Raw genomic sequence first — 72089 nt, 5'->3', positions numbered from 1 at the left:
TGTGCACGGCGAGTGTATGGGTTAAATGGGTGAAAACCCTTATTTTACAGATTAAAAACCGTCTGTGTAAGTTGGCTACTCGTCGTGTAGAAAAGATCTACTCGCCGAGTAGAACTGCATTTACACGTTTTCTGGGTTATTTTGGCAAGTACTCGCCGAGTACACGTACCCTCTCGGCGAGTAAACTGCAATTTATAAAAAAATGAATTTTTTTCTCATTTTTAACCCTCCACCCCACACTCTAGGCATTGCTTGCCCTCAATCAATTATATTTTCAGAAGAAGACGAATGAAAAAAATCCTAAATTAATTAAAAAGAAAGTAAAGGAACGAAAATGCAAACTCTAAACTTGGGTTGCCTCCCAGAAGCGCTTCTTTTTAAGGAGTTATTAGCTGGACTCCTCCCCTTCTACATGGCTGCAATCCCTTCCAGCAACATCAACTCTTCCATGCCTTCATTCCTTGGGACTTCTTCTTCATACTTTTTGACCCTATGTCCATTGACCTTGAAAGGTGTTCCATCTTTTGACAATAGCTCTATAGCACCATGTGGAAACACCTCTTCACCAGAAAAGGACCATCCTATCTTGACTTGAGTTTTCCTGAGAAGAGTTTTAGCCTTGAATTAAAGAGCAACACCTTTTGGCCTTCATGAAATTCTTTATTTTCTTTTATCCTCTTGTCATGCCACATCTTGGTCTTCTCTTTATAGATCAAAGAACTAGTGTATGCATCATTTCTAAGTTCCTCAAGAGCATTCATTTGCATTAACCGGTTGCTCTTGAGCTCCTCCATGTTGAAGTTGCACATCTTTAAAGCCCAAAAACCTTTATGCTCTATCTCCACCGGAAAATGACATTGCTTTCCATAAAATAATCTATATGGTGTAGTACCAATAGGCGTTTTGAAAGCTGTACGGAAGGCCCAAAGTGCATCATCTAGCTTATACGACCATTCTTTTTGATTGCTCCCCACCAATTTCTCCAAGATTCTCTTTAAAACTCGATTTGACACTTCGGTTTGTCCACTAGTTTGTGGATGGTAGGATGTAGAAAATTTACGGGTTACCCCATATTTCCTTAGCACTTTCTCTAGTTGATCATTGGAAAAATGAGTGCCTCGGTCACTTATAAGAGCTTTTGGGACTCCAAATCTTGAAAATAACTTCTTTAAAAACCGCACCACCAACCGACCATCATTAGTTGGCAAAGCTTGTGCCTCCTCCCATTTGGATACATAATCCACCGCCACCAATATGTATTTGTTGCCTTTGGACATGGAAAATGGTCCCATGAAACCGATCCCCCACACATCAAATACTTTGAACACTTGGATACTATGTTGTGGCATTTCATTTCGAGATGAAATGTTTCTCACTCTTTGACAAGCATCACATTCTTTGACAAATTGGGTTGCATCTTTAAAAATCGTTGGCCAGTAAAACCCAATGTCAAAGATCTTCTTCGCAGTGTAATGTACTCCATGATGTCCACCCGTGGGCCCGCTATGACAATGCTCCAATATTTTTTGGCTTTTATTTCCGAACACGCATCTTCGTATGATTCCATCCACGCAGCTTCGGAAATGATATGGTTCATCCCAAAAGTAATACTTTATTTCAGAAAAGAATTTCTTCTTTTGTTGACTTGTGAGATCTTTTGGGATGTATTTTCTAGCTAAGTAATTAGCTATATTTGCAAACCATGGTTCTTCTCCCACGGTCACCATAATATACTCATCCGGAAGATCATCTCCAACTCTATCTTCTTGCAATCGTGGGTTTTCAAGCCTTGACAAGTGGTTAGCTGCTACATTCTCCATTCCCTTTTTGTCTAGTATCTCTATGTCAAACTCTTGAAGAAGTAGCACCCATCGTATCAATCTTGGCTTGGCATCCTGTTTGGCAAATATACACTTGATAGCAGAGTGGTCAGTAAAAACTGTTGTTTTAGATAAAATTAAATAAGGATGGAATTTATCAAAACTATACACCACAACTAATAATTCTTTTTCCATGGTGGTGTAATTTTCTTAGGTTGGATTTAAAGTCTTGCTAGCATAATATATGGGTCGAAAGTGCTTATCAACCCTTTGACCAACGACAGCTCCTAATGCAAAGTCACTAGCATCACACATTATTTCAAATGGTAAATTCCAATTTGGTGCAATAATGATCAGGGCATTAGTTAATTTTTCCTTTAAAAATTCAAATGCCTCTAAACACTCTTTAGTAAAATTAAATGGTTCATCTTTTAATAGTAATTGTGTTAGAGGTCTAGTTATTTTAGAAAAATATTTTATAAAACGCCGGTAAAAACCCGCGTGACCTAGAAGACTTCTAATGCCCTTCACATTAGTTGGTGGGGGTAATTTGGCAATGGTGTCAATCTTTGCCCGATCCACTTCAATTCCGATTTTGGAAACCTTGTGGCCTAAAAGTATATCCTCGTTGACCATAAAGTGACATTTCTCCTAGTTGAGGACCAAGTCGGTTTTTTCACACGTAGCAAGCATTAAGTTAAGATTTGTTAGACAATCATGGAAGGAAGATCCAAAAACAGAAAAATCGTCCATAAAAACTTCCATGAATTTTTGCACCATATCGTGGAATATGGCTGTCATACACCTTTGAAAAGTCACAGGTGCATTGCATAACCTAAAGGGCATGCGTCTATAAGAAAAAGTCCCACTTGGGCAAGTAAATGTGGTCTTTTCTTGGTCTATGGGTATTTGGAAATAACCCGAGAATCCATCTAGAAAGCAATAATAAGTATGGCCCGATAATCTTTCTAACATTTGATCAATAAAAGGTAAGGGAAAATGGTCTTTACAAGTGGCATCGTTTAGCTTTCGATAATCGATGCACACTCTCCAACCGGTTACCGTTCGTGTCAGAATAAGCTCGTTCTTTTCGTTGGTTATGATCGGCATCCCTCCTTTCTTGGGCACTACTTGGACCGGACTCACCCACGGACTGTCGGAAATGGAATATATAATCCCCACATCTAAAATTTTGACCACTTCCTTCTTGACCACCTCTTGCATATTTGGGTTTAATCTTCTTTGGTGCTGTACAACCAACTTCTCTCCTTCTTCCAGATTAATCTTGTGAGAACAATAAGAAGGGCTTATTCCCTTGATGTCGGTGATGCTCCGTGCTATAGCCCGCTTTCGCTTCTTAAAAACTTGCACTAGCTCTTCCTTTTCAGATTTGGATAGGTCAGAGGCTATGATTATTGGATTTTGGTTGCCATCTTCAAGGAAAGCATACTCCAAATGTTCTGGTAACTTTTTGAGCTCAGTTTTTGGGTTCTGATCGTTGTACTCGCCGAGTGCAGGTAAGGGACTCGACGAGTTGGTAGCTGCATTTACGAATTCTGATTTTTCTAAGGATGAACTCAGCGAGTAGCTCGGCCCTACTCAGCGAGTAGAGCTGTCAGATTGCTTCACCAATTCTTCAAACTCAGCTTCCTCTAGCAACCTCTCGATCTCCATTAAGTCTTTTTCTACATCAAATTCTTCATCAAATATTGTGGACTTGCTGGAATCTTCACTTACGCATTCCTCCAATAATTCATCAAGCATGTCAATTGAGAATGCCTTGTCGTCACTGTTCCTTGCATACTTCATGGCTTGATCAACCCCAAAAGTTACTGAGTCATCACCTACCCGCAAAGCAAGCTTCGAATCCCTCATGTCTACTATAGCACTCGCAGTGTTGAGGAAGGGTCTTCCGAGGATGATCGGGACTTGTGGATCTGCCTCCATATCTAGAATTATGAAATCAGCGAGAAATACAAATTTGTGCACCTTGACCAGTAAGTCTTCACATATGCCTCTTGGAAAAGTGACTGTCTTGTTTTCTAAGTGAATCGCCATGCGAATTGGTCTTGGTTCCGGGAGACCCAGCTTCTTGAACAATGAATATGGCATGAGGTTTACACTTGCTTCCGAATCGGCCGAAGCATGAATGGTAGCCAAGTTGCCAAATTGTCAAGGTAAAGTTAAGCTCCCTGGGTCACCCTTCTTCTTTGGTAGCTTATTTAGCATAGCAGCTGAGCAGTTTTCATTGAGGACTACCTTCTTCACTTCCTCCATCTTCCTTCTATTAGTGAGAAGTTCGTTAAGGAACTTTGCATATTTAGGCATTTGTACGACAGCTTCGATGAAGGGTATGTTGATTTGAAGAGCCTTGATATAATCTAGAAACTTCTGGTACTCCTCTTCCTGCTTCTCTTTCTTAGCTTGGGCTGGGTATGGCAATGGAGGCTGGTAAAGCTTTTTAGGGGTCTGATCCTTCGGATTTTGCAGTGGACTCACCGAGTCCATATTTTGTACTCGGCGAGTGGAGTTGTCAGATTGAAGATTTTGATTTTCTGCTTCTTCCTTCTGTGCTTCTTTGGGTGCTTCATTCTGAATAGGGGCCAGAGGATTGATTATTTTACCACTTCTTGTTGTAACTATATTTATGTGCGCGCCTCGTGGGTTATTTTCGGTTTTACTAGGAAGTTCTCCCGGTGATCTTTGGTTTATTTGTTGAGCAAGTTGCCCTAGCTGCATTTCTATGTTGTGGATAGATGCTTGCTGGTTTCTAAGGATAGTTCTTGTTTCTCAAATTGCAGCATCATGATCACTATGTCTCTTTTCTGAAGCAACTACAAATTTGGTAAGCATCTCTTCCAAATTTGGTTTTCTTTCTTGTGTCGACTCCTCCTTTTGGTAAAAACCTCTTCATTTCTGCTTGTACTTCTCCTCCTTAGCCTTCTTGTACTCTTCATATGGGAGCCAGTCTTTCTTTGGTTTTCGCCAGTCTTCATCATATGGGTAGCCACTTGAGTAACATACTTGCACCTTTTTGTTGCCATTTTCATCCAAGTCGCAGTCTCTAGTAAGATGAGGTCCATTACAATTTTCACAACCAACGCGAATAGCATGGATCGTTTGATCCATTTTATCCATCCTCCTGTACATGGTTTTAGCATAGCCATGACCGTGGACAAGTCTTCAGTAGCTGCATATGCGGCTCCCCTAGTAACATCATTTCTTGGGTTGTGGTATTGTCTAGAGTGCTTAGAGAATTCTTCAATCAATTCCTTGATGACCGGGGGTGGCTTCTTTGTGAGCGGGCCTTGCGAGTCAAGTAGCTGCCCGGTTGTAACATTTACTCCATCATAGAAAATGGAAACTTCTTGCTGGCTATTAAGGTCATGGTGTGGGCAGTTTCTTAGCAAGCTCTTGTACCTCTCCCAAGCTTCATACAACGACTCTCTAGCTTTTTGTTCAAAGTTAGCAATGGCCTTCTTCAACTTTGCTATCTTGGAAGGTGGGAAAAAGTGATCAATGAATTCTTCTTTCATCTTGGCCCATGTGGTCACTAATCTGGGGGGAAGTGACTTGAGCCAGTCTTTTGCAGCACCTTTGAATGTCACTGGAAGCATGCGAAGTAGCTGAGTCTCGTGAGGCACATTTGTGACATTAAAGTAATCAGCTACATCATTGACTTCATCCAAATGCTTGTAGGTATCTTTGTGGTCGTTTCCATAGAAAGGAATTTCCTTTAGCTGGGCGAGTATGTGGCCCTTTAGCTCGAAAGTAGCAGTAGCGGGAATTGCGGGTTGCACAAGTCTCGGGCCGGTGTCATCGCGGATCCTCTTCTTCCACTCTCCCATGGGGATTTCATCAATGTTAGCCATGGTATGAGCTAACTCGTCGCCGGAATCGGAGTCGTGCCTGTATGTAGGTTCTTCTTCCTCCTCGGTGTCGTACTCGGTGTCTTCCTTGATCGGGTCTTCGGTTGCTAAAGATGCGTTGGATGCTCCTGATTTGCTGCTCTTCTTCTTCCCAAAAACAGTCTTCAAATTAGACAAAAGTGACTTCTTTGGTGTATTCGAGCTCTCCATGTCCTTTCCTCTGTTCCTTCTCAATGCGGATTCGGGATCTTCAAACGAAGGTACCAGCAGGGTGTTTGATCCCCTGGTCATGAAAGTCCTGACATAAAACAAGATAAAAACATAAAAAGAACAAACAAAATGCAACTAAAAAAATGAAAATTAAAGGCAAAATACTATTATACTCGCCGAGTAAGTGCGAATGCACTCGGCGAGTAGCAGTGTATTTTTGAAAGAAATCTAAACTTAACATAAAAAGTAAAACAAATGCGAAAACCTAACTACTAATTATTAAACTGCAGTAAATTAACTTTGTGCTAGTAAACTGACACAAATGATCGAAAAAAAATAGGAATTAGATAAATTATTTAGAACTGTTCCCTGGCAACAGCGCCAAAAACTTGATGTGTGTGAAACGAGCTAGTTTTAATCCTACTTTTAGTTAATAAATTAAGCAAACAAAGGTAGTGAACCTGTCTTTTAGTGGTATAGTTGGATAAGTAGGGTGTCAAACTCAGGGAACGGAAATCAATCTAATAACTAATTTTAACTAAGCAAGTAATAAAAGTAAAAGGGTTTTTTTCTCTAGTTTTACAACACTAGAAACTTAAAGAAAGCACTTAAACACTTAGCTAACTAAACAATTAAAGCAAATGACAAATTCACCAAATTTAATAAAGGGTTTCTATTTAGGTTCAACCAATTCACTCCTATGGTTATTTAAATGATAAATTAATTATTATTGGTTACCAACTATAGTGGTTAGATTCATGTTCATTACTCCTAACCGTTAGACAACTAATCAATTCAATCAGTGGCCAATTGTTTAAGCTAATTAATTCCCTAGTTCAATTGTTTGGATTAAATAAGATTTGTAGTTGGTTAATCATGTTGGTGTTTCAATTAACCTCTTGTTTGTTGGTTTATCAAACAAGCTCACACATTAATTTACCCATTCTCTAATTAATCCTAGTATCATATTCATTATTCCTAGGCATATGATAAAGTGTTCACATAACATATGAGGTTAATAATTAAGAGATGTTCATGCAGCTTAATTACCTTCCAGTTAACAAAAAATAGTTGTCATTAATGCATAAGGTTCTTTAAGAAACTTAATTTAATAATATAACCAAATAACAATCAATCAAAAAGTATACTTTAATCCATAGGAGTAAATTGGTCTTCCCCAATAGAAAAAAAACAAATTTAGTTCATAGTCATAGCAAAAACAAACTTAAAAACAAATTCAACTAAGCTAAACATACTTAAATCCTAAAGCTAAGTGGAATGAATAACCTAATTGCCTTGATTCTTCAAAGGATTGAAGGTTAGGGTTCCTTAGCTCCTCCAAGGGTTCTTTTTTCGCAGGTTCAGCTCTCAAAAATTGCCAAAAGTCTTTTCCATTCGGATAATGGTTTGATATTTATAATTATCACAAAACAGGGTGTACTCGGCGAATAGCAGACCCAACTCGCCGAGTAGATGCTTGTTATCCGTCTTATACCAGAAGTCTTGACTTATCTCCTGGAATATTCTAGTGTACTCGCCGAGTAGCCTCAAGAACTCGCCGAGTAGCTAAGCTTTTGTCCCTCATTCTTTATTCTTTGGTCTCTAATTTCTTCCCTTTGTTTCCTTTCACTCCCAAGCATGTCTTTTGGACTGAAAACAAAATTTAAGCATTATTAAGTACCTTTTGTCCACATTATACACAAAATTAGTTAAAAATGAATAAAAATGTATGCTAAATAATTAACTAATTATGCACATATCAATTAAGTTTCCTAATCTTACACAAATTTAATGAATAACTTCCACCTATGAAACATTTCCATATTACTATTCTAACTATCACTTCTCAACAAAAATTGCCTCTTTTCAGAATATGTCAATATGGTCCTCTCCAAAAATTTACACCATACTTCCAACTGTCTGTGAGCAACTAATCTTTGGTAAACCTTAGATTGTCCTCGACAATTGCTTAATCAAATTAGTCATATCCAGTTCTAGTACTTTTTCTCTCTTAATGCCCTACGCATTTGAAATTTTTTAGAGCATATGAATATTATAGCACATGTAATCGATCCTAAATCTTACACATATGGGACACGATTCATGATGTCTCACATAAAGACATGATACTAGACCAATCTTTTGCTATAATATTTCTATTTCTATTTGCCATGTTCTCATAATTCAGATTATGAAAAGGGATGTCGTAATCACAATCGAATTCTAAAACGCAAATAATGTTCCCTTAGATAAAATTTTCTTATGTTGAACCATTCCAACATAACATTCATATATAGAATAAATTTGATTAAAATCTCATGATCTACGCTTTAAATTTGAAAATTAAGTATACATTTCCTCTCCTTTAATTATAGCAAAACAACTTCTTATCAAGACAAACTGTAACGACCCGTTCCCGGTATGTTGATTTATTGGTAATTGTAGTGAGTTTTTCTAGAGGGACTCGGCGAGTTCTAGCCTGACTCGCCGAGTCGGGTTGCGTCTGAGGGCACGCGTGAGCCGGGGACTCGACGAGTCCATATCCCCGACTCGGTGAGTCCACCTGTCTGGGTGAAACCCTAAATTTCCCGGGTTGCCCACTATTTATACCACCTTATAGCCTCCATTCTCGCCTCCCTCACCCTGAGAACACAGTGTTAGAGCCCCAAACCTCCATTGAAGAGCTTATATGTGTTTTGGTGCCATTTTGTGAAGGTGTGAAGAAGGAGGAGAAGGAAGAAGCAAGGAGAAGTGTTGTAGTGCAAAGATCCAAGGCCAAATAAGAGCTAATAGAGGTATTTTCGGAGTTCCATCTTGTTATATGCTTTAAACTTCCATTAGAGCTCTCCTAAGAGCTAGTTGATGCTTGTTCCAAGCCTTACACTTGCATGAATGTCTTATTAAGTCGGAATATCTATGGATCTGAATGTTGGGGTGTTGTAGAGCCCATATCTATTGTCTGTTTGGAGTTATATTGCATGATAACCATAGATCTACCCATTTTATGCATCCTTTAGCCTTATTTCCTTTATTCATGAGGTTGTGCATGTAAAGTTGGAAACTTTACGTGGTAAAACAGCTTATTGGACTCAGATCTATCAATTGTATGCATTGGATTCAAACAAAATCAAGTAGAAATCAGTTGCATGGCGGCGACTCGGCGAGTCGGAAGAATGACTCGACGAGTCGGGTCGCGAGTCCCGAGTCCTTCAGTTTTATCAGTGTCGAGTGTACGAGGTGAGTTAGAGAGTGGACTCAGCGAGTTGAGAGTGGACTCAGTGATGGAGGGACTCGACGAGTTTGTTCATACAACTCGGCGAGTCCAAGGCAATCTTCTTGGGATCAAGAACAACTCGTCGAGTCTGTTCATACGACTCGGCGAGTCGGATGAAGATTGTCTGAGTTCTTGGATCAAGATGGTACTCGTCGAGTCGATGCCAGACTCAACGAGTAGCAGTGAGCAGAAGTGAAAAGTGAGAGTAGGACTCGGCGAGTTGGGTGGCCAACTCGGCGAGTCAGCCCAAAAGAGAGTTGACTTTGACCATGGGTAAAAGAGTCATTTTACCCCAAGCGCAGTGTTTAGTATTTGATTGAGTGTGTTTATGGACTTGTAGCCGAGGAGATTCAGGAGCAGCCGCCGTTAGCTTCCCGAGCCACACACTCAGCAGCCAGCTTACGAGGTGAGTTTCCTTCCAGTAGGAACGGGTCTAAGGCCACAATGCCGGCCCGTTCAGTTAGCAGTAGTTTCCGGATTTAGGTCCGATGCAGCAGTTAGTATGTTCGAGGCCTTCGTGGTTCAAACAGGAATTGCGTGCTATGTTTTATGTGTTAAGTATTATGTGTTCCGGGCCACGGCCCGATGTAGCATGTCGTATATGTGTTATGCTAGTTGATGTGTTATGCTATGCCATGTTCAGTCAGTTCCGGACTTCGGTCCGATGCAGTTAGTTCCGGACTTCGGTCCGATGCAGGGGACAAGGTCGCAGTCAGTTCCGGACTTCGGTCCGATGCAGTTAGTTCCGGACTTCGGTCCAATGCAGGGGACAAGGTCCCAGTCAGTTCCGGACTTCGGTCCGATGCAGTTAGTTCCGGACTTCGGTCCGATGCAGGGGACAAGGTCCCAGTCAGTTCCGGACTTCGGTCCGATGCAGTTTCCGGGCTTCGGCCCGATGCAGTGGGCAAGGCCCAATATGTCTTTATATGTTATCGTATGGTATGTGGTAGTTTGGGGGAGCTCACTAAGCTTCGTGCTTACAGTTTCAGTTTTGGTTTAAGGTACTTCCGCAAGCAAAGGGAAAAGCTCGGGGTGACAGCATCGCACACACCACAGCATAGCTTTATCATGGGGGATGTCTCTTGATGTTTTGGATTGATGTAGTATGATACAGTTTTCCGAACAATATTTTATTATGTTTTGGGGATACATCGCGTATGTTTTATGTTATGACACTTATATTATGGTTTTGATTATATGGAAAAACGAAAATTTTTGGGTCGTGTTTTTGGGTCGTTTCACAAACACTTAACACAATTGGCCTTAGTTGGTCTTTTTTTATCCAAAACATCACAACCTACCAATTTCAAATGTACAAGAGTAGAGCACATTTTACTCTTACATTTGACAAGTGTTATAAATCTTCTTTTAAGATATGTCATTAAATTTAAAATCTTGGAGTATGACTCTAGGAATTGTTTTGGAACGAAGTATGACTCATCTTCTTCATTTAACCATTTTAACAATTCACGATTCCTCTTCTTAGCCATAGGAATTCACTAAGATGTCCTTAGAGGACCAATTGTGATATGGTTTCTTAATCATTAAGATGATCACAAAACATGATACTAAAGTACTTTCCCATCCTTTCAGATTTGAAAAACTTTTATCCTTCTACCTAATTTGATTCTTCTGATTTTTTCTGCCATACATTGTAACTTTTCCAATGTTTCAAAATTATGCTTAAACTTATAAGTATAAACAAGTTTACTAAGCTTTAGTAAATCATGATGAATATTCTTATCGATCTTTGTGGTGGACTAGACTAGTGCACAAGAATGTGTACTCGGTCCCTTAGTCCTTCACTTGACACATATATACATGTGAACAATGAATTAGTCTTAATTTTCCAAAGATGAAAATTCTCATTCATCATACGATACAACTTGCATGATTCCAAATTTCTTTCCAATTAAAACTTGGGTGATGAGAATCTTTCCTTATTTGGTAAATTTAGACACTACCACAAATGAAAGAGTCAAATTCATATTTCCATTATTGCTAGAAACATACAAACATCAATTTTCCATAAATGCCATTGCAAGGAGATATAAACAAAATTTTATTTATTTATTAATGCGGAAAAAATGTTTCCCTTACAATGCAACTTTAAATGAAAACTATGCTATTACATATTTCTTAGCAGTCTATCATAACTCCTAAGTATTAGCTTAAGAATCCGATCTTCGAACCATGCACAAGATTATGTACTCGATCCCTTAGTCCTTCACTTGACTCACATATACATATGAACAAGGAATTAGTCTTAATTTTCCAAAGATGAAAATTTTCATTCATCATATGATACAACTTGCATGATTCCAAATTTTTGTCTAATTGAAACTTAGGTGATGATAATATTTCCTTATTTGGTAAATTTAGACACTACCACAAATGAAAGAATCAAATTCATATTTCCATGGTGACAATATTTTATAACTTGGAAGAGGGATGCTGTAATCCAAGCTATAAAATATTTGAAGGTAGGCAAATGACGATTCACCAATTTCCACCATGAAAATGAAATAATTCACCAGGTTTTAATTGGATTTAAAACTCCTAGATCTTTTGAGATTAATTGAACTTTTCAATGGCATGTTTCAATCTTAATTGTGCCCTCTCAAGGGTTGTGACTGGGATGCCAAGGATCATAAAACAAGGTGTGAATAACCATGCAAATATACCTTGTACTCTTAATTTTTATCACCTGATCGATGTGCCGTTTAACCACATGCGCTTTGCCGATCAATCATAAACCTTAAGTCTCCTTTTTCCAACCTTGTTAAATCCAGGTTAGTGTGTCGGTTAACCACACACGCTCCATTAACGACTTAAGCAAAGTTCAAAGTGTAATTTCATGGGTTAGCACCAAATTCACATTTTCATAATGTAACTAAGATTGGGAATTTATAAAAGGTTTAGTTACTTTATATTTATCATTATACTTATAATGAAGAGAGAATTAGAGTCCTGTCAAACCCGTTCGGCTAACGACCCTGCACCAGTCAAGGAAGCAGTGGGTGAGAGTGGACACCCATTAAACTGCCATTTTATAGGCAGTAACCTTATACCCCCTTATAGACCAGCTTCGTGAATGAGGCCTACTAACGGTAAGACTGACTTTGTTCTTATACATATATATTATTAACTTATAATACTATAAAGTATAAGGGTTGAATTTTAACTTTTAAAATTCTAAGGGTTTAACTTGGAATTAAAGTATTCATGAGGGGAAACTTTAAAAATTCCAAAACTTGAGGGCATGTTTTGAACTATTCAAAAAATTTAGGATTTTCATAACTTATGAGTTTAATTAAGGTTTTAAAAACATTAATGAAGAGACTCTTGAACATCTATAACTTGAGGACAAGTTACGGAGTTCATAAAACAAAAAGACTCTTCAATTGTGTAACATATGCATTTTAATGGATCTTTAAAAGAAATGACTTTTGGTAATCCATAACTTGAGGAAAAATTACGGACTCTATTAAAAAAACATTTAGATTAAGAATTAACTAGCAACTAATTTGCAAATAATTCCTATTATCTACCAAAACTCATAAGTGTACGAACAATCCTATCAACATTTTCAAGAATTACATAAACACACATAAACTTGAAATTTGATAATAACCTTGAAATTGGTTTACCATAATCATTACCAAATCAAAAAAAAAGTTTTATAAGTCCAAAATAGTTTAAGGTAATGATTCTAGACCAATTCTAGCCTTAAAACTCGAAGATATGTTGTCTGGGGGTCTAACTCTTTGAGTTCATGAACCAACTTCGATGAGTTGGATGATTTTATGCATGGACTCGGTGAATCCATCAGTGGACTCGGTGAGTCCATTGTCTAGACCACCGGAAAATCGATTTTTTCAGCAATTTGCATCAAGTATAATTAAAAATAAGCCTAGGCTCTGATACCACTGATGGGTCTTGAGCATTCTAACACTACTATGGTGTACATGCAACCCTATAAACCTTGGATCGATGTTTTCTCTATTATACATGCAAATATTCAATATTCCAAGGTTTCATCCTAACTAGCATAATAAGAAGTGTAAGAATCTAGGAGAATGACATATCTTTTGATGAAGCTTGAAATCTTGAACCTTTAAGAGCCTAGTGCATCAAGTTTTGCACCTCAAATGGTTTACACAACACCAAGAATCCTTGGAATAACTAGAGAATAAGGATACTTGCACTAAATCAGTTTTGCCCTCTTGTGTATACACACTAGTGCTTAGCCCTCATTTTATGAACCATAAACCTCTTTATATAATCTGGGGGATTAGGGTTACATTCATGTAAACCCTAATACCCATGACCTTTCATTTCCATAGGATGCATGGGTTAAACACTCCATGGACTATCCATGAAAGCTTAGCCCAACCGAAATGAACTTGGCCCACCATATATAAGAGTCCGTACTTAATTAGTTTCTTTTGATCATTAAATTAGTTCTAAATTAATTCTTGATCAATACTAACTAAATAAAGTGATTTTATATTAATATATTAGAACTTATAACATATTAATATAAATCATAACTATCCTTTTTCTCATTTTGTCTATCCAATTGTTCTAATGCCATGCAACCGAAATGAACCATGCCAAGTAAGGTCAAGTACATACCAATTATAGTTATGGACTTACACACTAATCCAACATCAACAACCTCATGGTTAGATGCAGTCGTTGGATATTCCTGTTTGAAAATGGGAGGAGATTACCATGGATTTCATAATGAAGTTGCCTCGGACTTCACGAGGAGTGGATTTGATTTGGGTAATTGTGGATTGATTGACCAGGAGCGCGTATTTTATCCCGGTTCAGGAAAGTATTTATGCAAAGAAATTAGATGAGGTATACATCAGGGAGGTCTTGACACGGAATAGGGTGCTAGTTTCTATTGTTTCATATAGGGATGTCCGGTTTACTGCAGATTTTGGAAGCGGTTTCATGATGAGTTGGGTACTCGTCTCCATTTTAGCACGACATTCCTTCCGTAGACTAATAGTCAGAGCGAGTGAACCATTCAAACCTTCAAGGATATGCTTCAATTGTGTGTTTTGGACATTCCTGGGAGTTGGGATATGAATCTTTTATTAGCATAATTTTCATTTTAACAACAACTATCATGCCATCATCGATCGACCACCTATTGAGATGATTTATGGGAAGAAATTCAGGACCCTGATATATTGGGGTGAGGTTGGTCAGCGAGTCATGGGGAGTACCAAGGTGGTACTCTAGACCACCAAGTTGATACAACAACTTCAGAGTAGACTCCAGATATCTTAGAGTCGGTAGAAGATTTATACGGATAGACACCGATTAGATTTAGAATTCCAGGTAGGCGTATGGTTCTCCTAAAGGTGTCACCATGGAAATGTTTCATCCGATTTAGAAAGAGGGCTAAGTTGGGCCCGAGGTACATCAAACCTTTCAGGGTTTTGGCCCGGGTGGGTTGGGTTTCATATCACTTGGATCTTCCCGAGGAATTTATTTAGATCCATAGCATGTTCCACATCTTTTAGTTGCAGAACTGGTTAGTGGATGATTCAGTAGTGGTTCCATTGGAGGATATTTATATTTAGGTTGATGACCACATGAATTATATTTAGAGGATGGTGGAAATTCTTCACCGGAAGACTAAAACCTTGAGGAACAAGGTTTTTAAGTTGATGAAAGTCCAATGGCAGCATTGCAAGGGTTCAAAATGGGCAATGTGGCCAGAAGATGAGATTTGTGAGCACTACCTAGAGTTATTTGGAGCAACAGACTATTAGGACGAATTTTGATTCAAGTTGGAGAGAATTGTAACATCCTGGTTTGGGTAAGTTCCTCTTTTAGCCCCTTATACTAAAGTGTTTTCAATATGGTCCTTTTCTAATATGTGGGGCGTACTCTACGAGTAAGCTTAGCGTACTAGCTTTTTGATGATCGTGGATCCAATCTGCGTATGTTGGGACATACGTGGAGTATGCATGACGCACATAGGACTGGGACTAACCCTGATTATTGGGGTTTATGCCCTATTTAAGCATCTTAAACTCATCTCTTGGACATTTTAGACCAACCTCCATATCTTCTAAACCCTAAATTTTCCCCTGACCTTTGTTTTGGTGCTTTTTAGCTCTTGAGAAGAATTTTGGTGTGTTCTTATGCATTTTGAAATGGTAGAAGGATATTGAAGACTCGTTCCTTGGAGTAGAGCTTAAAGATCTGGAGTTAGCATCTTCATTTTGAGCCATTTGAGGTATAAAGTTCTTATCTTGTCAACTCCTTGTGTAGATGTAGATTGGGTTTGTTTATAGCTTATTTTGGTCCCTTTTGGTTGGCCCTTGTGAGTAAAGGTTGTTTCAGAAGCTTAACTCTTAGATCTGGACGTTTTAAGGTACCCTTATGCATGAAAATGAAAGCTTTCTAGTGTATCTTGATCCATGCATGTGTTAAGTCCTTTGTTAAGCTCTTTTTTAGATCTTGAGCCCCATTGAGCCATGCATGCATGTAAAGTTGCCAACTTTACGTGATAATTCATATTTAGAGACAAGATTTGAGAGTTTGGATGAAGGACATAGATGGTTAAGTGGTTAATGGAGTGCATTAGCATTTTGGGGACTTAGCGGGTTAAGTGCTTAATGGAGCATAGATGGGTACGTAGGGTGTACCCAGCTGGTACGTTGCACGTCCTAGCCCTAGTTGGAGTACGCTAAGCGTACGAACTGAGTTTGACCTGCATATGTAGCAGATGGACCTTGGACTTGATGTTTTCGGTATTGGGCCAATGTTTGGGCTGCCATTGTTTGGGACTTATTTGATTATCAGACTTCTATGTCGGACTTTGGACTAGCATGTTGGGCTTCCTTGAATTTTAGGCCCATGAGGGGTTTAAGCCCAATTTGGATGATTGGGCCATACTTGGGCCTTGGGTTGCTAAATAGAATTTGGCCGGTCATATTAGTTGAATTGGGCCTTGGACTTGGTCCAAGTTAGGTAAACGTTAAAATAGTCTTTTGCCCTGGTTATGGGCCTAATATATTAGACCAGTGGTTATTGATTCGGATATAATTAATACCAGTCAAGGCTCGTTGTATTTATGATTATCGCATATCTCCATATGATTATATGTTTATATGTATACTTGGTGGGGACTGATGACTGATAGCTCTATATATCGATCGAGGCTCGATGCTGGGCAAGGCCCGAGGTTGGGTGGGACTCGATGGCGGGTGAGGTCCAGTGAAGGGAGGGGGAAATTATGTGTTTATTACGTATGATATGTGGTATTCTAGGGAACTCACTAAGCTTTGTGCTTAAAGTTTTCAGTTTATGTTTTAGGTACTTCTAGTTCGAAAGGGAAGAGCTTTGGATGATTAGAGAGCATACACAACCTAATTCGGCATTTTGTGATTTACTTTGATGTTTATTGATGTATTAGATACATTTTATTCCACTATGATTTGATTATGATATTTTAGATAATTGTTTTAGTTATTTAAAAGTCAATAAAATTTGGTCTTATTTTTAGGATGTTACACATTTTTTCCTAGAAAACTATCATATCAATGGAGTACTAATGAACATTTAAAGTACATTGATGTAAATGGAAATATATGAACAAGATAAGAAACCTATAATATTAAATAAATGTTGTCATGCTCCCGGCCAAGGCGGAACATGCTGAGAGTGCAATTAAGTTCATGGATCACTGATAAACTGAATATATAGCACAAGTACACTGATAAACAAAACAACATTTATATTCCATCATTAAGTTTGAATACAAGGTTCTTACATATAATAATAGTACAGTAGTTTCCTTAAACAGGTAAACAGATAATAAATACTAAATAGCTAGGCCGTCTGTATTCTATAAACAATCTTCTGTTTGAACGCCTGTCTAATGATCTCCTGCGAATAGATGTAAGTTTGAGGATCAACACAAAGATTGGTGAGTTTCACAAGTTTTATAAAATAATGATACTTTTAATATAATCTAAAAGTATTACCTTTGTTGTAAACAAAATTGTGTTTTGAAAAGTTTGATAAAGATTGAAATCTAAACTGTGGTTTCTAGATAATGAAATCTAGTTATAGTTTATAGTGACAAAGTTGTACGAAAGACAAATAAAGAGACATACAGATACAAGGATAAAGTTATCTGCCTAGGTTGTACTTAGAAACCGCAGATACAGATAAACGAATAGAAGATAAGTGTATTTGATAAGAGTATACGTAAAAGTGTATGATACATGTTTAAACAGTTGATAAATCTTAAGGTGGTGTACACAAGCACATGTATGAGCCTAATATACGAGTTCTATAACTTTTATTTGTTGTATTATTTTAACAATATAACATATATATATATATATATATATATATATATATATATATATATATATACATCGATGTTTTAAAACAATTTTATTTAATTAACATACAAGCACTTAAATAATTATTTTTCAAAGTTGTAATGTGTTTATACAAAACAATGATATTTCATGTATATTTTGTATGATAAATATTATTTAGTACACATACTACCATGTAGAGACGAGGACCATACATTAAACACTGGAGAGCATGGCCATTTTAAGATTTAAGTTGTTCTAAAATCCAGCAACCCTATGCGGCCTTTCAAACCGGATTTTTTCATATCGTGAGTAGTAGAGTAATAAATAATATTTTTTTTGTTATTTATATAATATAAAAATGATGATGTTATTTGTATAAACAAAGCATTTAGGATATATATATATATATATATATATATATATATATATATATATATATATATATATATATATATATGTAAAAGTGGGGCCGTAACACTCACCTTAACGTGCAATTTACGATTAGTGTTCATGAATGGATGCGAGAAGGTCGGGTGGTATTGTAATGAATGAGGGACTCCGATATAATTTAGTTTCCTATATAAATACTATCATAAATTAATATGTTTAAGTGATTGGTATTTTTGACTAAGTATAATGATTTATCAATTTTTCCTAGTATTATTATTTCAAAATTTTATTTAAATAATCAAATAAATTTTATCTAAAAATATTTATTTTAATATTTTCCAAAATTTGTAAAGGAATCCAAAATTAATTTAATTGAAAATATAATTTATATTTTGAAAATTTTAATAATCTAATGTTTTTTTAAATCTAAAATAGATAAATAAATAAATAACATATATAAAAATTTTATAAATAAATTCATATTAAAATTGGGTTAAATTGAAAGTCTTTTCCAAAATAGCGATAGTTTTGGACATTTCAATTTATGTTTCATTACCATGGGATCATCATGAAAATAAATTTCAAGAATAAGGGGCTAAAGCAGGACGATTTAAAAGTATCAGGGCTAAACTTATTACTTTACACTTAAGTTTGATAAAAAAAACAGGCAAAATGACCATTTACTTCTAAGAAAAGGGATCTAGGCAACTAAGGATCAAGGTCACGACTTTATACCTCAAGATGATGGCCAATACATAGTAGATGTTGGATCTACTATTCCTTTCCTTGCTCCTTCCTCTTCAAGCTCTAAAATCCTTCACAAAGGCACAAGTTTCTCTCTCTAAGGCTCACACACTCTCAAGGAAGATCAACTATGCAGCTAGGGTTTCTCTATGGGTTGCAAGGACGGTGAGGGAGGCTGCAAATGAGCCATAAGCCATTTAAATAGGGTGGTAACCCCTCACGATTAGGGTTTCTTTCTACAACGTTTACTCGACGAGTCAGGCCTTCCAACTCGTCGAGTAGCATCCAAGTCATGCGTCCTTATAATAGTCTCTACTCGACGAGTTAGAGCACCCAACTCGTCAAGTCCATGCACAAAACCCTAAAAGAATTAGATAAATTGATTAATATTTGGATTTGGTGTTACAAATCTCCCATACTTGAACTAGACTTTTTCCTCGAAGTCTGCTAGGCCAAATAGTCCCGGGTAATGGTCTCGCATCTCGTCTTTTGGCTCCTATGTCCATACGGATCCCCTGCGGTGCTGCCATTGCTCCTTCACCATCTTTAATTCCTTGTTTCGAAGAACCTTGGTCTTCCTATCTAAGATCGCAACAAGCCTCTCAATGTAGTTTAGGCTTTCGTCCACCTAAATGTCATCCAAAGATACGATCGCAGCTTCGTCTGTTCCGAAGTTGAGACACATGGAAGGTGTGGTGAATCTAACTAAGCTCATTCGGTAGATCCAAGCGATAGGCCACCTTGCCCAGTCGGGATGTAATCTTGAATGGTCCAATGTAGCGAGCTCCCAACTTGACTCTCTTCCGGAACTTGATGACTCCCTTCCATGGCGACACTTTTAGTAACCCGAAGTCCCCCACTTGGAACTCATGATCTGATCGCCGCCGATCAGCATAGCTTTTCTGACAGCTCTACGTGACTCTAGGGGTGAGCATATTAACTGAAAAACCAAACCATAACCAAATTAACAAATATAACCAAACCATTTTCACTGAACCATTACTAAAAGATATGGTGCGGTTTCTAATTTTGATTAAGCGAATGCATATGCTTCGGTTATGGTTTTCATCCAAAACCCAACCACTATTAACCGAACCAAACCAATAATATTAATAAATATTTTTAATATAATATAATATTAAATACTCCTCATCCCATATTTATTATCCGCTTTTGACGTTTGATGTATTTATTATTCAACTAAGTGTGATACTCGTATATTACACGGATTGATTTAAAAAAAGATTAAACATTAAAGTGTAAACAAAATATATTTTTTAATGTACAACTTTAAAATAAGAAAGGAAGAAACATATTTATTGCAATTTAATATCATATATATGATATTTAATACTTACATATATAAGTATACGACTTTAATTTTTAAAATTAAAACAAACCAAAAATTAACAAGTGGATAATATTTATTTCAAAAATACCACAAAATAACAAGTATCAAAACTCATGAGATATTGACATGTGGCAAAAAAAACCTTCATTTATTAAGGAGGATTTTGACCTTAAATATTTTTGTTTTTGATATATAATACTTGAGGTAGAATATATGAATGAATTGTGTTTTAAATGTCTTTTCATTGTTATAAGTTTTATGAAGTAATTTATAACACAAATAAAAATATTTAAGGTCAAACTTAAATAATAAATACTTCAAAAGTCAAAAGTAGACAATAAATATAGGACGGAGTGAGTATAATGTATGTAATATATTGAGAATTGAAATGCTAAAGAAATTACTTGGAATTAGATATGATAAGTAATCTTCTATCAATACAGTTATATATACACAATCATTCATTTTTTTTATAATAGTTGATTTATTTATTTTCAATTATTATAGAAAAATGTTTTTTATTTTTATGTTATTTTTTACCATTATGGTTAACTCATATTAACCATTAACCATAACCATTAACTGAATAAAACCGCTATCCAAAACCAATATTAACTATTACCTAACGGTTATTGAAATACATTAACCAGTTGTAATGGTGATGGTTCGGTTTGACCAATAACTGAACCAAACCACCCCATACACACCCCTAATTTTTGATGCAAGTTGGAGTCAAACTCAGATCTGGACTTATCACAAGGATAAGGTTCCAGATTTGGCCCTCTCTAGGTCCCCAATGACATAAAGTTGCTCACTTTAGTTAGCTTAGCCCTTTTCCATGCAGCAAAACCTTGTATGAAGCTTAGTTTTGATGATATAGCCTATAAAGGCCTTATATGCATGTAAAGTTGCCAACTTTGTGTGTAATCTGCACTATGGGAGGTTTGATCTAGATTTTGGGACCTTAGATCCCACTAAAAAGCGGAGAAAATGAAAGGTACTGAAGGAACTCGTCGAGTCCCTTAGTTGACTCAACGAGTCAAGGTGGGGTTTACCCTTTTTAGTTTCTGATTAGGTGTAGTGAACGATTAGGTTTTGGTCTGAATAGAATTTATGCTTTCTAGACATTTGATGAATCGACGAGTCACAAAGGTGACTCGGCGAGTTGGCTCATGATTCAGTGGAATGAACTTGGTAGTAACTCGACGATTTGTTTGAATGCACTCGGCGAGTTGAGGTCACCATGGACTGTTGACCTTGACTTTGAACAGGGTGCACCAGGGTCGACTTTGAGGATATTTATTGGGATTATGACAAATTAATCATATGTTGATTATTGGCAGTTAAGGAGGAGCAGTGAGTAGGAAATATCTGATCTTAGCTTATCAGTTCAGCATTTGAAAGGCGAGTCTCCTCACCATACCCTTGGGTCAAAGATACCAAGGCCGGCCCATTTATGATATGTAATACTCTAGCTGAAGTTATATTATGATAAATGATAGTTGGTTATGTTCTAGGATTGTATACTACATATATGCTTGTATGGAAGACCATGGGAGAGCCCATGACACCTAGATGTAAACCATGTGGAGAGCCCATGACTTTCCTAATAAAGACCATGTGGAGAGCCCATGGTTAAAAAGATGTATGACGATGTGAGCACCCCATGGCTTTCCTATTAAAGACCATGGGAGAGCCTATGACACTAAGGTGTAAGACCATCTGGGGAACTCAATAAGCATTAGCTTACTGTTTGTTGATTTGTTTCAGGTACATCTGAGCCTATGGGCAAGGGCAAGGCTTGATGGCGTGGCGTGCACTCTCAAGCATTTATTTCGAATGGGACACTCCGATAATTTGAATAAAATGTTAATGTTATGAATTTTGAAAATGGTGATTTATGTTACTTCACGCTTTATGAAAAATGTTTGGTTAATTGAAGATGAATAAAAAATTATTTTGGAATTTGGGTCGTTACAAGTTGGTATCAGAGCCTTGGTTTGAGGGATTCATGCACATCCTCGGGTGTGTCGAGACTCAAACTAAGGAAATGGTAATTGTTTTCAAAAATAAAATGGAAGTTAAAATTTTTAAAGAATGAGAAAATAGGAGAGTGCAACGCGCGTGATCGGCCGAGCCAAGTAAGTAGTTTCCCTAATATATTAGCCATGTTATACTGATATGTGAGTTATGATAATTGTATGAATCTTGCTACGTGTATGCTTAAACTTGTTTACGGTTACGATCTTATAGCCTCATAATGATTGATTTAGCCTTATTTCCTGTTCCTTGTTTGGTTATGGTCTTAGGGTAGAGTCTAGTATTCGAAAGTCTTTTTGATCATTTTCTATGTATAATTTGCATGCATAAGGCAACTTGTTATGATTGATATGGGTAGAGAAAATCTTAGGACAGCCTAGGATTTGAGCTATACGGTAGCCTATGAGATATGGTTTGTTTTGGGACGAATTAGAGTTATCAGGTATAGCATTGGGAAAGGTACAGGTAGGTGTGGAAGGTAGTATTGGGCCCGTACTACTGAGAGCACATGACATGTACCTGAACCAATGTTAGATTTGGAAGCTTTAACAAGGACCGATATGGAAAGATCCCCTATATGGAACATCCTGATCATTATGTTTTATGGTATTGCATATTAATATGGTGGTGACATGGTTAGGAGCGGGAGGATCAGGATCGGGGTCAGGATTTGGGTCTAGGTCAGGCGACACTAGTAAGCCTATTGACGAGAGTTTGTGTGAGCTTATTACAATAGAGGTGACGAGGGGCAACCTTGACGCTACCCCAGTCATCTATAGGATGGTCAAGGAGTGTATGATGGAGATCATGGAGGAGAGGCTCCGGGCATTCAGAGCCGAGATTGTTGTGGGCCAAGTAGGGGCCCAAACTCCCTCATTTCGGGAGTTCAAGGCGTGTCGGGTGCTGGAGTTCTTCGGGGTCAGGGACCCCATTATCATCTTACGCTGGGTGGCGAATATAGAGAACGCCTAGCACATGATTTCTTGCATGGATGCGGAAAAGGTGGGTTTTGTTTCATGTATGCTGAGAGATAGAGCCCAAGACTGGTGGGGAGAGGTGAGTAGCCAAGTGGGAACAGCCGGTGTGGCTGAGATGACATGAGCTAAGTTTGTTCGGCGATTTGATCTGGAGTTTGCACCACCTATCGAGGTACAACAACTAGTAAGGGAGTTTCATGAGCTTCAGTAGACCACCGAGACTGTGGTGGACATGACCGCCAAGTTTCGGAAGCAGGCATTCTTGATTCCATAGTTTGCTACCAATGAGGGCATGAGGAAGACAAGGTATGATTCCATGCTGTGGGATGATATCCGCGAGTCTGTGAGTTTCACAGGGTGCAAAACCTTAAACGAGATGGTAGAGAAGGCCCATGAGCGGGAAATGGAGTTGGACTTCCACACTAAGCGGAATCCTGAGCAGGAACAAACAACAGTAGGCCAGGCTAAAAAGTCTAAGACCTCAGATTCTTCTGGTAGGGGCCAGTAGGGTCGGGGCCGGTGTGCCAAGTGTTATAAACTGCATAGTGGAGCTTATAGAACGGCCGGTTCCAGATGCTACGGGTGTCACCAGTCAGGCCACATGATCAGGGATTACCCCAAGAAGGGCTTGATTTCTTTTCACTGCAACTAGACCTATCAAAAGCAGGTCAAATGCCCGAGCTTGCATGGAGGGGGAGGAGCAGTGGCGGCGCCCGTGCTCGCCACACTAAGGATCATAGATGGCCGTCCTGCTAAGGTGGATGCTCCAGCAGTGAAGAGCCGCACATTTCAGTTGACTAACGAGGAGGCTCGGGCAGCGCCAGACGTTGTAGCTGGGACCTTTTTGGTCAATGGTATGTCGGCTCACGCTCTATTCGAATAGGGGGCTACCCGATCGTTTGTGTCTCTTGCGCTTAGCAAGAAATTTCAGGATGTGTCGGGGACTTTGGATTCCCCGCTTGAGGTGGAGATTGCGGATGACCGCATCGTGAGTGATACGAATATGTATTGGGATTATGCCCTGAATGTTCTTGGGAAGAGGTTTTGTGCTGATCTAGTCCCGGTACCATTGCGAGAACTGAAGGTGATTGTTGGGATGGACTGGTTGGGGGCCAATGGGGCCATGATCGACTACATTGCTAATTAATGCGTTTGAAAAAATGAAATTTTCGATTAAGCGGTTTTGAGAAAAAAAAACATTAAAATATTATAGTACATCTTCCCCTGTTTCCTAAAATATAAAGAACACGCAACACAAAGTTTGTATGAAAAAGATACGATATTTTTCAGAAAACAAGCGGTAAAACATGTTTTTTCTTTAATCGTGTAAAAACGAATCAATTCGTTAATGCACTTACGCTTTGGTGGCAGGATTTCCAAGAACTTATTTGGATTTAGGCTACAGTATATTATTTAATTTCAAAATATTTTTAGCAAAAATATTTACAAAAGTCGCGAAAACAGACACCGAGAGTCGTTTAGACATAAAAACTTCAAACGCAATTTTCCGGAGTTCCATAACTCCAAAAATTAATCTGTTTGCTGTTCCAGAATCCTTGAATTAAACTATATCTAACTTTCTTTTCAATAAAAATCTCGATGCACGGATCTTAACGCACCTGTTTTTATGTGTTTTTACGTATTTAATGGGGGTATGACCCCATGTGGGGCCTACATGTGACTCATGGGTTAAACAAATATGATTTTTCCTTCTTTGGAGCCTTCCCCCGTTCTTGTTTCCTTCCCCTCTCTATCTTTGTGTGCAAGCTTCACCAAAGTGGTACAAAAGTGAGTTGGAGTTATGGCTTCATCAAGCTTGTGTGTCGGCATTCTTGGCTATAAAACAAAGCTTATATTACCTCTAAAATCACACCTCAACCTTCATCTTCTCTTCTCTCACTCTTGATCTCTATCTCTCTAACAATCTCTGCCAAAATATCTCTAATATTTCTTGTTGTAAACCACTATAAACCATCATTCCACCTCCATAAACCCACCCTAAACCACCTCTCTTGGGCTGAAATCACCACCCAACACCTCCCAACCCTCCCTTACATCTCCTTTTTTCAGATTCAGCCCAGAAAAAGGAAGGAAAAGGTGGCAGCCACCTTGCTATCACCATTCTGCCGCCACTCGACAACCCCACTGCCCCTCATTTTTTTATCTGTAACCCACCTCCACCACCCACCATCTTCACCATGGTACTGCTTCGTGACTTCCCACACCTTCCTCCGCCTTATTATTAGCCGGAGAACCAAGAAAACCGACAACAGGAGGTAGTGGCGGAGCCAGGAATTTTTGATATGGGAGTACAACCATTATCAATATATATTCTATGTAGTTATCATATCCCATACATTAAAACACAATGTACAATATCTTAAGATGGGGGTATAATAACATAGAACATGTTTACAAATAATTTTTTTTATATAGATAAAACAATTTTTAGGAGATGTTGTAGTACCCCCAACGCCCCATCTAGCTCCGCGGCTAACAGGAGGATGTCGGACGCCAACAACAATCTCCGTGAACCTCATGTCACAGCTCCAACCACCGCCATCATTGCCTCTTGCTGTTGCTACCCCCCCCCCCCCCTTGCAAGTCCACTCCACCCATCCAGGGGCCGTTCAACCATATTTGGGGCTCTAAGACAACTAAAAACTTGGGGCCCCTTCGTTCCAACCCTATTGTGTAATAAAAATAAATATAAAAGTGAAGATTGTCTTTTTTTTTCTTTGTTTAAACTTGCAATGTTTTAATTAAAATGACAACTCAAACTTACAGGATTATTTCAACTCAAAAATACTCAATTCAAAAAAAAATCAATGAACAAGACAGTAGCCATATACATAGAAATTGATCAATAGACAAGTGAAGATTGTCTTTTTTTTCTCTGTTTAAACTTGTAGTGTTTTTTTTTCTCTGTTTAAACACAAATTCACAATAACACAATTCACAAGATGTAAACAAATTAAGGTTTACCAGTTTAGTTTAGCAAATCTTATAATACCTTGATAAGAAGTAAACAAATTAAGATTCAGTTTACCAGCACCACAAAAAATGAATGGTACTACTAACTCAAAAAATCAAAAATAAAACAACAACAAAGAAATCGAGAATAGAAGGTATCAAGTGAAAATAGATAATGAAAAAACCAACTATTAACCCTAATAGATAATTAGATAATTGAAAGATCAAGTGAAAAAACACAGCACATACCTTAATCACTAGAGAACTTCATCGGTCTTCATAGTAGCCGAGAATGGAGGAGGAAGAAGCCTACTAGAATCAAGATTTAAGAAGCCTACTAGAATCGAGAAAGGGGATTCAGTCAATCAAAGATTAATTCCGCGAGAATGGAGAAGGGAGAAAGAAGTGTGATCGTGACTTTTGATTTGAGGCGTTGTTTGTGTATCAACGAACGCAGAAGCCGAGAAGAGAAATATGGAATCGACATTAGAGGATTTGGTTTAAGTGGGCCCCTAAAAAAAGGGGGCCCTACACCCCTCTTAAATAGTTGTGCATCGCCTAGAACCACAGGGACTATCGAAAAATTGTTTTTGTTTCTTTCTTTTTTGTTCTCTTCGGCAACTGAAAACGAAATCAGGAGGATAACCTCCTTGTGATTCATGTTTTATTAAATACGAAGAAAATATAGGAGGTTATTTAATTTCTCTATTATTAAATCATAGAAATGATGATACACACTGTTGATTGCTTTTGCATTTTGATGATATATATTTCAAAATTTGTAATTATTGTTGAAGTCGTCTTCGATTTGTACGCACTAAAAACTTGCGTAATATTACAAATGTTTAACTTATTTTATATATATATATATATATATGGGAAAAGTGAGTATACCTTACAGCAGGACATAAGCTTACGTACCCGATATATAATACTGTTTCGTTTCCTTTATCTTTTTATTTTATAGACATCGGGTTTCTGATGAACCCCACAAACATGGTTTTCGTTTTATTTCTCAGTTTCAAAGAGGAACATATTCGTCATCTTCACCCGTCCACGACGGTGGTTCCTGGGAATGGGTTCACCAAAAACCCCAAAACAAACCTCGCATCGTCGTCTGTTTCGCAAGCCTTCACCATCGAAATCCGGATATTTTCAGCCACATTTAAAAATCGATTCTTGATCATCATCGTAAGCAATGATGCAAAAGACTCAACACTGGGTCTAAAATTAGTTCTTTGACAAAGTATTGAATAATGAAAGAGCTGCCTGTGGCTTCTAGTTACGGTTCGAAGAATCTTTCAATCGGGCCCCTCACTATTTCAAGAATTTGTGTACTCTTTAACACCTATCGATCTTGTTGCTTGCTTGTCCAACAAATTCATCAATTCTACTCTTTATCCAACCAGAATTTGTTCCACCTGCGCATCAGGTGAGATTAAATTAGATTGATTCCATTTTTTTTTTACTTATTTCATTAGATTGAGTGTCTGATCACCAGGTGTTTGATGAAATGCACCAGTGAACTTTTGTCTCAAAATTGCTTAAATAGCATAGGTTGTTATCGAAAAAGGGTGTTATCACTCAAAATGTGAATTTACGCTTTGTTCCCTTGGTCCACATGTAACTTGTTCAGATTCTCCATCTGTATGACTTTTCACAATGGCTTTTTTTTATCTTGCACATGTATTACATGTCACTCCTTCATCATTTTGAACAAGTTTACTACTTTGAAGCAAAAGCATGGACTCCTATTCAATGTCCAAAATGAACAAAGTCATGCTCCCTGAAAATCAAGTCACATTAGGGAAGAGGTAGGAAGAAATCTGAAACTGCCCCAGTAACACATTGTTCCTCCTCTTTTTTGATGTAATTTTTTTTTGTAATTTTTGTCTAGTAATGTTAACTTATGTCCTATTGGATTCTTGATATTTTTTTTTAATTTTTTTTGCTTCAGGTTTACCAGGCAGGAACTACAAAACCGAAATGGAGCATTATAGAAACAATTTCAGAAGATAGCCACTCATAATTATAAACAATGCAGTAGTGCCATTTTAGCAAACATTATTTCACAAATATGATATTGGATGACAACCCAAAAATGATGGTGAAAATTCTCATCAAACTCCTGAAAACAAACTAAATAAAGGGTATTCTGACAATTAAAAGAGCGGTAGTGAAGCTGAAAAGGGTACTAAAGATAAGAATTTAGATCTTATAATGGAAGCAGTTGAAATGGGAGATGAAAATTATGACATTGAAAGGAAGGCAAACTATAGTTCTAGATTTTATCAAGTTTAGCTTTCCTCAACAATGTTGCTTTTAGAGATTTTAGTTTACCTTTTATGTTTTTATTTCTAAGGTTTTGTTGGTAATATGTTTGGTAAAAGTAGTGTGTTTGTAATACTACTTTCTTGATTTTTCTTATGGATATTGATATGTTTTTTAATAAAATTTGAGATTTTAGTTCACTTTTAAAGTTTTCAGATTTTTAATTATTTTCCAGATTTCCTATTTGGTTGTATTTATTCACTGTGTTTTGTACATGCCTCACTATTCACTAAACAATTTTGTCTACGCAATATGTATCATCACGTTGGTGTGCACAAATAATAGTTCACTTGCTTAGGAGTTATAGGGGCAAAATTGACTTTCTTTATTTTTTTTGTTCATGGATACAATTTTATTTTTAACTCATAATAGCATCTTACTTTTATGTTTACTTTTATTGTTAACCCATAATGACATCCTACTTTTACTTTTAACCCATAATGATTGTATATTTTCACTTTTAACCCATAATGGCTGTATATTTTCATTTTTAATCCATAATGGCTGAATATTTTCATGTTTAACCTATATTAGCATCCTAATATCACTTTTAACCCATTGTTGTTGTATATTCACTTTTAACACATTATGGTTGTATATTTTCACTTTTAACCCATAATGGCTGAATATTTTTATTTTTAACCCATATTAGCATCCTAATATCACTTTTAACCCATTGTGGTTGTATATTTTCACTTTTAACCCATTATGGTTGTATATTTTCACTTTTACCCCATAATGGCTGAATATTTTCATTTTTAACCCATATTAGCATCCTAATATCACTTTTAGTCCATTATGGCTGTATATTTTCACTTTTAACCAATAATGGCTGAATATTTTCATTTTTAACCCATATTAGCATCCTAATATCACCTTTAACCCATATGGTTGTAAATTTTCACTTTTAACCCATAATGGCTGAATATTTTCATTTTTAACCCATATTAGCATCCTAATATCACTTTTAACCCATTGTGGTTGTATATTTTCACTTTTAGCCCGCAATAGCATCATACTTTCGCTGTTTACTAATGTTAGCATCACACATTGATTTTTATCCCATAATAACAACCAACAATCAATTTTAAACAGACAAATCAGAAATAATCAACAATTTTCATTCAAAAACATAAAAAAATGTTAAGAAACATAAAAAATATCAAGATTATTCATACATCGTAAAGTAAAAAAGAATGTAAAAAATCTGAAGAAGAATATGGCTCTTTCTTTTGCTCACAAAAACAACACATCTTATTTTTCTTTCTCATGCATAGATTTATCTGCCTGATACATGAAAAAAAAAATCATTATTATAATTATCATACTTCTAAAATCATGAAAACTAATTATTACTATAAGTACCTTTCTTTTTGAACAACTACTAGCGTAATGACCCAATCCTTGACAGTAAGAGCACGTTCGCTTTTTGGGGGCTTCTAAAGGAGACTTGATTCTACTAGCAACTTTAGGACGCCCTTTTGTAGTAGTTGGACCAAGAGGATCACGGACAGATAACTGTGGCATGATATCTACTTGCGAAATTCCCATACAAGAACCTTGAGATGTATTCTCAAAAGATATAGATTTCTTTCGTACTGCTTGATCCTCTAAAAGACTTGTCAATAGCGTATTAAGTTTCTGTATCTCCAAAGGAGAGTCTCTTGCTTGTTCAATTAGTTTATTAAAATTTGAATGGACACACCATAATGTGAAGGTACTAACTCCATTTTCAGTATTCATATCACTGAGTCCGATACTAACACTACCTACCTTGTACCTAGCATTAAGGGTCCATCGGTGTAAAATATAATGATCGGGGAGTGTTTGAACATGCGTTTTCTTCATCACATACAGCCTATGCTTGCATAAAATTCCATGTGTCTCATACTTAGCACACGAACATGTGACGTTGACTTGATTCAAAGAACTAAAAGTACCAATGCGCCAATATGTTTTATCAACATCTAGTCGCCCAACTTGATATTTGCTTTCTTCTATACTTTTGCTTAGTGTCTCATGAGTTAAATTATTATTAGCTTCTATCCACTCTTTTTTAAAAATATCAAAAATCTTTCGAGTATAACACTCACCTGCTTTTGCTTCGATTGGATGTACTGAGGACAGAACCGGCCTCGAATTTATAGTCTTGAAATCTTCATCTTCTTCGGCGGCCCTTCGTGACGCAACTGCTTTGTCATATTGTACTACAAATTCATTTAACATAGTGCTTGAGTTAACAAATCCATCAAAAAATGAATTAATACTCTCACTTCGTCCAGTTGTGGTCATACCAGCCAAAAAAATATCCTTAAAGTAAGCATTAACCCAATGCATTCGTTGATTATACATGCCACTTATCCAACAATTACTTTCTAGTTTGTACTTACAACGTATAACTTCCCACGTGGCTTCAAATTCTTCAATGGTGTCACTGATTACCCATTCTCTATATGAGTGTTGAAAATCACTATAACGGGAAACATAAGGTCAGAGGTGTTCCGGTTCATGCTTCTTGATATGCCATTCACAAAAACGATGACGAGTGTTTGGAAAAACTCTTTTTATTGAATTTCCCATAGCTTTGTCTTGATCAGTAATAATTGCTTTCGGATATTTGTTAAACATACATTTGAGGAAATGCTCAAATAACCATTCAAATGTTTCTTCCTTTTCGTTTTCTAGCAATGCTCCACCAAAAAGTATAGACTGTCCATGATGATTCACCCCAGTAAAGGGAGCAAAAGGTATCTTGAATTTGTTTGTCATATAAGTGACATCAAACACAACAACATCTCCAAACTTTGTATAGGCGTCTCTTGATCTTCCATCAGCCCAGAAAATATTTTTAGGACACCCATCATCGCACAAATCCACGACAAAATACTGGTCATTATCAACTAATGTTTTATCTTGAAAATGTTTTATAAGTCCATAAAACTCTTTTCCTTTATGTTGTTTTCGTTGCTCGGATAAGACATCAGCACATTGCTTTGAAGTAACATCAACTTCATTTGAGGTTTTCATTGCATTAATAGCCTTTTTAACCATACTAGGTTTCAACCCTGATTGTCCAAGTTCAACCATAAGAGATTTACATTCCATGGAACGGTGGAACTTATTATGAGATCGATGCTTCATCACCTTCGTTGGTGTCATGCTCAATTCGTGATTATGTGTGTCATTAAACAAGTCCACTAACCATTTCCCATCCTTTTGTATTGTAATTCGAAGCCTTGCTTGGCATCCGGTTCTAACATCTCTACGACGTTTTGTCTCATTTTCACTTGAATCATTTTTTTACTCCGTTTGAACCCTTCTTTGTTGCATACATAGATCTTCCGAAAAGGCTCATTTGTTTTCAAGCTTTTAAATATGTCATTTTTACGTATACCAAATCCATGTAAAAACGCATAATCATTATAAAAGTTATATGCATCATCTACGGTATCGAAAACCTTTCCCAATATACTTTCATCACTAACTTCATCTTCGTCACACTCAATGTTCACATCAACATCGTTAATTTTTTCAGATTCACATGTTGCTTCTACAAAATCATTTGTGTCAATATCTTCAGTTACATGTAGTTTAATAGCTTGATCATTTGCTTCGGTTTCAACCATTATGACCTGCACAAGACCACAATCCATGTTTCTAAATAATAGATTAACAACATTTTGTTTACTATTAGTTAAGATTAAATCATTATAATTAATAATCATAATGAGAGCGAAGAATATACAAAAATCAAGTACATTGGATATTTACCTTTCTTAAAACTCAGAACAACCAACAATATGGAGCTCTAAAAAATAGCAATTTCCAGCTCTAAAAAATAGCAATGTCGCTAATCAAAATCTCTAAACAAATAAGACTAAGCAACAAATTTCAAAGTCCTGAAACAACAATATCCAAGATTAAAATTCTGAAAACATGATAAACGAAATCCCAACTTCAAAAGTCTGAAATCAGCATACAACAACGCATTGGCAATTGTTTTTTTTTTTTTTTCAAAAAGCAAGTCCTTATTTACAAGGAATCCGATTTCAAGATTTACCTTAAACAGAGTATTTGTAGTTTTGAAGGAGGTTGATTTTCGTGAAGCAGTTTCTTCAATTCGATTTCTTGAACCTTTTTTGTTTCGTGATTTATTAGGAACCCGATTTCAAGCAGCAAAGCCGATATCTATTTTTCCAAAACGATGATGACAAAATCCAATCCAATTCAGTCGTATGGAATCCGATTTCAAGTAGGTAATCGTTTTTTCCAAACGATGATGATCACAACAGCAATCGAAAAAAAAAGGAAGATACGATATCTATTTCCATAAAAATAAGGAAACAAATTGGAACGTATTATTTTTTTTTTCAGGAAATAACATTTTTCTTTTTCATCAAATAAAATCATTAATCAAAACTACGTAGTTTTGACAATTAGGTACGTAAGCTTATGTCCTGCTGTAAGGTATACTCACTTTTCCTTTTATATATATATATATATATATATATATATATATATATATATATATATATATATATATATATATATATATATATATATATATATATATATATATATGGAAAAATTGACGAAAAGTCCTATATGCTTATTCATAAAACCACAAAAATTAAGCAAGCTTGTACATGGCAAACACACAGTAGCAATTATTTAGATAGAAAGTAGTTGGATATTAATTATCCAAATGACACCATGGTCCCGTTATCATTTTTAAAAAACAACCACATGGAATAAAAACAAGGTGTTGACTTGATAGTCATTGTCAATTACAAATGACGACTTAAGAGACGACTTGGGTAGACTTCGTTAAAATAATTGCATGTGCGTTTGAGGCAGAGCACATCTTGCAAGTTAAAAGCCTTTCACCACTCATTGTCTCTCTCTCACTTTGTGTGGAGACGTACGTATATTGACGATGGCTAAACCGAGCAATAGCTATGCGCCAGTTTCTGTGATAGGGCCTCAGTTCATGGCATCATCTAAATTCGATATTATAGTTGATACAACTTTACGTGGAAACATTGTGATCACTGATATGAACCATAAAATCCTGCTCAAAGTGAAACCATTCGACACATCATTTCATCATCAGAGAGTGCTACTTGATGCTGATGACGAACCCATTGCTATGATCCGTCAAAAGGTGAGTTTATGTTCAATTTTTAATATAAATATTTGTTAATTTTGGTTATTTGATGTTTAAATATTTGATGCTAAATTTAACACTGAAATGGATTAATAATATAATTATCTTCCAGTTGATGACTGCACACGAACGATGGAATGTATTCAGGGGTGACAGTAAAAGTAATTCGGATATAATATTTAGCACAAAAGAACGACACATGATCCAGATTAAGACTGCTATTGATGTGTGCTTGGCAAATAAAACCAGTAGTGATGTTTGTGATTTTAAGTTGAAAGGAAGCTGGTCGAACAGAAACTGCACTGTTTATGTGGGTGATACTTCCACACCAATAGCGCAAGTAAAAATTCTTGTTATCTCATAGAAATTAGTTGGTTTTATAGTAGATTTCCTTCGTTGTTTTCAGTATTTAGTTATGTATGTATCATTCCGTAAGTACTTCATATCATGAACTTGAAACTCAAGCTGAAACTAATTAATTAATGGACTTATTCTTGTAGATGTTTAAAATGGAACCATCGAAGAATGTAAAGTGGGTAGAAGGCAAATTCATGGTGACCATTTATCCTAATGTGGATTATGCGTTTGTGGTCACACTTATAGCGATTGTTGAGGCTATGAAAATGATAAACTCTGACAATAGAAAAAAGCTTTTCAGCGAACTTGGTACAAATGTGGGCGGCATTCTCACTTCCTAAAATAGTTCTTTGATGGATCAATAATGGGATTATATATATATGGTTAATTTCAAATGACACACTATTTAATGTGAAAACTAAGAACACTACTTTATATTACTATTCTAGTATGAATTTAATAAGTATATTATTGTAGTAATTATAATATAAATATATTCAATTTTATATTGTTATTCTAATATATATATATATATATATATATATATATATATATATATATATATATATATATATATATATATATATATATATATATATATATATATATATATATATATATAGTAATTTAGTAAATTTTAATGTGAGTATTAAATATATGATTATTCATATATTCGGTGATGAATAATATCATAAAGTTGTACATACGAAATTTTAATCTGAATATTAATGTGTGATTGTTCGTATATTTGTTGATGAGTAATACCATATCGTTGTATATACAAAATTAATAGTAGAATATTAAGATAAAGTAGTGTTCTCTCGTTCTCACATTAAATAGTGTTATCATCTGAACTTAACCATATATATATATATATATATATATATATATATATATATATATATATATATATATATATATATATATATATATATATATATATATGTGTGTGTGTGTGTGTGTGTGTGTGTGTGTGTGTGCGGGTGTGTGTGTGGTAAACCTATACATAAAACCCAACATAGACCTAGAAGACAATTTTTTTCCTCTGTAAAGAATTATATTATTCTGTTTTCTTGGTAAACTCTATAATTTTTTTTCTCTGAAAGACTTAAATGTTACAACCAAGAGAAGAAAATGTACTCATATATAGGAATAACGATGTCATGAAAGGATAATGAAATAAACAAATATGCATGATGACTTGCATGAGTTAGAAGGTGATACATGTAGTTGGAAACCGTTTGTCTCCACACTATTGGAATAAATTTTTGTGTAGTGTGTCTTGCAGAATAAACGCTACCCGAGAAAAAATTTATATGAAGAATTGGAAGTAAAATTTTTATCAACCTATGATAAAGTATTAGAATATGCTAGATCGATCATATGCATAAAAAAGATTCTAGAAGGCGAGTATAAGAAATCCAAGATATGTTTAATAGCTACATGAAATCCCTAGTTGAGTCTAAAAGAAATTTTCGTATGTACTTGTTTGAACCCATTCATGTGTGATAAGTCGCTTTGTGAAAACTTTTGAATAGTGATTTGGAAACCTGCGAGATAATACTTGGAAAAAGTATGAGTAGGTGTGAATGGTAGTAGAGACCTATACTGCTGAAAGCACAAAACTCACACTTCGATCAGGGAATGTAACAAGGTTACCAAGAAGCTAGATATTGATTTCGTTTTTGTTCGATTATGTCATTACCTTCATTTCGGTGATGACTAAGAAAATGGTTTTCGTTCAAACCTTAGTGGTTGTAAAGAATTGAGTCAGATTAATATAAATTTGCGAAATGAGTTGATTGGTTCAGAGAACCATGTTTTGTGTAGCAACGAAACTTGAGTTGGAGGATTGAAGAAGGAGATGGTTGAAAAGTATTCGATAAAAGTATAACAGCCTTCATTAAAGGATTAAGTAACCATTTACTAGAAGTGTTACTAGTTATGAAGATATTATATCACATTAAAACATGAAGGAAGAATTATTCAATGATAGTGTTTGACTAAACGAAACAAGAGTATGGTTCATTGTCTATCTTTTGTGTTATGAAATCAAAGGTCATTAAAATATGACCATTCGAGTTGTTATTATAGAAAAAGTGAAGACCTTATCTTGAGCGAAGTCTATAAATCAAATTTAAGAAGGACCAAGAGTCTGCAATGAGAATTCAGTTTTTAACTCGGAGATTAGGATTCAAAGCCCAATACAAAAAGAAGAACGAGTACAGGTATGAACACCAGAATCAGTTAAAAAGTTTGAAGAGTTTGAGAACGGTTTGGCAAACCAAAAGCTAAAGGCCGTTCAAATCAGATTACCATATAGCAGGCACGCGAGGACTGTGTTGTGCCTAGTTCATTTCTCGTCAACTCTAGATTCTGATGTCTCAAATTCTTTTGTGTCTCATAAATTTGCACATTGTTTTAAAATTGCTTATTATACATTCGCCCAAGCACTTCCTATATATACTGCAAGAAGTGTATCATTACTTGCTAATAAAGTCTATAGAGATTTTGTCTTAGAAACTAAAGGTTATAGTTTTCTTGTTAACCTAATTCCTATCTTCTTGTCAATGATAGCATATTATCTTGTCATGCGTGAAATAGAACCAATATAGAGATACACACAATGTATGCTTGGATGAAACTATTGCGAGACATGGTGTGCCGCTAAAGATTACTTCCGATCATGATAGTAGCTTCACTTGTCATTCATGGGCAAGTATGCAAGGTGAATTGAGATCTCGTATTACTCTCAACACAACTTATCATCTCCAGACAGATGGTCAGACGAAAAGAACAATACAAACAATAGAAATTATATTGAAGGTATATGAATCGATATATGGGTATAATTGTCATAATCCATTATGTTGGCGTGATATAGGACAAAAAATCCTTGGTGGTCCTGAAATGATTCAAGACACCATTGACAAGATTCAAATTGTACGAGAAAGAATTAAAGCAGTCCAGGATCGAAAAAATTCCTATGTTGCAAATAGGAGACGAACTATAGAATTCCAGATAAGTGAATTCCTAATGCTGAAAGAATCCCTATAGAAAGGAATTATGCGTTTTAAGAAGAAAAGAAAATCGACTCCAAGATTTATTGGCCCTTTCAAAATCATCCAGAGAATTGGTAAACAAGCATACCGTTTGGAATTACCGGAAGAATTGGCAGGTATTCATGATCTGTTTCATGTAAGTTATATACGTAAACATTTAATCATATATGATGAAGCAGTTCCATTATCCGAGGTGAAACTGGATAATAAGTTAAGATATGTAGAAGAACCTGAAAAAGATTGTAAACAAAAGAATGAATGAAATTACGTAATACAGAAGTAGACTTGGTGCTTGTCAAGTGGAAACACCAACGAGGCCCAAATTATACTTGGGAAAATAAGATTGAGATAAGAGCAAAATATCCCCATTTGTTTTAATCGCTCAAATTTCGGGGACGAAATCCTCAAAAGGAGGAGGTATTAGTAACATACACGTTTAGTTATCATGTTTTGTAATTTAAAAGTGAATAATATTATGAAATATTATATGACATTTGAGTAGTGAGTTCTAACATATAGTTTTTACTAGAAATGAAGTAAAACTATGTTTAAAATCACTCAGAAAATATTGAAAGTATTATGAGATTCCAATCAAATGTCAAATATTGAAAGTTCATAAAAATATAAAGTTTGAAATAAGTAAAATATTATTATTGAAATTTTTAAAGAATCTCTTTAAAACATTTAGGCGAAAACCTCATCAAAATCCGTGTTATAACAAAGAAGTAATGACCAATCGAATATCCGCGACAAAATCGACAAACACTATGTAGCTTAAAAAGTGAGTTTCGATAAACTAATTTTTAACCTTAGTGATCTAAATGAAAGTCATAATACTCGTTAAACTGAGAATTACGTCCAAATCTGACTTTGTATGAGGAAGTTATGATTTTTCTATGTTTCAGAATACGAGTAGACAACTAAAAACTCGAGATAAATATCGAGTGATTTTTACCTGACGCAACCTAAACGAGAATCGAAGGTCTCATCAATAGTAGTACAACAGTAAAAAGACAGACGAAAACGGACATCAGATGAATAAGTTATAAATTTTTAATGGATTTTCCTGTCCCAACCTGTTAAAGTAATAATATTAAAAATAAAGTCAATATTAGCCGATGAAGTCTAAACGAAAGCTGTAGAGCATAATTTCATCTACGCTTGCATATAAAGAATGTTAAAAACAGAGCTTGTAAGCAAAAGATATGGATTTTGAAGTTTGGGACACAAAAACCGAGAAAAATCCCAAAATTCGAGAAATTTAGAATGGATTATGTTCAGCCACATCACCCTCGCACGCAGGTGCCGCATGTTGGACACGTGTCACACACCCCTTGCACCGAAGCTGGAGACCCTCACTAATGATGCGTGCCTCGCATGTCGGCCCTCACACCCTCCACATGCACGTTTGCATGCTCGCCACCTGCCTTCCTCGCATGCGAGCCACGTGCTTCTTCCCTCTTCTCTCCTTGGTTCGAAGCCTCGCCTAGATAAGGGAGGTGCAAACCCTCCTAGGTAAGTTTGGAAATTTGACATTTTTCACACCTAAATCCATTTTTAAGCTATTCCAACTTCCCCCAAAGCCCCAGGATCAAACCCAAATCCTGAAAAACGTTCTAAAGTTCTCGAAGAGCCTAGTAAAATTTATCTTTTCAGTTTGAAGCTCAACCTTCGCAAGGCCCGGTTTTAAAGAAAGCTCCCTGCTTTCATCAAAGAAAGCTAATTATAGTAACGAAGTGCTGCCCTAATTACTATTTTAATCTCGAGTTAATTCACGGTGAGTTCAGTATATAAGAACAATTGTATGTTATGTGTTATATGTGCTATCTGCTTTTTCGTTGTTATTATTTCTGCTATGTATGATAGCAAAGCTGTACATTTTGCCATGTGATCAGTGAAAGGACTTAGATTCATAGTGGTATTGGTATGTAGCCTCTAGCCGTGTCGATCATGTCTCGTAAGAGAATGACTTCTACCCCTATGGCATTGAAAGAAGGTTAGATAGGGCTAAAAGCCTCAAATCTACCAACATGTTTCATCAGAAAGTGTATGTCTTTTGTGCCATTTGGGCCAAAGCTTTATTGATGTATATCAAGTACGGAAATTTTTATGTCTTATTGATTGTATATCTTTGAATCAAATTGTTGAGTGGTATGGAAAGCTTGTCACATGATTCACATATGCCTTTGTTGTTCCTGATTCCTCCTTGTTTCTGTCATATTGAAGTGTATATATATATATATATATATATATATATATATATATGGCATAATATTATATTGTATCTATTATTGAACTCACTAAGCGTCACTGCTTACCCTTCTCAATGTTTAACAATTGCAGGCAATAAGAAACCAATGTGTGTGTGTGTGTGTGTGTGTATATACTAGTTGAAGATTTAGAATAGTTAATAATATTACTTTTGTACTTTGGTTTATGTGTGTATATGAATAATAGATTCCTGGGTAGTTATGTAACATACTAAAATTTAGTCGGCTTGTATCCAGTCTTTCGTAATCAAATTATCAATGTAAAATATTATTTTATGAATATGCATGTAGAATTTTTTGAAGTAATTTAGAGTAACTTGGAGTAATAATGTTTATATTTATGAAAGTGTAGGTCTTTCAAATCATGGTATCAGAGAAATAGTTTAAGTGAACAAAATTCCACGGATTGGTATTTAGACTTAAACTGACAGATGTTCAATATATGAATAGATTCATTGTAAGTATATGGATACAAACCTTGGGAATTATTTAAGTGGAGTATTGGGTAGTGATAAACCCTAGTATTCTAAAATAGTAACTTACTTTAAAATTTTCATAGAATTAGTTTAAGTGAACTAGGTATTTTGAGAATTTCTAGACTTAAACATAGGTTACTAAGGGATGATGATACGACATGTATCTAGTATATTTTAGGTTGAATACCTAAATGGACACACACACTAGAATATAAGAGGAGATATGCCTTATATTCTAATATGTCATAAATGAATATACATTGCCTTAGGTTGCTTACCTATATTGCTATTACTTGCGAACGTTTAAGGTCTATTGTCGACCTTGGTCTGGAAGGAGCAATTTTATGTATTCCATATTCTGAAATTTCCGTTTTATAACTGATAAGAAACTTTCCAAAGTGAAAATTAGACTTATGATAGTTGACATCGATAATTTTATAGATAAACGATAGAGGGATATTGTAAAATAATATTTATGAAGTGTTATCATAAATAGTGTATTAATTCCTATTGAGTGGTATTGTACATTTAAAGTATGTTAGATGAAATAATAACATCTTTGGAAGAATGTTGTGCGTTTGGAACACATTTGGTCAAGATAAATGTGTTGGTGCAATCTATGAAGGTGTTCCAACACTGTATAGATTGAAGCAGTGATTGGCTATAGAGTCAGAAGAACCGAAGATGGTGATCAATACTTTGGTATTATTGCAATTAACGTTGTGCATTGTAATTGATGTTGTGCAAAATTTAGAAGAATTAAATGAAGATCAAAGGAAAGGCTAATGAAGTTTTCAGACTCAATAGGCCAAGACTTTGCCTAAACATTTTGATGTAGTATGTAGTTCAAGTAGTAACCTTATACAAAATGTTCAGAATTAGTATTTAATGGTACTGAGTGACGATTTACTTCTATGACATCCTTATGATTTACATTATGTGTTATGTCGACTTTAACATACATGATTTGGATGGTGAATTATGCCATTTAGTCGTAAAAGGCTAAGTAACTTACTTATCTAAGTAAGGTAGAATGCTTAGTTGAAGAAGGAATACACCCATAGTGTTGTATCTGAAAAGATGTTGTTGTTAGGAATGACAGAGAACCTTGTTGAAGCTAGTAGAACATGCTGAGATGCAGCTATAAGGACTTCTTTGGATAGACTCCTATGAAGAAGACTTAAATGTTACAACCATGAGAAGAAAATTTAGTCATATACATGAATAACGATGTCATGAAAGGATAATGAAATAAACAAATATGCATGATGTCTTGCATGAGTTAGAAGGTGATACATGTAGTTGGAAAGCGTTTGTCTCCACACTATTGGAATAAATTTTGGTGTAGTGTGTCTTGCAGAATAGACGCTACCTGAGAAAGAATTTATATGAAGAATTGGAAGTAAAATTTCTATCAACCTACGAAAAATTATTAGAATATGCTAGATCGAGCATACGCATAAAAAGGATTCTAGAAGGCGAGTATAAGAAATCCAAGATATGTTTAATAGAAACATGAAATCCCTAGTTGAGTCTAAGAGAAATTTTCGTATGTACTTGTTTGAACCTATTCATGTGTGATAAGTCGCTTTGTGAAAACTTTTGAATGGTGGCTTGGAAAACTATGAGATAATACTTGGGAAAAGTATGAGTAGGTGTGAATAGTAGTAGAGGCCTATACTACTGGAAGCACAAAACTCACACTTGGATCAGGGAAAGTCACAAGGTTACCAAGAAGCTAGAAATTGATTTCGTGTTTGTTTGAGTATGTCATTACCTTCGTTTCGGTGATGACTAAGAAAATAATTTTCGTTTAAACCTTAGTGGTTGTAAAGAATCGAGTTAAATTAATATAATTCTTCGAAACGAGTTGATTGGTTCATAGAACCATGTTTTGTGTAGCAACGAAACTTCAGTTGGAAGATTGAAGAAGGAGATGCTTGAAGTAGTCGATAAAAGCATAACAATCTTCATTAAAAGATTAAGTAACCATTTACTAGAAGTGTTACTAGTTATGAAGATATTCTATCACATTAGAACATGAAGGAAAAATTCTTCTATGACAATGTTTGACTAAAAGAAACAAGAGTATGGTTCATTGTCTATCTTTTGTGTTATGAAATCAAAGGTCATTAAAATATGACCATTCGAGTTGTTATTATACAAAAAGTGAAGAACTTATCTTGAGCGAAGTCTATAAATCAAATTTAAGAAGGACCAAGAGTCTACAATGAGAATTGAGTTTTTAACACGGAGATTAGGATTGAAAGCCCAATACAAAATGAAGAACGAGTATAGGTATGAACACCGCCGTCAGTTAAAACGTTTGAAGAGTTTGAGAATGGTTAGGCAAACCAAAAGCTAAAGACCGTACAAATCAGATTACCATATAGCAGGCACGCGAGGACATAAGTGTTGTGACTAGTTCATTTCTCGTCAACTCTAGATTTCGATGTATCAAATTCTTTTGTGTCTCATAAATTTGCACATTGTTTTAAAATTGCTTGTTATACATTCGCCCAATCATTTCATGTAGATACCGCGAGAAGTGTGTCATTACTTTCTGATAAAGCCTATTGAGATTTTGTCTTAGAAACTGAAGGCTATAGTGTACTTGCTAACCTAATTCCTATCTTCTTGACCAAATTTGATATTATTCTCGGCATAAATTGGTTGTTGAAGAACCAAACAGAACTCTGGTGTTACAAAAAGATGGTATGCATCTCTATCGAAGGGAATGATCCTATTTATGTCTACAGTGAACAAAGAAATAAAAATCTTAAATAAAATCTTTTTCCTAAAATTTGTAAATTTAAATCGAAGGGATATTCTACCTATCTATTCTATACATTTGATATCTTAAAAGTGCAGAAGAAAACTGTAAATGATGTTTTCCCTAATGATTTTCCTGGACTTCCCTGGATAGGCAAATAAAATTTTGAACTAGTTTTATGTCTAGTGCTGCTCCAATTGCCAAAGACCGATATACAGAATGATAACATTTGGGTAATAGTCAATCGATTAACTAAGAGTGCATATTTTCTTGCCATGCGTGAAACAAAACCAATAGAGAAATACACAGAAGGTATACTTTGATGAAACTATTGCGAGACATGGTGTGTCACTAAAGATTACTTCCGATCGTGATAGTAGCTTCACTTCTCATTCATGGGAAAGTATGCAAGGTGAGTTGAGATCTCGTATTACTCTCAGCACAACTTATCATCTCCAGACAGATGGTCAGACGAAGAGAACAATCCAAACAATAGAAAATATATTGAAGGTATATGAAGCGCTATATGGGTATAATTGTCATAATCCATTATGTTGGCGTGATATAGGACAAAACGTCTTGGTGGTCCTGAAATGATTCAAGACACCATTGACAAGATTCAAATTGTACGAGAAAGAATGAAAGCAGTCCAGGATCGATAAAATTCCTATGTTGTAAGTAGAAGACAAACTATAGAATTCCATATGAGTGAATTCGTAATGCTGAAAGAATCCCCATGGAAAGGAATTATGCGTTTTAAGAAGAAAAGAAAATTGACTCCTAGATTTATTGGACCTTTCAAAATCATCCAGAGAATTGGTAAACAAGCATACCGTTTGGACTTGCTGGAAGAATTGGTAGGTATTCATGATCTGTTTCATGTAAGTTATATACGTAAACGTTTAATCATATATGATGAAGCAGTTCCATTATCCGAGGTGAAACTGGATAATAAGTTACGATATGTAGAAGAACCTGAAAAAGATTGTAAACAAAAGAACGAATGAAATTACGTAATAAAGAAGTAGACTTGGTGCTTGTCAAGTGGAAACACCAACGTGGTCCAAATTATACTTGGGAAAATAAGAATGAGATAAGAGCAAAATATCCCCATTTGTTTTAATCGCTCTAATTTTGAGGATGAAATCCTCAAAAGGAGGAGCTATTAGTAACATACACGTTTAGTTATCGTGTTTTATAATTTAAAAGTGAATAATATTATGAAATATTATATAAAATGTGAGTATTGAGTTCTAACATATAGTTTTTACTAGAAATGAAGTAAAACTATGTTTAAAATCACTTGGAAAATAGTGCAAGTCTTATGAGATTCCAATCAAATGTCAAATATTGATAGTTCACGAAAATATAAAGTTTGAAATAAGTAAAATATTATTATTGAAAGTTGTAAAGAATATCGTTAGAAACATTTAGGCGAAAACCTCATCAAAATCTGTGTTATAACAAAGAAGTTATGACCAATCGAATATCTGCGACAAAATCGACAAACACTATTTAGCTTAAAAATTGAGTTTCGATAAACTAATTTTTAACCTTAGTGATCTAAATGAAAGTCATAATACTCGTTAAACCGAGAATTTTCATAAAAAGAACGTCCAAATCTAACTTCGTATGAGGAAGTTATGATTTTTCTATGTTTTGGAATACGAGTAGACAACTAAAAACACGAAATAAATATCGAGTGATTTTTAGCTGACGCAACCTAAACGAGAATCGAATGTCTCATCAATAGTAGTACAACGGTAAAAAGACAGACGAAAACGGACATCAGATGAATAAGTTATAAATTTTTAACGGATTTTCCTGTCCCGATCTATTAAAATAATAATATTAAAAATGAAGTCAATATTAGCCGATGAAGTCTAAACGAAAGCTGTAGAGCATAATTTCACCTATGCTTGCATATAAAGAATATTAAAAACAGAGCTCGTAAGCAAAAGTTATGGATTTTGAAGTTTAGGACACAAAAACCGAGAAAAATCCCAAAATCCGAGAAATTTTGCATGGATTATGTTCGGCCACGTCACCCTCGCATGCAGGTGCCGCATGTTCGACTCGTGTCACGAACCCCTCGCACCGAAGCTGGAGACCCTCACTGATGACCCGTGCCTCGCAAGTCGGCCCTCGCACCCTCCACCTGCACGTTCACATGCTCTCCACCTGCCTTCCTCACACGCGAGCCACGTGCTTCTTCCCTCTTCTCTCCTTGGTCCGAAGACTCACCTAGATAAGGGAGGTGCGAACCCTCCCGGGTAAGTTTGGAAATTTGACATTTTTCACCCCTAAATCCATTTTTAAGCTATTCCAACTTCCCCCAAAGCCCCATGATCATATCCAAATCCTGAAAAACGTTCTGAAGTGCTCGAAGACCTCGGGAAATTTATCTTTTCAGTTTGAAGCTCAACCTTCGCAAGGCCCGGTTTTAAAGAAAGCTCCCGACTTTCATCAAAGAAAGCTAATTATAGTAACGAAGTGCTGCCCTAATTACTATTTTAATCTCAAATTAATTCACGGTGAGTTCAGTATATAAGAACAATTGTATGTTATGTGTTATATGTGCTATCTGCTTTTTCGTTGTTACTATTTCCGCTATTTATGATAGAAAAGTTGTACATTTGGGCATGTGATCAGTGAAAGGACTTAGATTCATAGTGGTATTGGTATGTACCCTCTAGCCGTGTAGATCATGTCTCGTAAGAGAATAACTTCTACCCTTATGTCATTGAAAGAAGGTTAGATAGGGCTAAAAGCCTCAAATCTACCAACATGTTTAATCAGAAAGTATATGTCTTTTGTACCATTTGGGCCAAAGCTTTATTGATGTATATCAAGTATGGAAATTTTTATGTCTTATTGATTGTATATCTTTGAATGAAATTATTCATTGATATGGAAATCTGGTCACATGATTCACATATGCCTTTGTTGTTCCTTGTTCCTCCTTGTTTCTGTCATATTGAAGTATATATATGGCATAACATTATATTGTATCTATTATTGAACTCATTAAGCGTTACTGATTACCCCTCTCAATGTTTAACAATTGTAGGCAATAAGGAACCAATATAGATATATATTGGTTGAAGATTTAGAATAGTTAATAATATTACTTTTGTAGTTGGGTTTATGTATGTATATGAATAATAGATTCCTGGTTAGTTATGTAACATACTAAAATTTAGTTGGTTTGTATCCAGTCTTTTGTAATCAAATTATCAATGTAAAATATTTTTTTATGAATATGTATGTAGCATTTTTTGAAGTAATTTGGAGTAACTTGGAGTAATAGTGTTTATATTTATGAAAGTGTAGGTCTTTCAAATCATGGTATCAGAGAAGTAGTTTAAGTGAACTAAATTCCACGGATTGGTATTTAGACTTAAACCGTCAGAAGTTCAATATATGAATAGATTCATTGTAAGTATATGGATACAAACCTTGGGAATTATTTAAGTGGAGTATTGAGTAGTGATAGACCCTAGTATTCTAAAATAGTAAGTTACTTTAAAATTTTCAGAGAATGAGTTTAATTGAACTAGGTATTTTGAGAATTTCTAGACTTAAACATGGGTTACTAAGGGATGATGATATGACATGTATCTAGTATATTTTAGGTTGAATACCTAAATGGACACACACTAGAATATAAGAGGAGATATGCCTTATATTATAATATATCATAAATGAATATAGCATGCCCTAGGTTGCTTACCTATATTTGCTTTCATTGTGGGAGATTGCACGATGGGGTGTGCAAGGCAGGGAGTTTCGGCTGCTACAAGTGTGGCCGGACTGGGCATATGAGCAAGGATTGTACCGCCACTACCACCGCCATTGCGGCGTCAGATCTGATTTGCTTTCAGTGCAATCAGAGGGGACATAAAAAGTCGCAGTGTCCGAGTTTAGCAGTTGCAGGGAAGTTGTCAGCACCTTCCCCTGCTACTTTGAGGATTACAGCTGGCCGTCAGGGCCGAGTTGAGACACCGGTGGCGAAGAGTAGGGATTTTCAGCTGACAGTAGAGGAGGTGCGAGCGACTCTTGATGTGGTGACGGGTATGTATTTCTCCCTTATCTCTGCATTTATTATTGATTGTTTCTAATGGTTATATGTTTTTTATAGGGTCGTTCTCAGTGAACGGCATTTCAGCTACAATATTGTTTGATTCGGGGGCTACCCGATCATTCGTCTCTCTTGTGCTTAGCAAGAGGTTTAGCAGAGCTCCAGGAGAGCTAGATTGTCCACTTGAGGTTGAGATAGCAGCTGATAGGACCGTTAGGGTTGCAAGGGTACACAGAGGATGTTCTCTACAGTTATTTGATGAGTAGTTTCCGGTGAACTTGGTCCCTATTCCCCTGCGATGGAATAAGGTTATAGTAAGCATGGATTGGCTAAGCCCCAATGGGGCGGTGATAGATTGTGAGCTGCAATTAGTGAGAGTTCGCACTCCCAGTGGGGGAGAGTTAGTGATTCAGGGTGAGAGGCCACAACGCGGACCAGTTCTGTGTTCAACGGCGAGAGCAAGGCACTATTTTCAGTAGGGTTGCGTCGGTTATGTTGCCTATGTTTTAGATGCCCGGGAGAAGGGCAAGACGATAGTTGATGATGTTCCGGTAGTGCGAGACTACCCGGATGTATTTCCAGAGGATTTGTCTGGAATGCCTCTAGAGAGGCAGGTCGAGTTCAGGATTGACCTAATCCTTGGTGCGGCTCCGATAGCCAAGGCACCGTATCGGTTGGCTCCCCCAGAGATGCAGGAGTTATCTACGCAGCTGCAAGAGCTACTAGACAAGGGTTTTATCAAGCTGAGCAGTTCACCCTGGGGTGCACCGATTTTCTTTGTGAAGAAAAAGGACGGGTCGCACTGTATGTGTATAGATAACCGGGAGCTGAATAAGGTAATAGTGAAGAATCGTTACCCACTTCCGAGGATAGATGATTTGTTTCATTAGCTACAGGGAGCGTCTTGGTTTTCTAAGATCGGTTTACGCTCTGGGTATCATCAGATGCGAGTCAGAGGCGAGGATGTGCAAAAGACTGCTTTCAGGACCAAGTATGGACATTATGAGTTCATGGTGATGCCATTTGGGCTCACCAACGCCCCAGTCGTGTTCATGGATCTCATGAACCGCATGTGCAGGCCGATGCTGGATCGGTCTGTGATAGTATTCATAGATGATATCTTGGTGTATTCCAAGACTCAGGAGCAGCACGAGGAGCACCTGAGGGAGGTGCTGGAGATTTTGAGGAGGGAGAAACTTTTCGCAAAGTTTTCCAAGTGCGAGTTCTGGTTGCGCGAGGTGCAGTTTCTTGGACACCTCGTCAACCAGAAGGGTATTTTGGTAGAACCGGCCAAGATAGAGGTCATGATTTAGTGGGTGGTCCCGAAGTTTCCATCTGAGATTTGGAGCTTCCTAGGTTTGGTAGGGTACTATAGGAGATTCATCCAGGATTTCTCCAAGATAGCAGTACCGCTCACCCGACTGACCAAGAAGTCGGTGGCGTTTCGTTAAGGGCCTGAGCAGCAGGCAGCCTTTGAGACCCTCAGACTGAGATTGTGCGAGGCACCGATTCTTACCCTACCAGAGGGCATAGAAGATTTTGTAGTTTACTGTGATGCCTCGATCACAGGTATGGGAGCAGTGCTGATGCAGCGAGGCCATGTGATAGCTTACACCTTGCGACAGTTGAAGCCTCACGAGGCTAACTATCCTACGCATGATTTAGAGCTGGGGGAAGTGGTGTTTGCCCTTAATATTTGGAGACATTACCTCTATGGGGTCTGATGTACCATTTAGACGGATCACAAGAGCTTGAGGTACCTCATGGATCATCCGAATCTGAGCATGAGGCAGAGGTGATGGTTAGATGTGTTGAAGGATTACGATTGTGAGATCCTTTATCACCTAGGGAAGGCCAACGTAGTGGCCGACGTCCTGAGCCGCAAAGCAGCAGTGGCCCCGATTAGAGATATTTGTTTGAGGGTGACAGTGATTACTCCATTGTTGGAGCAAATCAAAGAGGCGCAGGCCGAGGGCATCAAGGAGGAGTGGTAGAAGTGTAAGAGGATTATGGGCCGAGTACTTTCTTTTGATTACGACAGTCGAGGATTGTTGACTCTTCATGGGAGAATGTGGGTACCATACTGGGGTGGAGTACGGCATGTGTTGATGGACGAGGCCCATAAGTTTCGATTTTCCATCAATCCAGAGGCAACGAAGGTGTATAGGGATCTTCGACCCGACTATTGGTGGCCCTGCATGAAGCGGGATGTCGCCTGGTATGTGGAAAGATGCCTGACCTGCAGGAAAGTTAAGGCGGAGCACCAGAGGCCTCACAGCAAGATGCAACTGTTGGACATTCCAGTGTGGAAATGGGAGGATATCACTATGGATTTTATCACTAAGCTTCCCAAGACCACACGTGGAGTGGATTCGATTTGGGTTATAGTGGATCGGTTGACGAAGAGTGCTCATTTTATACCGATCGAGGAGAGCATATCGGCTGAGAAGCTAGCCGATATATATGTGCGAGAGGTCGTGGCACGACATGGAGTGCATGTATCAGTGGTGTCAAACAGAGATGTCCATTTTACTTCCAGATTTTGGAAGCGGTTTCACGACGAGATGGGTACTCGTCTCCATTTCAGCACCGCTTTCCACCCTCAGACGGACGGGAAGAGCGAAAGGACGATTCAAACTCTTGAGTACATGGTTCGGGCATGCATCCTAGATTTCGGTGGCCATTGGGATACATATCTTCCGTTAGCGGAATTTTCGTATAACAACAGTTATCATGCAAGTATTGACCACCCTCCCTTCGAGATGCTTTATGGGAGAAAGTGCAGGACCCCAATTTGTTGGGGCGAGGTCGGTCAGCGCGTCATTGGGAGCATCAAGGTGCTGCTCAAGACGACAGAGTTGATCCAGCAGGTTCGTAGTAGACTGCAGACGGCACAGAGTCAGCAGAAGAGTTACGCCGATAGGAGGCGTTCAGACTTGGAGTTTCAGGTGGACGACATGGTCCTTCTGAAGGTATCACCCTATAAAGGTGTCATTAGGTTTCAGAAGATGGGCAAGCTGGGCCCCATGTTCATCGGTCCTTTTACGGTTTTGGCCCGGGTGGGTCGGGTCGCTTATCGGTTGGATCTTCTGGTAGAGCTTAGCCAGATCCATAACACTTTCCATGTTTACCAGTTGCGGAAGTGTTTGGTGGACGAGTCAGCAGTCGTACCCTTAGAGGACATTCAGTTTGATGGCAGCCTGAATTATATTGACAAACCGATTGTGATCTTGGATCGAAAGACGAAGACCTTGAGGAACAAGGTGGTTCAGTTGGTAAAGGTGCAGTGGTAGCACCGAAAGGGATCTGAGTGGGCGTGGGAGACAAAGGAGGAGATGAGGGAGCACTACCTAGATTTATTCCCAGATGCAGCAGCAGCAGACTTCGAGGACGAAGTCTGAGACAAGTGGGGGAGAGTTGTAATGCCCCGATTCTGGTATGTTATTTAATATTATTATTTATTCAAGTTTCAAGAGGGACTCGACGAGTCAGTAGCCCAACTCGTCGAGTAGAGACGGGATTTCGAGCACGTTTGAGTTGGCAACTCGGCGAGTCCATATCTTGGACTCGGCGAGTCCATGAGTCTGAATGAAACCCTAAATCCTTGGGTTTTGCACCCTATTTAAGCCATGTTAAGAGCCCCAACCTCGTCCCATTCACCCTCAGAGCATCATTTAGCAAACCCTAAACTTTCCTTGAGCATTTATTGTGTGAATCTTGAAGTTTTGGAAGAGAAGAAGTAGCTAGATCCAAGGGAGTAGAAGAAGGTCCAAGATCTTGCATCTATTGCAGAGTTATTGAGGTAAAACCGGATCCCCTCTGTTGCTATGATTGATTCTCTTTTGTTGAATCACATTTAGACCATTTTAGGCATTCCTTAGCTTATTTATGGTAGAGAAATCACATTTAGGTGATTGGACTCCGGGTCTAGCCATGTTTCAGTCCCAAAGTCGTGGATCTAACACATTTATGGAGCCTTTTTGCTTGAAAGCCCTAGATCTATTTCTTTAAGTGTCTTTTTAGCCTTTAAATCCGTTTTCATGCATTTGCACACGTAAAGTTGGAAACTTTACGTGGTAGCTAAGCTTTATGAACCCATATCTATAAGTTGTATGCATTAGATTTGAGCAGAATCATCGGAGTAGTGTTGCATGCAACCGACTCGGCAAGTTGTTCTTCAGACTCGGCGAGTCGGGTCGCGAGTCCCCGAGTTCTTCCCTTTTATGTGTTATGTCGAGTGGAATCAGTGAGTTATGGGAGGACTCAGTGAGACGGAGATCGGACTCATTCATGTAGGGACTTGGTGAGTCAATGCCCTGACTCGGCGAGTCCAAGGCAATCTTCATACCTCAAGAATAGACTCGAATAGTTGTGCATACAACTCGGCGAGTCATAGCCAGAGTGTTCATGTGTTGAAGGAGGACTCGACGAGTTGTTCATACAACTTGGTGTGTCGGATGCAGATTGACTGAGTGTTAGTATCGAAGAGGAACTCGTCAAGTCTATGCCAAACTCGACGATTAGTAGCGAGCAGAAGCAAGAAAGTGAGAGTAAGGACTCGACGATTTGGTGACCCAACTCGACGAGTCTGGTCAACTGTATGTTGACTTTGACCAATAGGTCAACTTTGATCAGGGGTAAAATAGTCATTTTACCCTCAGTTTAGTTATCAGTGAATGATTGAGTGTACTTATGGAAATTATAGTCGGGGAGATACTGGAGCAGCATCAGACAGTTTCCCGAGCAGTTCATTAAACAGCTAGATTACGAGGTGAATTTCCTTCCAGTAGGAACGGGTCTAAGGCCACAATGCCGGCCCGTTTAGCTAGCAGTAGTTTCCAGACTTCGGTCCGATGCAGCAGATACTATGTTTGGTGCCTTCATGGCTCAGATAGGATTTATGTGTTATGTGTTCCGGGCTATGGCCTGATGCAGTATGCAGTATATGTGTTTATTCTATATGATATGTGTTATGCTAGTTGATATGTGTTTATGCTATGCTATGATAAGTTAGTTTCGGACTTCGGTCCGATGCAGTCAGTTCCAGACTTCGATCCGATGCAGCTAGTTCCGAACACCGGTTTGATGCAGGGGACAAGGTCCCAGTCAGTTCCGGACTTCGGTCCGATGCAGTTTCTGGACTTTGGTCCGATGCACTTTCTGAACTTCGGTCTGATGCAGTGGGCAAGGCCCAGTATGTGATTTATATGTATTGTATGGTATGTGGTAGTTTGCGGGAGCTCACTAAGCTTCGTGCTTACAGTTTCAGTTTTGGTTTCAGATACTTCAGCAAGTAAAGTGAAGAGCTCGGGATAATGACATCGCACACACCACAGTTTCAATCTTTGTCCTGGGAGTTTGTTTTGATTCATAGTCTGATTTGATACAGTTGTTTCATGACATTTTATTATGATTTGAGATATTTGACGTATGGTTTTATGATATGACGTTCAGTATATGATTTTTATTATTATTAAAACAAAAAATTTTGGATCGTATTTTTGGATGTTACACATTTAAATGGATCATTAAAGGTCATAAGTTATAGAAAAATGAAGAGTCCTTCCCATAAATGGTTTTACGAGCTTTATAACTTATCCTCAAGTTATGAAATATAAAAAGTCTATTCATTAAAATTTATATTAAACTTGTAATTTATGGATTCCAAAAGGTTTTGAAAGTTACAAACTTGCCCTCAAGTTTTGGAATTTGTAAACATAAAAGTATGACTTTTGAAACATTTAATTCCAAACCTTAAAATTTTAAAGTTTAAAATTCCACCTTTAGACTATTATAATATTATAGTTTTTTTTTTGGTATTTTTTTAATGTTTTTTTTGGAAAATATATATTCCGAAAATAATATTGGAAAAAAAATTCGAAAATTTTCAATTATTTTGCATTTTAAAAATGTTTTTGTTTTATCTACTAAATGAGTGGCTAGGATTGCATCTCATTGTCTCACAAAATTAGGTCATCTCACATGAACCTAACCTTATATATATATATATATATATATATATATATATATATATATATATATATATATATATATATATATATATATATATATAAGAACAAAGTCAGTCTTACTGTTAGTAGGCCTCATTCATGAAGTTGGTCTATGAGGAGGGTATAAGGTTACTATCTATAAAATGACAATTTAATGGGTGTCCACTCTCACCCACCACTTCCTTGACTGGTGGAGGGTCGTTATCCGAACGAGTAGGATAGGATTCTAATTCTTCCTTCATTAAAAGTATAATGAAAATACAAAGTAACTAAACACTTATAAATTCCCAAATCTTAGTTACTTAGGAAACTGTGAATATGGTGCTAACCCATGAAATTGTACTTTGCACCTTGTTAAGCCGTTAGTGGAGCATGTGTGGTTAATCAGCACATTAATTAGGTGGTTGTAACATTGGATATACCAAGCTAATTTGCATGGTTATTCACACCTTGTTTGTAATCCTCGGCATCCCGGTCACAAACTTGAAGGGCACACTTGAGATTTAAACATGCCATTGAATTGTTCAATGAATCTCAAAGGACCTAGGAGTTTCAATTCACTTAAAACCTAATATTCTTTTTCGTTTTTCGTGATGGAAATTGGTAAATCGTCATTTACCTACCTTCAAATATATTGCAATTTGGATTACAACATCCCTCTCCCAAATTGTAAATTATTGTGTTGGGTCCTACCCTTAATATTTCATTTGAGTGTTATATTAAGGACTTAAATCAACTAACTTAAATTTCTTTCATTGTAGATGTCTAGTTCAGACAACTATGATCTTCCAAAATCCTTTGTAACAAGCTTTCCTCTTGAAGATGATGTCCCGCGGTTGGATCGTGGAAGTCATACTTCACTTCCTCCACCTCCTCCAATAATTCTCCCTAACCCACAAGTTCAAACACTTGAAAAATTCAAGGTCACTCAAGCCCTACTTGCAATGAAACATCAAGATGGAAGGCCTATGTGTACTTATGTCCTGGAGATGAATTCACATATTGACAGGCTGAGAGTATTGGGTGTTGAAGTCTCAAGGAAGTTGGCTATTGACTGGGTTCTTCAGTTACTTCCCGAGTCATGTAGTGATTTCATTAAGGACTACTATGTGACAGACCACGACATGACCCTTATTGATCTTACCTATTTTCTTGTTGCTGCTGAATCAACAATGATAGGGCACGCTGGAAAAGCAAATATGATTGGAAGATCTACTCCCCAGACTTCCATGGACATTAACAATGGATATATTGGAAGTCTATAAAATATTTCTTTTTCCAAGGGAAATAGAAAGTCTTAGTCTGAGATTATCTCGTGTACGATTCCCAAAGAGTCCATATGTATCTGTTGCTAAGAGAAGGGGCATTGGTTGCAAAGCTACCCTGAGTACCTGAAAGATCTGAGAAAATGTACAATCGAAAAGTTTGACTCTGCTTCAGGTAAGTATACTATCTAACTCCATTAAGTTCCTAATTGGTTATTATTAATACATGATGTGACAAGGTTGCATTTTGATGTTTCGTAGGATCATGCAAATGGAAGGAAGCTTAAAGGAAGAGTATGTTGAATCTGAATGCGAAGATGGATTTCAATCGCATGGTTTGAAGATCGGATTTTTGAGCTGATCCTTAGGAATTATGATAGATTGCTAAGAAATATGTAATAACATAGTTTTCATTTGTAACTGCATTGTAAGGAAAAGTTTATTCCGCATTTCATAAATAAATATTTTTTTTTAATTTATTATATATCCTTGCAATAGCATTTGTGAAAATTGATGTTTGTATGGTTCTATGTTAGCAATATGAATTTGATTCTTTCATTTGTGATAGTGTCGAGTATTTGCCACATAAGGAAATATTCTCATTACCCAAGTTTCAATTGGACAGAAACTTGGAATCATGCAAGTTGTATTGTATGATGAATGAGAATTTTCATCTTTGGTAAATTAAGACTAATTCCTTATCCACATGTATATGTGAGTCAAGTGAATGACTAGGGGATTGGGTACACTGGGTGTGTGCTGGTCAAGATACAAAACAAAGCTATCGATAAGACTATTCGTCATGATTTACTAAAATTTAGTTTACATGGTTATGCTTACAAGTTTAAGTATAATTCTAAAACATTAGAAAAGGTTCAATGTATGTCAGAAAGAATGAGAAGAATCAAATTAGGCTGAAAGATAAAAGTTTCTCAAATCTGAAAAGATGGGAGAGTACTTTAGTATCGTGTTTTATGACCATCTTAATGCTTATGGAAGAACCATATCACAATTGATCCTCTAAAGACATCTTAGTGTATTTGTATGGCTAAGAAGAGGAATCGTGAATTGTTGAAATAGTTTAAATCAAGAAGATGAGTCATACTTCGTTTCCAAAACAAGTCTTAGAGTCACACTCCAAGATTGTAACCTTGAGTGACATGATCTTAAGAAAGGTTTAAAACACTTGTCAAATGTAGAGTAAAAGTTTTCTACTCTTCTACATTTGAAATTGGTGAGTTGTGATGTTTTGGATAAAACGAAGACCAACTAAGGCCAATTATGTTAAGTGTTTGTCTTGATTAGAATTCACACTAACTCTTGAATATTGGTTTCTAAACTAATGTTTCTTTTTGAAAGAGTTTCTCAAGTAACGTTCCTTGACAAAGTGAATCATATATGTCAAGAGTTCAGTAGGAGTCTTAAAGATCTTGACAAGTTTCAAGAACTAATCAAGAATAAACCTGTTGTTAAACGATAGCACACGGCATGGGGTTTGTGAACTATCGTGTTGACATATTCTTATTTTTGTGCACATTCCAGTTAAATTTGACTATGCATGTGAGTTCTATGAGTTCTCAATTGTTTTGAAAACTGCTTGGAAGCAATGGTAGGCCCTTATGCTCCCAGGTGGCAAGAAGTTAAGATTGAACAAGTTCAGTCCATATGAGTTTGGTTTTGTCACTAGCCTTGTTTTGTGATTATGGTTATGACAAAGTCACATGGATAGGAACACATACACCATAAAATCTAAGTGTCACAAGGTTTCTCTCTAATTCATGAAAATGATGGTGAGGAAACGCTTTCACTAAATAGATTTTAAGGAGATAATAATTGTGATATTTGCATTCTCAAATTTGATTATGATTACGAAATCCCTTTTCATAATTTGAGTTGTGAGAAATGGCAATGGTCTAAACATTTCAGACTTATGGCTGTAAGTTCTAAAATTGTTAAGACACGCAGCTATCTAAGGAAAGGTGTATGATTTTGAGAAGCCTAGATAAAGTCTTATTGAAGAATTTCGTATCAGAAATCTGAACTTTGGTAATGAAAGTCAATAAGTATTGATTTCTAGAAGTCCAGCTGATTTCTGAATACATGTGACAGCTAGTGGGAGCATAATTATTATGGTAAGTGTTGCAAGTTAGCAATGTTAATTATAGAAAACAAAAGTTTCAGTTCGCAAAACTGTGGATTCGAAAAGTTCTTTGGGTATAATTAAAGTAGAGGAATTTATATTTCATTTCAATTCTAAAAGTTTAGATTGAGATTTTAATCAAATTTAGTCAAATATATATGGATGTTATGTTGGAATGGTTCAACATAATGAAATTCTATATATGGGAATGTTAATTGCCTTCTCAAATTACGGCATCCCTTTTCATAATCAAAATTATGAGAACATGACAAACAGAAATATTATAGAAAAAGACTGATTAAGTATCATGTCTTTATGTTTGACATTATGAATCGTGTCCCATATGCTTCGGGTATAAGATTAATTCATATGCTATAATATTCTCGTGTTCTAATTTTCCGAATGCCTAGGGCATTAATAGGGAAAAGGGAATAGAATCAGACATGACTAAAGTGGTTAAACAACTATTAAGGACAATCTAAGGTTCGCCAAAGATTGGTCACTTAAGTACAGCTAGAAGTATAATAATGGATGGAACATATTGACACTATTATGAATAGACAAGATTCTATTTATAAGGTGTTGTCGGATGGAAAAATATGGAATGTTTCCATATTGAGAGTTGAAAAATAGATGGAAAAGTTAGAAACTTTTATGCAAGAAGGATGTTCAAAGGAATGTACTTTGAATTTGAGACTTCATTTCCATGGAATTTTCTTGTAACAATCTCCAAAGGAATATTTTGTAGTGTCATTGGTCAAGTCTTTATGATTTTTGGCACCTAGACAGTACAAAAGAATCATTGCATAGTTTAGAATCTAACACTTTCTACTAGTCACAAGAATTTGGAATTCTTACACTTGCAATAAGGATTTGGAATTTTGAAATGAGCATCATTAAAATGTTTTTCAATTGATATATTTCACAAATTAAGGACCATAGACAAACATAGTGTGCATGCTTGGTGCATGGCATAACTATCGTTTAGAAAACATAGTGTGCATGTGTGGAGCATGGCATAACTATTGTTTTAATTAAAGTATTAAGTTGATTATTTGAAACATTATACAATGAATGATGAGTAATCAATATGGCTCACACGTTTTGGGGCCATATAGGATCAGTATATTCTTGTGTTTCGCTTTTCATCTTTTGAATTCCCGAATAACAAGGTTATTCAAACTATCCACAGTCAATCATACATTGGAAGTAGGTATTGAGGAAAGATTGTGATGAATGGGTTCATAGTTTGTCTAGGACAAGTTTGCTGCAATGTTCATGAGTGCTCCTGGAATAAGATTCGAGTATTGGATTCAATCCACGCTCATCTAAATCACTTCATGGATTTTATCACGAGTGATCATGAGACAATAATATCTTATATTCTTCAAACAGAGACGTGTGAGTTGTAGTTGCGAGGAGGTTGCACATTAACATATGTAAATGTACCAGTAACTTGGTTGTTATAAACCATATCATTGTGTGTAATTCGATGAGTAAGTACAAGCGAGCATTTGGGTTGAAGTTTATCCGTTCCTTTTACCCCATGTGGATAAAAGCGATATATGTGGGCCGCTCGATGATTTAGTGATGACATCAGGCCTGGACTGATTTGATTTGTTCAATTAGTTGGTCGTCATAAATCGAAAATCGGGAAACAACAGATGGATAGAGAGAATGATTATAATCCATGTTTCAGTCCATATGATATCTAGAATGGAGGAATATATGATCACTTATCTAATGGACACATCATTGACTAGATCAGAGTTCGACAACAGCTTTTAAGAGCTATGATTTCTAGTCAGGTTGGAGTCATGCTTGCAATAATAGTTATTAGACTTATCCAAGTGGGAGACTGTTCGATTAGATCTCTAAGCGCATAAATATTATTGGTATGTAGTTGACCCGAGAGTAGCATGGTCCATTTTGGTTGCATGGCATTGGAACAATTTGGATAGACTTTTGTGAGAAAAGGATATTTATGATTTATTAATATATTATAAGTTCTAATATATTAATATGAAACCATACTATTTAAATAGTATTGATCAAGAATTAGTTTGGAATTAATTTTGTGATCAAAAGAGACTAATTAAATAAATGTGGATTGATTTGGTAAATCATTCATTTTTATAAAGTGGACTTATGATCCATAGTTCTTCATGTTGGGCTAAACCGATGTGGTGACCCATGGATACTCCATGGAGGTTAAAACCGATGGATCTTATGGAATGTGGAAAGTCATGAGTTACATGGTGTAACCCTAGTTTGCCACACTATATAAGAAACCCCAAGGCTCATGAAATTGGCACTTAAGTGCACTACTAGAAAAATAGCCTTTTACGACGCTCATTGCGCGTTGTAAAACGCTCAGACGACGCGCAAATGCGCGTCAAGGAAGGCCCTGTCATAAAGAGATGACGCGCTTTTGCGCGTTGTCTATAGACGACGCGCATTTACGACTCACAATTATGACACGCGATGCGTATTAAGGAAGGCCCTCACAATTATGACACGCGATGCGTATTAAGGAAGTCCCTATCATGAAGGAAGACGACACGCACTTGCGTGTCGTAACCTTACGACGCACGTGTTTATGACACGCAATGCGTATCAAGGAAGCCCATGTCATAAATGAAGACGACACGCATTTGTGTGTCATAAACTTCTTTAACCATTTATGATATGCATTTACAATGCGTCTTTACGATACTCATTTACGCATAATACAAAATTTTGTAAACAAATATATACTAAAACAATCAATTTCATCTAATATCATGTCAAAAAATTGTAATACATTGATATTAATGGGATCTAATTGTACATTGTTACTACGAGGTTTTCCCTAACTATATAACCTAATACTATGTTACTGCAAAGTAATGCTACACAAAGATGATAAACATTAAATTCCAACTAAGTAGAGTTGCATCTTACCTGTCATAATTCTTTAAGACTAATGAACCCCTGCTCCGATAATTCTTGTGACCTGATCAAATAAAAGTCTAAAAATTAATATGATAATATAATAAATAGAAGAATCAACTAAAATTGGAAATGTACACGAGGCTACAACTTTCAACTAAACCGGTTCAAATCCCAATTCAACTAAAAGCAACTTTCTTTCTCGAGTGTCCCTGTTACACTTTCAAGTAATCTAGTCCTTTCATGCATGGCTTATGTAGAGCTAGTTAGTGAGGGCGATGATGTCTTTTTACAATTAGATCAGTCAGGTCAGTATTTTTTGGTATAAGTAGGTGGTTTGTTGACTTATGGAGCTTCCATGACCAATTGTATTTAATGTTTTTAATCACAGAAACTTACCTCTAGTTGTACCTTTCCACCACCTCCCATTCCCTCCAATTCAACTAGCAGCTCATGTGAATTTCCTGGTAAACATGGTTCTATGCTTTAGAGACATTATGGTAGAGATTGTTTTCTATAGTTTATAAGATAGCATCTGGACATTAATACATTTATAAACTGCAGCTATGCTTCAAACGTTACAGTATAACATCAAGGGTATTGGAATAATATCATGTGCTAACTTCATAATGCTGACTTTTTGTTTTAAATTTCTTTGAGGTGCAAAGAAGCTAAAGATTTAAAGCAACCAAAAGAAAAAGAAGAAAACTCACCATCACATATGGACTCCAAGCTGACAATTCCATTTCCCATAAGTTTATGGGGAGTAACAAGATTAGCATCCCAAGCTGCAACGTGAAGTTAAATTGGTACATAACATAAATTTTGAGGATCCAAAATGAGTTATGTATGGTTTCATGACACAAGAAAATCTCTAATGCTAGTATTAGCATAACTAACAAAGATGATACCATCTTAAACTTGAAATACCAAAATGCCTACTCAATCCGATGTTTAGTGCCATAATATGAAAGAAGATTAAAGGTTGTTTAGTGATAACTAGGAATAAGACATAAAGTGGATACTAAAATAATCCACTTAAAATGCATTTTGAACAGCTCATATCGATATGGATAAGCCATCCTGCAATTTTTTTTATCCATGTCACTACAAATCTCGATTTAAAATTATATATTATAAAAGTTATGCATATCTTATACAAAATATAATAACCGGTTTAATGTTTAAGTTACCTTAAAGCACCCATAATTGGATATTGTGTTCGTGAATAATAGAGAAGCCGAAACTGGTAGCATATTTCAAAAGATGCAGCATACTCCAGTCTTTTTTCTCTACCCATCATCTAATTAATTAATTAAAGAAAATTAGAAATTGCCATAATTATTGGATTAATGTTCCATGAAAAGCTTATAAGCTTTAAGAACTTACTTGCATTATACCACTTGATGCTGGTAAATCCTACACATAAAAAGTTTTAATGATGTATTAGTAACATTTTATAATTAATAAGATAATAAATAGCAAGTTAGTTGTAATCAGTATCATCTGAGGCTTCACTTTCCGGCATGGTTGTCACTGGAGGCGGTGGTAGTGGTAGCTCAGAGGTGGGCAATCACAGGTGGAGTTAGTTGTTCCAAAGTCTCAGTTGTCTCTGTGCTTGTAACAAGAAGTGAGGTTGATTTCTCTGAAGTTTCAGTTGTCTGTATCTCCATTATTGCATACACCAAGAAAAAATGGTCACAATCATCATTGGGGAACATCTCAACAACAGATATAGAACATTCTTGTACAAAAGAGTCAAAATGGAGAGGAGAGGAAATAAGAACAAAAAAGTATTGCAAGTCAACCCAACCGAATCAGTTGATATAAATGTAAAATGACCTACCTATCCCTAAAACTCAAATAAAAAAAGGAACTGACTGACTTACCAAGTTCCTTATGGATACATAATTGTGTTGAATGTCATTTCTGATCATATCATTCTCTATAACATTTATTCTTTTAGCAGCTTCTGCTTGTGACTCGTTATTTGCATCTTCATAAGGAGCATTCACATTTCCAAACACTAAAAATAGCAACTCGTATGTTGTAATATTTCCATCTTCATAACTGTTAACTTGTATGGTGACATATGCTGCCCCATATGCCTATCCAGTTCTCAGTTGTTTGATTCCATGCTTGCTCACAAACGCCAGCATTTAGCAATTCCTCTTTCTCATAAGGCATCGTGGATGGCTTCGAGTTCAATATATCAACCTTCTCTTCAACCTCACCTAACCTTTTCAACACGGAATTCAAAACCTCTGCTTCTTTAAAAGACGGAATCGGTGATGGTGGTCGGAATTCCTCATTCTCAGGCCCATCAAACGAGAATTCCTCGGTCCTTTTGGCATCCTCAGATCGCATGTATGGAAGCTTCTTAGTCACACGCATCAACACTGAATTCAAAACATTGATAAGAACATTACCTGGCATCTATTATCTCAAGCAATTTATTCTGGTACTTGCATCCCAGAACTTAAACAGAAGAAAAATTATATTGTATAGTGAACTTGTCACTTTTATAAAAAAAAAGATATATGAAAAGATTGAAGCGTATGTGAATCTTTGAAGTTGTTTTTCTTGGGTTATGAGCATTCTAACACTCCTAAGTGTACATGTAACCCTAAATACCTTGGATCTATGTTTTCTCTATTATACATGCAAATATGAACATCCAAGGTATTATCCTAATCTAGCATACAAAACTATCAATATAACAAGATAGAATACATACCTCTTTGATGTAGAATGTCTTCATGAAGCTTGAGTGCCTAGTGCCCCAAGTGTGACACCTCAAATGGTTCACAATCATCAAAACACTTAGAATAACTTAGAGAGAATTCTACACTTCATGAAATCGGCTAGCCCTCTTCAAGAATAATACTAGTGTCTCTAGTGGCCGATTTTCCTCAATAATAAGATGCTTATATAGTTATACAATTAGGGTAAACCCAAATTGTCATGACTTTCCATTTCCTTGGATCCATGGGTTCAAATACACCATGGAGCATCCATGGAGCATCATATGGGTTTTGGCCCAACTAGATAATCCATGGAGCATTAGCCCACTATACAAGTATGGATGATTTACACAATCAACCCATATATTTAATTAGTCTTCTTTTGATCACTCAATTAATTCTAGATTAATTCATGATCAATACTAATTAAATAATCTCATTATTCTTATTATTAATATACTAGAACTTATAATATATTAATAACCATAAGTGTCTTATTTCTCTCATTTAGTCTATCCAAGTGCATGATGGTATGCAACCCAAATGGACCATGCCGGGTCGGGTCAAGTCTTACCAATTATAGTTATGGACTTAGACATTAATCCAATAGTCTCCCACTTGGATAAGTCTAAAACTATTATTGCGTATGACTTCAGGAACCAACTAGCAATCGTAGCTCTCAAAAGCTTCTGTCGAACCCTGACCTTGTAGATGAATTCTGACCTTTGTTAATGACTTGTCCATTAGATAAGGGATCAAATATTCCTCCATTCTAGATATCATATGGACTGAGACATGGATTATAATCATTCTCTCTGTCCATTTGTTGTTTCCCGATTTCCGATTTATGACGACTGACTAATTGAACAAATCAAATCAGTCCTGGCCCGGCCGAGCACTTCCATTTGTCATCATCAAATCATCGAGGGGCCCACAGATATCGCTTTTATCCCGAAGGTAAAAGGAATGGATAAACTTCGACTCATATGGCTTGTTCTACTACTTGTTGAATCATACACAAAGACACGTTTTATAGCACCGAGTTACCAAATGCGGTTTCGTGTAATCAATGTACTATCAACTCATAGTAACAACTCATATCTCTAGGTTTGAAGAATATAAGATATTATCGTCTCATGATCACTCGTGATAAAATCCATGAAGTGATTCCAATGAGCACGGGTTGAATCCAATACTCAGAACTTATGAGCACTCATGAGTGTTGTAGCCCTTTGTCCAACACCTTAGACATCTACAAGCCAACCCATAACAGTCTTAATTCATATCTACTTCCAACATATGACCGACTGTGGATGGTTTGAATAACTTAGTCATTCCGGAAGAATAACCTAGTTTATTCGGGAAGTCAAAACATGCAAAGTGAAACACAAGAATAATTGAATTCAATATGGTATCAAAACCTATGAACATAAATAAAACACCTTTTATTTATCACCATATGATTACACATTATTCATTGTATACTGTTTCAGCTATCAACTTTATTCTTGAATTTAAAACAATAGTTGTCCCATGCTCCAAGCATGTACACTATGTTTTCTAAACACTAGTCATGCCACACACCAAGTATGCATACTATGTTTGTCTATGATCTTTACTTTGTGAACTAGATCAATTGAACATAACTTCAATGATTCTCTTTTCACCCTCCCAAATCCTTACTGTAAATGCAAGAATTCCAAATTCATGCCATTTACTGAAATCTGTTAGATTCTAAACTTATATGCATTGATCCTCTTGTAATGATTATGAACAAAGTCAGAAAGACTTGGCAACAATCATTACAGAGCATTCAAAAGGAGATCGGCTCCTTGGAAACATCCTTCTTGCATTAAGTTTCCTTAATCTTACACAGATTGAAAAATCTAACTTTGAAACATCTCCAGATTCCATTTTGACTATCACTTCTGAACAAGAGTTGCCTCCTTACAGATTATGTCAATATGGTCCTTCCAGAATTATCACTATACTTCCAACTGTCCTTGAGCAACAAATCTTTGGTAAACCTTAGATTGTCCACGACAATTGTTTAATCCTTTTAGTCATATCCAGTTCTAAACCTTTTCCCTTCTTAATGCCCCAGGCATTTGGAAAATTTTATAAAGGATGAATATTATAGCACGTGAATCGATCCTATATCCGAAGCATATGGGACACGATTCATGATGTTTGACATAAAGACATGATACTAGACCAGTCTTTTGCTACAATATTTTTTATTTGCCATGTTTTCAAAATTTAACTATGAAGAGGGATGCCGTAATCATAATCGAATTTTGAAAATGCAATATATATACTTGACTAAAGATGATTAAAATCTCAATCTAAGCTTTAGAATTGAAATGAAGTATAATTTCCTCTCCCTTAATTATAGCAAAACAACTTTTCAACCCTTGCAACTTCACGGATTGAAACTTTGTTTTCTATAATTAACATTGCTAACTTGCAATACTTATCATAATTATCATGCTCCCACTAACATGATGATTATTAGCATAACACTTATGCTCCCAATAGCTTTGACATGTACTCAGAAAGCTCGACTTCTAGAAATCAATACTTTATTGACTTTCTTACCAAAGTTCAGATTTCTGATACTAGATTGTTTTGATAAAACTTTATCAAAATCATACACCTTCCCTTAGATAGCACACTTGTGTGTCTAAACAATTATGAAGAGGGATGCCGTAATCATAATGATTAGACCTTTTTGTCACTTCTCACAAGTCCAGGTTAGTGTGCCGGTAAACCACACACGCTCCACTAACGACTTTGAGAATGCAAATATCACAATTGCTATCTAGCTAAAATCTACTTAGTGAAAGTGTTTCCTCACCATCATTTTCATGAATCGAAGAGAAACCTTATGACACTTAGATTTAATGGTGTATGTGTTCTTATCCACGTGAATTGTCAAAACCATAGTCACAAGACAAGGATAATGACAAATCCGAACTCATATGGACTGAACTCAATCTTAACTTCTTGCCACCTGGCAGCTTAAGGGCCTGCCATTGCTTCCAAGTTGTTGTGCAACACATTGAGAACTCTAATAACTCATATGCAAATCCAACTTTAACTGGAATGGGCACAGAATATGTCAACACGATAGGTTATAAACCTTAAGTTGTGTGCTAGTGAGGAACTTTAGGTTTTATTCTTGATTAGTTCTTGAGACTTTCAAGACCTTTGAGACTCCCACTGTCCTCTTCACCTATAAGACTCCCTTATCAAACATCCAAGAGATAGTGTGGATTCTAATCAAGACAAACACTTCACACAATTGGCCTAAGTTGGTCTTTGTTTTATCCAAAACATCACAACTTACTAATTTCAGATGTACAAAAGTAGAAAACTTTTACTCTTACATTTGACAAGTGTTTTAAACCTTCTTTGAGACATGTCACTCAAGTTACAATCTTGGAGTATGACTCTAAGAATTGTTTTTGGAACGAAGTATGAATCATCTTCTTGATTTAACCACTTCAACAATTCATAGTTCCTCTTCTTAGCTATAATAAAACACTTAGAGGATGAATTGTGATAAGGTCTCTAAATCATTAAGATGATCATAAAAACTGATACGAAAGTACTCTCCCATCTTTTCAGATTTGAGAAATTTCTATCCTTCTGCCTAATTTGATTCTTCTTATTCGCTCTGCCATGCATTGGAACCTTTTCCAATGTCTCAGAGTTACACTTAAGCTTGTAAGTATAATCATATTTACTGAGCTTTAGTAAACTATGACGAATAGCCTTATATCTTTTGTGGTGGACTTAATCAGTGCACATGACTATGTACTCGATCCCCTTAGTCCATTACTTGACTCACACATCCATGTGAACAAGTAATTAGTCTTAATTTTTCTAATACTTGAAAGTTCTCATTCATCATGCTATACAACTTGCATGATTCCAAGTCCCGGTCCAATTGAGACTTTGGATGATGAGAGTCTTTCCTAATTTGGTAAATTTAGACATTACCACAAATGAAAGAATCAATTTCATATTTCCACTATTGCTATTAATGGAATCATATAAGCAACAATTTTTCCTCAAATGCCATTGTAAGGATATTTTAAAATAAATAAAATCAAATTTTTTTTTTTTTTATTTTAAAACTATGTGGAAAAACATATCCTTACAATCCATATGAAAACTTGTTGTTATCTATTCTTTAGCAATATCTCATAACTCCTAAGAAGTAGCTCAAGAATCTGATTTTTCAAACTACGCGATAGAAATCCATCTATGCGATCAGATTCAGCATATTCTTTCTTTAAGTTCCTTTACTTTTCTTTGATTCTTAAAACATTACCATGTGACCCAGTCACATCATGTATCAAGAATCTCAGAATAGAAACTTAACAGAGTTAGATAGTGGACTTTACCTGAAGTAGAGTCAAACTTATTGACTTTAACATCCTTAGGTAAATTAGGCAGCTTCGCAACTAATGACCCTTCCTTTGGCAATATAAAAATATGGACCCTTTGATAATGGTACACGGGACTATCACAAACTTAGCTTTTCTCTTTACCATTTAGTCAACCTAGTTGACTATGTTCAATCCCTTTCCTTGGGAAGAGAATGCTTTTTCTGTATTTCTAGTGTCACCATTGTCAATATCCATAAAGTTTCAGGAAGTTGATCTTAGCAAATAGATAAGATCATTAAGGGTCTTGTCATAGTCTGTTTCATAGGTGTTCCAAAAGAACTCACTACGTGACTTAGAAAGTGATTGAACCACCAACTTTCTCAAGACTTTGACACCCAACTCTCCCGGCTTGTCAATATGTGACTACATCTCCAAGATGTGATCACACCTAGACCTTGCCTTGCCAATAGGGCTTGAATGACCTTAAACTTTTCAACAACTTGTGGGGTAGGGAGAATAATAGGAGGAGGTGAAAGAAGTATAATTTCCATTGGAACATCATCTTCATTTGTTTCAAGAGATTTGGGAAGATCATAAATGTCTAAACCAGACATGTTTTGGGAGATATTCAAGATAGTTGATCTTAAAGTCCTTAATATAACACCCAATATGAAATATTAAGGCTAGGACCCATCAAACTATTTTATAACTTAGAATAGGTATGCCGTAATCCAAGCTATAAAACAATTTGAAGGTAGGTGAATGACGATTCACCAATTTCCACCAAGATAAACGAAATGTATTATTAGGTTTTAATTGGTTTTGAAACTCCTAGATCTTTTGAGATTCATTGAACTGTTCAATGGCATGTTTCAATCTCAAGTGTGCCCTTCAGGTTTTGTGACTGGGATGCCGAGGATCACAAAACAAGGTGTGAAGTAACCATGCAAATTACTTGGTACCCTTAAGTGTTTACCCCTCAATCGATGTGCCGGTTAACCACACACGCTCCATCGATACTATGATAAACATTAACTTACCCTTTGCCTGCCTTGTTAAATACGAGTTAGTGTGCCGGTTAACCACACACGCTCCACTAACCGACTTAAACAAAGTGAAAAGTGTAATTTCATGGATTAGCACCTTATTCACATTTTCCTAAGTAACTAAGATTGGGTATTATTAAGAGTTCAGTTACTTAGTATTTATCATTAATACTTTTAATGAAGGGAGAATTATAGTCCTGTCAAACCCGTTCAGCTAACGACCCTCCACCAGTCAAGCAAGCGGTGGGTGAGAGTGGACACCCATTAAGTTGCTATTTTATAGGCAACAACCTTATACCCACCTTATAAACCGGCTTCGTGAATGAGGCGTACTAGCGGTAAGACTGACTTTACTCTTATACATATATATATATATATATATATATATATATATATATATATATATATATATATATATATATATATATATATTATTAACTTATAATATTATAATATTATAAAGTATAAGGGTTGAATTTTAACTTTTAAAATTCTAAGGGCTAACTTGGAATTAAAGTATTCATAAGAGAAAACTTTACAAATTCCAAAACTTGAGGGCAAGTTTTGAAACTATTCAAAACTAATTAATTCCATAACTTATGTGTTTAAAGTAGTTTTAATCCAAAAACTCTTCAAGTTCCATAACTTATGGAAGACTTTAAACTAATAAAAGAATTAACGTTTCTTTATTTTTATAACTTATGGAATTAATTAAGGTTACACTTTTTTTTTATTTATTTAATGAAGAGACTCTTGGTCCTCCATAACTTGAGGACAAATTATGGAGTCATAACTCCAATTAATTAGAACTAGACTCTTCATTTTTGTAACCTTTGCCAATTTTATGAGTTTTATAAGTCTTTAATGTGACTCTTCATGTAACTTGAGGACAAGTTATACAAACACATTTTATACTCAACTCTTAGACTAAAATGGATTGAAAACAACTATTTCAATTAACTTTTCTATTAATCTAAGCAACTCATAAGAACAAGATAATTCAAATCAAACTTTTTCATGTAATTAGTCTAACCTTTAAACTAATACAAAACATGAATCTATTGACAATTATCTTTGAAAATGGATTAGCATGAACATTACCACATTAAAAAAAACAAGTTTATAAGTTCAAAAACAACTTAGGGTAATGTTCCTAGTCCATTTCTAGCCAAAAACCTCGAAAATATGCTGTATGGGGTCCAACTCGTCGAGTGCATGAACATAACTCGGCGAGTTGGATTCATTTTTCCTTGGACTCGTCGAGTCCCTTCATGGAGTCGGTGAGTCTGCTGGGCTGACAGCACCAATTTCGATTTTTCAGCTTCTATTGCAAGTATAACAAGAAAACAAGCCTAGGCTCTGATACCACTGTTGGGTTATGAGCATTCTAACACTCCTAAGTGTACATGCAACCCTAAATACCTTGGATCTATGTTTTCTCTATTATACATGCAAATATGAACATCCAAGGTATTATCCTAATCTAGCATACAAAACTATCAATATAACAAGATAGAATACATACCTCTTTGATGTAGAATGTCTTCATGAAGCTTGAGTGCCTAGTGCCCCAAGTGTGACACCTCAAATGGTTCACAATCATCAAAACACTTAGAATAACTTAGAGAGAATTCTACACTTCATGAAATCGGCTAGCCCTCTTCAAGAATAATACTAGTGTCTCTAGTGGCCGATTTTCCTCAATAATAAGATGCTTATATAGTTATACAATTAGGGTAAACCCTAATTGTCATGACTTTCCATTTCCTTGGATCCATGGGTTCAAATACACCATGGAGCATCCATGGAGCATCATATGGGTTTTGGCCCAACTAGATAATCCATGGAGCATTAGCCCACTATACAAGTATGGATGATTTACACAATCAACCCATATATTTAATTAGTCTTCTTTTGATCACTCAATTAATTCTAGATTAATTCATGATCAATACTAATTAAATAATCTCATTATTCTTATTATTAATATACTAGAACTTATAATATATTAATAACCATAAGTGTCTTATTTCTCTCATTTAGTCTATCCAAGTGCATGATGGTATGCAACCCAAATGGACCATGCCGGGTCAGGTCAAGTCTTACCAATTACAGTTATTAACTTAGACATTAATCCAACAGTTTTGGGATCTAGAAATGACTTTCCAGTACTCCACAGCAGTCTAAAAGCAGGGCCATCATTGATTATATACATTTGATGAAGTGTCTGTTAACAAATATATAGTGCCAAAAAAGTTAATTAAATTTATTGCTAAAATAAACTTCATTACATTAATGAAGCAAACCAATCTTACTTACTTCAGGATAATTGACGCCATCAATTTTTTGTAGACGCTGAATGAGTTCACAGGCACCTTTAGTGAAGTTTTTGAGCCCCTGAAAATCTTCAAAAATGCAAATAATATTATTGAAAGTGATTATGTAAAGTGTGAACAAAGGGGAAGAAGATTCTCTGTTGCTAACTTGTCTCTTCTCATGATGGAAAGATTAAAAGCTAGTAACATTTAAAATGAAAATTATTATAAAAATCAAAGAAAAATTAAAGCAGCAGCCAATTAGAAGATGCATGGACAATTGTATTTGGCAGTAAGTAAGCAGCAACTGATAACCACAACATCAAATTTTTCAAAGAATTCAAACAGATATGAAACCCCCTGATTGTATACCATAACTCAGTCATTATGCAATTAAGAGAATAGAAACACAGTACCAATCTTTAGATCTAGACAACTCTTAGAGGCGGAGCAGCTCCCCCTTAGTGGCTGCTACTTGCAAGAAGGGGTGAGATGGAGTTGTTGCTGTAAACAATTACAATGAAGGTTCACATAAATTCCAAAATAAAACAAATCAAGATCACTATGTTGTCTTCCGCAAGCTAATAAATAGGATTGTATGGAATTAAAGTACTTTCCATTAGGTTCAATACTTTCTCTAGAGATCAAAACCTTAATCAAATTATATAGACAAAAAAACGAGATTAAATTAGTTTATAAGGATACCTAAATCATGGATAACTATTAGTTATTAAATTAGAAAATCATAACAATCTCAAAACAAAACCAATTAACCTTTAAGAATGTGTATCCAAGCCAGAAGCTAAAATTGGAACTTAAATCAAGATAGAGGAAATGTTGATATTTGAATGGTGTGAAGAGATAAATCGATGGGAAGTATATGAACTATAGAAGAAATTTCAGACCAAAAAGAAGCATTAGTTGATAGAATTAGGGAATACCTGAAGCGAATCGGCCATTGATGACGACCATGGAGATATAGGTGGCACAACAGGAAACTCTTACAATGAAATTGCAGAACTGGGAGAGAAGAGATGAACTATATGTCAGATTAAAAACACTTTCGAAAGACAGAGTTCGTGATATGAAGAAATGAAATTAGGGTTCAAGCCCTTACCTGTAATCAATCCTCAATTTTTAGTAAGCAAGGTTAGTTGTATGCATGAGATTATATAGTCGCCTATGGTAACCGCTTAGACGGTTTAGAAGAATGAAGAATTGTGAATGTGGAGAAGAAACGTGTCTTCTAAGGAGCTAGGAATCAGATACAGTTAACGGAAATCTATTGTGCTTTCAACAAATCTCAAGCATTTGTTGTGCTTTCAGAAAATCTCAAGCACTGATCCATTCTGTAGAAGGTTCCCAATTGATGACTTTAGCATGATTGATTCTGAAGGTGATCAGTACCTAGGACTCCCACTCAGATGAAATTGCAGAGAGAGAGAGAAAGAGGGGGGAGGGAGGGAGGGAGGGAGGGAGAGAGAGAGAGAGAGAGAGAGAGAGAGAGGGAGAAAGAGAGAGATAGAGATAGAGATAGAGGGGGGGAGAGAGAGAGAGAGAGAGAGAGGGAGGGAGAGAAAGAGAGAAGATTACCAGATGGGCTGATTTTCAGCCTTACAAAGGTTTCTTGCTCTAGTTTTTTTCTAAGAATATCAACAGAATGAAAGAAGACCAACTTCAATAGATAGTAGAATAACTGTGGATGGGCCTGATTTATCATCATCAAAAAGCTCCGATCATTCTGATAGTATAGAATCTCCAGTCTCTTCTAAAAAAAAGCCCTAAAAAGACAAATCACAATCAATCCAATAATCGGTGATTTTTGACAAAGGAGGGTTGTAATATTGATGATACAGAGGTGCAGAAAACAGCTTCAAAGGCGTCATCATCTTTAGGGTGCAAAGAGAATTTGGACTCGATTTAACTAGGATTCGAGTTACATAAATTAATAGGAGAAGAAAAGTAGATAGACACCGCCGATTGTGCTTGGACATATGATCATTCGGTAAGAGCATGGTCGATGGGGAAGGACCATTGGCCAACGACAAAGGTGAGGAACGAGATATTTGATGAGAACGATAAGAAGGAGGTTCGGAGTAGCAGAGAAGCAGATCGGAGAGGAGATTGAGAAGATGAAAGATAGAAAAAAAGGTCGAAGACGGGTTTTCAAAATTTTGGTGATTTCGTTTCCCCTTATCTAAATGCGTGTTTCATTAAAATTATAAAGTGACATGCATAGAGGACGTGCGTTTAAGATAAAGCGCCCTTCGTGTTTTTAACTTTGTTTTTTTAGACACTAATTTAAGGATACGCAAAAATGCGTGACGTAAATCCTTAAATTTTTTGAAGAGATGACACTATTTTAAGGTCACTCCCTTTTGCGTAACATAAATTAGTGATTGTCGTGGTTTGCGCGTCATTAAAGGTATATATGCTAGTAGTGGTGGTGACTAGTGATAGTAATAAGAAGGCTAGCCGAGTTGTGAGTGGAAGTATCATTATCTAAAGCTATTCCAATTGTTGGTGGATTTGTGTGATTCCATTTGAGGTGCAACACATGGGAAACTAAATTCTTAAAGGTCCAATGCTTCCAACTACAAAAAAAAGGTATGTCTTCTAACTTGTTTTATTACCCAAGTAACAAGGTTTGTATGCTAGTTAGGGTAATACCTTGGAAAGTTCAAGTTTGCATGTATAATTGGGAAAACA

At 36.2% G+C, this 72089-nt stretch overlaps 2 protein-coding genes, 1 non-coding gene and 1 pseudogene across 3 annotated transcripts; 2 read left to right on the top strand and 2 right to left on the bottom strand.

Annotated features, from left to right (window-relative positions):
- Positions 1–3419: 3419 nt before the first annotated feature.
- Positions 3420–3878, bottom strand: LOC145007222 (uncharacterized). The gene has a single exon (XM_078966195.1). It carries the CDS (start codon positions 3876–3878, stop codon positions 3420–3422), a length of 459 nt encoding a protein of 152 aa, XP_078822321.1.
- A 1323-nt stretch (positions 3879–5201) lies between these two features.
- LOC145007743 (small nucleolar RNA R71) lies at positions 5202–5308 on the top strand. The gene has a single exon (XR_013663111.1). It is a non-coding gene; the product is annotated as a small nucleolar RNA R71 (small nucleolar RNA).
- A 24291-nt stretch (positions 5309–29599) lies between these two features.
- Positions 29600–31998, bottom strand: LOC145007221 (protein FAR1-RELATED SEQUENCE 5-like; annotated as a pseudogene).
- Positions 31999–33197: 1199 nt separating this feature from the next.
- On the top strand, positions 33198–34389 carry LOC145004061 (protein LURP-one-related 10-like). Its single transcript, XM_078962961.1, has 3 exons — positions 33198–33509; positions 33625–33852; positions 34013–34389. Exons 1-3 carry the CDS (start codon positions 33282–33284, stop codon positions 34208–34210), a joined length of 654 nt encoding a protein of 217 aa, XP_078819087.1. The 5' UTR covers positions 33198–33281; the 3' UTR covers positions 34211–34389.
- Positions 34390–72089: the final 37700 nt, after the last annotated feature.

This window comes from Lactuca saligna, chromosome 7 (assembly GCF_052625555.1).
Source record: "Lactuca saligna cultivar CGN05327 chromosome 7, ASM5262555v1, whole genome shotgun sequence".
Lineage (NCBI taxonomy): Eukaryota > Viridiplantae > Streptophyta > Magnoliopsida > Asterales > Asteraceae > Lactuca > Lactuca saligna.
This window is presented reverse-complemented; position numbering and strand designations above follow the sequence as displayed.

Coding starts and splice junctions, on each gene's coding strand:
- LOC145007222 (XM_078966195.1), bottom strand. CDS start 3,878: ATGGCGATTCACTTAGAAAACAAGACAGTCACTTTTCCAAGAGGCATA.
- LOC145004061 (XM_078962961.1), top strand. CDS start 33,282: ATGGCTAAACCGAGCAATAGCTATGCGCCAGTTTCTGTGATAGGGCCT. Junction 33,510..33,624: donor TTGCTATGATCCGTCAAAAG/GTGAGTTTATGT, acceptor ATTATCTTCCAG/TTGATGACTGCACACGAACG. Junction 33,853..34,012: donor CTTCCACACCAATAGCGCAA/GTAAAAATTCTT, acceptor TTATTCTTGTAG/ATGTTTAAAATGGAACCATC.